Source organism: Triticum aestivum, chromosome 3A (assembly GCF_018294505.1).
Source record: "Triticum aestivum cultivar Chinese Spring chromosome 3A, IWGSC CS RefSeq v2.1, whole genome shotgun sequence".
NCBI lineage: Eukaryota > Viridiplantae > Streptophyta > Magnoliopsida > Poales > Poaceae > Triticum > Triticum aestivum.
In genome coordinates this window covers 567,898,988-567,971,076 of record NC_057800.1, presented here as the reverse complement: position 1 = coordinate 567,971,076, position 72,089 = coordinate 567,898,988, and the positions used below count along the sequence as shown (strand labels likewise).

At 45.1% G+C, this 72,089-nt stretch overlaps 3 protein-coding genes across 4 annotated transcripts; 1 reads left to right on the top strand and 2 right to left on the bottom strand.

Annotated features, from left to right (window-relative positions):
• Positions 1–24,786: 24,786 nt before the first annotated feature.
• Positions 24,787–31,048, top strand: LOC123062258 (diacylglycerol kinase 5). Its single transcript, XM_044485705.1, has 13 exons — positions 24,787–25,033; positions 26,346–26,556; positions 26,672–26,794; positions 26,911–27,039; positions 27,341–27,426; positions 27,517–27,640; positions 28,101–28,149; positions 28,501–28,583; positions 28,690–28,757; positions 28,948–29,022; positions 30,120–30,207; positions 30,325–30,444; positions 30,581–31,048. The coding sequence occupies exons 2-13, from the start codon at positions 26,359–26,361 to the stop codon at positions 30,905–30,907; spliced, it is 1,470 nt and encodes a 489-aa protein (XP_044341640.1). The 5' UTR covers positions 24,787–25,033; positions 26,346–26,358; the 3' UTR covers positions 30,908–31,048.
• A 114-nt stretch (positions 31,049–31,162) lies between these two features.
• LOC123062257 (pentatricopeptide repeat-containing protein At1g09900) lies at positions 31,163–35,506 on the bottom strand. Of its 2 annotated transcripts, none has more exons than XM_044485703.1 (4): positions 33,385–35,506; positions 33,189–33,257; positions 32,252–32,741; positions 31,163–32,124 (listed from the first exon to the last, which is right to left on the bottom strand). In XM_044485703.1, exon 1 carries the CDS (start codon positions 35,408–35,410, stop codon positions 33,386–33,388), a length of 2,025 nt encoding a protein of 674 aa, XP_044341638.1. In that variant the 5' UTR covers positions 35,411–35,506; the 3' UTR covers positions 31,163–32,124; positions 32,252–32,741; positions 33,189–33,257; position 33,385. The 2 variants fall into 2 exon arrangements, with proteins under 2 accessions (XP_044341638.1, XP_044341637.1); XM_044485702.1 differs by having other exon boundaries at positions 32,252–32,385; positions 32,514–32,741; positions 33,189–35,505.
• Positions 35,507–55,689: 20,183 nt separating this feature from the next.
• Positions 55,690–60,465, bottom strand: LOC123062256 (eukaryotic translation initiation factor 3 subunit L). The gene is made up of 7 exons (XM_044485701.1): positions 59,791–60,465; positions 58,804–59,135; positions 57,836–58,169; positions 57,024–57,172; positions 56,854–56,947; positions 56,258–56,329; positions 55,690–56,100 (listed from the first exon to the last, which is right to left on the bottom strand). Exons 1-7 carry the CDS (start codon positions 60,295–60,297, stop codon positions 55,987–55,989), a joined length of 1,602 nt encoding a protein of 533 aa, XP_044341636.1. The 5' UTR covers positions 60,298–60,465; the 3' UTR covers positions 55,690–55,986.
• Between the last annotated feature and the right edge of the window lie 11,624 nt (positions 60,466–72,089).

Here is a 72,089-nt window from a genome sequence, read left to right as displayed (position 1 = left end):
TCCCTTTTGTAACATTTCGGTCTCACTGAGATGAGCGAATCGGTCCCAGCGAGTTTACCTGACCAACTCTCTAGTTAGCTTATTACCAAAATCGGTCCCACCGAGTTTGTGTAATCGGTCACACCGAGATTACGTTATGCCCTAACTCTAACCATATCAGTCCTACCGAGTTGCATCTCAATCCCACCGAAAATCCTAACGGTCACTAGGTTTGCTGAATCGGTCCGACCGAGTTTAACCATTCGGTCCCACCGAGTTTGGCAAATTGTGTGTAACGGTTAGATTTTGTGTGGAGGCTATATATACCCCTCCACCCACTCTTCATTCGTGGAGAGAGCCATCATAACATACCTACACTTCCAATACACATTTTCTGAGAGAGAACCACCTACACTTGTGTTGAGGTCAAGATATTCCATTCCAACCATATGAATCTTGATCTCTAGCCTTCCCCAAGTTGCTTTCCACTCAAATCTTCTTTCCACCAAATCCAAATCCTGTGAGAGAGAGTTGAGTGTTGGGGAGACTATCATTTGAAGCACAAGAGCAAGGAGTTCATCATCAACACACCATTTGTTACTTCTTGGAGAGTGGTGTCTCCTAGATTGGCTAGGTGTCACTTGGGAGCCTCCGACAAGATTGTGGAGTTGAACCAAGGAGTTTGTAAGGGCAAGGAGATCGCCTACTTCGTGAAGATCTACCGCTAGTGAGGCAAGTCCTTCGTGGGCGACGGCCGTGATGGAATAGACAAGGTTGCTTCTTCGTGGGTGGAGCCCTTCGTGGACTCGCGCAACCATTACCCTCCGTGGGTTGAAGTCTCCATCAACGTGGATGTACGATAGCACCACCTATCGGAACCACGACAAAAACATCCGTGTCTCCAATTGCGTTTGAATCCTCCAAACCCTTCCCTTTACATTCTTGCAAGTTGCATGCTTTACTTTCCGCTGCTCATATACTCTTTTGCATGCTTGCTTGAATTGTGTGGAGATTGCTTGACTTGTGCTAGGATAGCTAAAATCTGCCAAGAACTAAAATTGGGAAAAGGCTAGATTTTTATTTGGTCAAGTAGTCTAATCATCCCCCTCTAGACATACTTTCGATCCTACACAAACCTCTAACCCACCTTGTCCTAGCAAACTGTTGTTTGGCTATGTTACCGCTTTGCTCAGCCCCTCTTATAGCGTTGCTAGTTGCAGGTGAAGATTGGAGTTTGTGCCTTGTTAGAACATGTTTATTGTTGGGATATCATTATTATATCTTGTTTACTTTAATGCACCTATATACTTGGTAAAGGGTGGAAGGCTCGGCCTTATGCTTTGTGTTTTGTTCCACTCTTGCCGCCCTAGTTTCCGTCATATCGGTGTTATGTTCCTTGATTTTGCGTTCCTTACGTGGTTGGGTCATAATGGGAACCCCTTGACAGTTCGCCTTGAATAAAACTCCTCCAGCAAGGCCCAACCTTGGTTTTACCATTTGCCACCTAGCCTTTTTCCCTTGGGTTCCGTGGACTCAAGAGTCATCTTTATTTTAAACCCCCGGGCCAGTGCTCCTCTGAGTGTTGGTCCAACCTGTCAGCAGCCGGTGGCCACCAGGGGCAACTCTGGGTTGGCCTACCGGAATCTTGGACAATCCAGTGTGCCTTGACAATGAGATATGTGCAGCTCCTATCGGGATTTTTCGGCACATTCGAGCGGCTTTGCTGGTCTTGTTTTACCATTGTCGAGATGTCTTGTAACCGGGATTCCAAGTCTGACCGGGTCGTCCTGGGAGAAGGAATATCTTTCATTGACCGTGAGAGCTTGTGATGGGCTAAGTTGGGACACCCCTGGAGGGTTTTGAACTTTCGAAAGTCGTGCCCGCGGTTATGGGCAGATGGGAATTTGTTAATATCTGGTTGTAGAAAACCTGACACTTAACTTAACTAAAATGAATCAACAGCGTGTGTAGCCGTGATGGTCTCTTTTAGGCGGAGTCCGGGAAGAGAACACGGTCTCGTGTTATGCTTGAACGTAAGTAGTTTTAGGATCACTTCTTGATCTTTGTAGCTTCTTGACCGTGCTTTGCCTTCTCTTCTCGCTCTCTTTTGCGTAAGTTAGACACCATATATGCTAGTGCTTGCTGCAGCTCCACCTCACAACCTTTTCCTACCTATTAAGCTTAAATAGTCTTGGTCGCGAGGGTGTGAGATTGCTGAGTCCCCGTGACTCACAATTTACTTCCAAAACCAGATGCATGTGCCGATGGTGCCATTCCAGGGGATGCGACCGAACTCAAGTGAGAGTCGACGAGGACTCAAGACGTTACTACATTTCCTTTCCAAACGATCAGTAGTGGAGCCCAGTTGGGGCGATCGGGGATCTTATGCATTTGGGGTTGTCTTTATTTTGGTTCCGTAGTCGGACCTTGATTGTATCTGGATGATGTAATGCTATATTTATGTATTGTGTGAAGTGGCGATTGTAAGCCAACTCTGTACCTCTTTCTTATCCAGTACATGGGATTTATAAAGATTACCCCTTTTGCGACATGCTTACAATGCGGTTATGCCTCTAAGTCGCGCTCTGACACGTGGGAGATATAGCCGCATCATGGGTGTTACAATTACACCGTGGTGTTCCAGGTGGCGTGAGTTGCGAAATTATTCCGCATTGTAGAAAATTTGTAGGTAGGGTGAGGACAGTAGAAAATTACACCATGGTGTTCTGTGAGTGCGGAGGTTTGTAGGACAGTAGAAAATTTTCCTCAAGTGGATGACCTAAGGTCTATCAATCCGTGGGAGGCATAGGATGAAGATGGTCTCTCTCAAACAACCCTGCAACCAAATAACAAAGAGTCTCTTGTGCCCCCAACACACCCAATACAATGGTAAATTGTATAGGTGCACTAGTTCGGTGAAGAGATGGTGATACAAGTGCAATATGGATAGTAGATAATGGTTTTTGTAATCTGAAAATATAAAAACAGCAAGTTAACTAATGATAAAAGTGAGCACAAACGGTATTGAAATGCTAGGAAACAAGGCCTAGGGTTCATACTTTCACTAGTGCAAGTTCTCTCAACAATAATAACATAATTGGATCATATAAATTTCCCTCAACATGCAACAAAGAGTCACTCCAAAGTCACGAATAGCGGAGAACAAACGAAGAGATTATGGTAGGGTACGAAACCACCTCAAAGTTATCCTTTTTGATCGATCTATTCAAGAGTCATTAGTAAAATAACATGAAGTTATTCTTTCCGTTCAATCTATCCAAGAGTTCGTACTAGAATAACACCTTAAGACACAAATCAACCAAAATCCTAATGTCACCTAGATACTCCAATGTCACCTCAAGTATCCATGTGTATGATTATACGATATGCATCACACAATCTCAGATTTATCTATTCAAACCAACACAAAGTACTTCAAAGAGTGCCCCAAAGATTCTACCGGAGAGTCAAGACGAAAACATGTGCCAACCCCTATGCATAGGTTCATGGGCGGAACCCGCAAGTTGATCACTAAAACATACATCAAGTGGATCAATAGAATACCCCATTGTAACCACGGGTATCCCACGCAAGACATACATCAAGTGTTCTCAAATCCTTAAAGACTCAATCCAATAAGATAACTTCAAAGGGAAAACTCAATCTATTACAAGAGAGTAGAGGGGGGAGAAACATCATAAGATCCAACTACAATAGCAAAGCTCGCGATACATCAAGATCGCACCACCTCAAGAACACGAGAGAGAGAGAGATCAAACACATAGCTACTAGTACATACCCTCTGCCCCGAGGGAGAACTACTCCCTCCTCGTCATGGAGAGCGCCGGGATGATGAAGATGGCCACCAAAGAGGGATTCCCCCTCCGGCAGGGTGCCGGAACGGGTCTAGATTGGTTTTCGGTGGCTATAGAGGCTTCTGGCGGCGGAACTCCCGATCTATTCTGCTCCCCGATGGTTTTAGGGTATATTGGTATATATAGGAGGAATAAATACGTCAGGGGGGCCACGAGGGTGGAGGGCGCACCCCCCTGCCTCGTGCCTTCCTTGTTGCTTCCCTTACGTACACCCCAAGTCTTCTTGATTGCTTCTATTCCAAAAATAAGTTCCGTGAAGTTTCAGGTCAATTGGACTCTGTTTGATTTTCCTTTTCTGCGATACTCTAAAACAAGGGAAAAACAGAAACTAGCACTGGGCTCTGGGTTAATAGGTTAGTCCCAAAAATAATATAAAAGTGCATAATAAAGCCCATAAACATCCAAAACAGATAATATAATAGCATGGAACAATCAAAACTTATAGATACGTTGGAGACGTATCAGCATCTCCAAGCTTAATTCCTGCTCGTCCTCGAGTAGGTAAATGATAAAAACAGAATTTTTGATGTGGAATGCTACCTAACATATTTCTCTAAGTAATTCTCTTAATTTTGGCATGAATGTTCAGATCCATAAGATTGAAGACAAAATTTTAATATTGACATAGAAATAATAATACTTCAAGCATACTAACTAAGCAATTATGTCTTCTCAAAATAACATGGCCAAAGAAAGCTATCCCTACAAAATCATATAGTCTGGCTATGCCCCATCTTCAGCACACAACGTATTTAAATCATGCACAACCACGATGACAAGCCAAGCAATTGTTTCATACTTTTGATGTTCTCAAACTTTTTCAATCTTCACGCAATACATGAGCGTGAGCCATGGATATAGCACTATATGTGGAATAGAATGGTGGTTGTGGAGAAGACAAAAAGGGAGAAGATAGTCTCACATCAACTAGGTGTATCAACGTGCTATGGAGATGCCCATCAATAGATATCAATCTGAGTGAGTAGGGATTGCCATGCAACGGATGCACTAGAGCTATAAGTGTATGAAAGCTCAAAAAGAAACTAAGTGGGTGTGCATCCAACTCGCTTGCTCACGAAGACCTAGGGCATTTTGAGGAAGCCCATCATTGGAATATACAAGCTTCTATAATGAAAAATTCCCACTAGTATATGAAAGTGATATCATAGGAGACTCTCTATCATGAAGATATTGGTGCTACTTTGAAGCACAAGTGTGGTAAAAGGATAGTAGCATTATCCCTTCTCTATTTTTCTCTCATTTTTTTGGGCCTTCTCTTTTTTTATGGCCTTTCTCTTCTTCTTTTTTCTTTTTTTGCGTCCAGAGTCTCATCCCGACTTGTGGGGGAATCATAGTCTCCATCATCCTTTCCTCACTGGGACAGTGCTCTAATAATGATGATCATCACACTTTTATTTACTTATAACTCAAGAATTACAACTCGATACTTAGAACAAAATATGACTCTATATGAATGCCTCCGGTGGTGTACCGGGATGTGCGATGACTCATGAGTGACATGTATGAAAGAATTATGAATGGTGGCTTTGCCACAAATACGATGTCAACTACATGATCATGCAAAGCAATATGACAATGATGGAGTGTGTCATAGTAAATGGAACGGTGGTAAGTTGCATGGCAATATAACTCAGAATGGCTATGGAAATGCCATGATAGGTAGGTATGGTGGCTGTTTTGAGGAAGGTATATGGTGGGTGTATGATACCGGCAAAAGGTGTGTGGTATTAGAGAGGCTAACAATAGTGGAAGGGTGAGAGTGCGTATAATCCATGGACTCAACATTAGTCATAAAGAACTCACATACTTATTGCAAAAATCTATTACTTATCGAAACAAAGTACTACGCACATGCTTCTAGGGGGATAGATTGGTAGGAAAAGACCATCGCTCGTCCCCGACCGCCACTCATAAGGAAGACAATCAATAAATAAATCATGCTCCGACTTCTTCACATAACGGTTCACCATACGTGCATGCTACGGGAATCACAAACTTCAACACAAGTATTTCTCAAGTTCACAACTACTCACTAGCATGACTCTAATATCACCATCTTCATATCTTAAAACAATGATCAAGTATCAATCTTCTCATAGTATTCAATGCACTTTATATGATAGTTTTTACTATATCCCTCTTGGATGCCCATCATATTAGGACTAAATTCATAACCAAAGCAAATTACCATGCTGTTTAGGACTCTCAAAATGATCTAAGTGAAGCATGAGAGTTCATTAATTTCTATAAAATAAAACCACCACCGTGCTCTAAAAAGATATAAGTGAAGCACTAGATCAAAAGATAAAGTACTCTAAAAGATATAAGTGAAGATCAATGAATTGTCGAATAATTATGCAACTATGTGAAGACTCTCTAACATTTAAGAATTTCAGATCTTGGTATTTTATTCAAAGAGCAAGCAAAACTAGATAAAATAAAATGACGCTCCAAGCAAAACACATATCATGTGGCAAATAAAAATATAGCTCCAAGTAAAGTTACCGATGAACGAAGACGAAAGAGGGGATGCCTTCCGGGGCATCCCCAAGCTTAGGCTCTTGATTGTCCTTGAATATTACCTTGGGGTGACTTGGGCATCCCCAAGCTTAGGCTCTTGCCACTCCTTATTCCATAGTCCATCGAATCTTTACCCAAAACTTGAAAACTTCACAACACAAAACTTAACAGAAAACTCGTAAGCTCTGTTAGTATAAGAAAATAAATCACCACTTAGGTACTGTTGTGAACTCATTATAAAGTCATATTGGTGTAATATCTACTGTATTACAACTTCTCTATGGTTCATACCCTCTGATACTACTCATAGATTCATCAAAATAAGCTAACAACACAATGAAAACAGAGTCTGTCAAAAACAGAACAGTCTATAGTAATCTGTATCAAACGTATACTTCTGTAACTCATAAAATTCTCAAATAAATTGCTGGACGCGAGGAATTTATCTATTAATCATCTACAAAAATAATTAACTAAATAGCACTCTCCAATAAAAATGGCAGCAATTCTCGTGAGCGCTAAAGTTTCTGTTTTTTACAACAAGATCAACAAGACTTTCCCCAAGTCTTCCCAACGGTTTTACTTGTCACAAACACTAATTAAAACATAAAAACTCAATCATAACAGAGGCTAGATGAATTATTTATTACTAAATAGGAACAAAAAGCAAGGATCAAAAATAAAATTGGGTTGCCTCCCAACAAGCGCTATCGTTTAACGCCCTTAGCTAGGCATGATGATTTCAATGATGCTCACATAAAAGATAAGAATTGAAACATAAATAGAGCATCATGAAGAATATGACTAGCACATTTAAGTCTAACACACTTCCAATGCATAGGGATTTGGTGATCAAACAACTTATGGGAACAATAATCAACTAGCATAGGAGGGCAAAACAAGCATAACTTCAAAACTTTAAGAACATACAGAGGAAACTTGATATTATTGCAATTCCTACAAGCATAAGTTCCTCCCTCATAATAATTTTCAGTAGCATCATGAATGAATTCAACAATATAACCAGCACCTAAAGCATTCTTTTCATGATCTACAAGCATATAAAATTTACTACTCTCCACATAAGCAAGATTCTTCTCATTCGGAATAGTGGGAGTATCATAAGAAACTCGAATACTATAAATTGTTTCCACATTAAAAGAGTAATGTTCAGAAAAAGGGTAATCATAATCATGACAAGTTTTATAAATATAATCATCACTACTTTTTATAGCATATGTATCATCACAATAATTATCATAAATAGCAACTTTGTTCTCATCATAATCGATTGAAACCTCTTCCAAGATAGTGGAATCATCACTAAATAAAGTCATGACCACTCCAAATCCACTTTCATAATTATCATCATAAGTAGGAGGCATGATATCATCATTATAAATTTGCATATCAAAACTTGGGAGACTAAAAGTATGATCTTCATTAAACGTAGCATCCCCAAGCTTGGGGCAAACATTAATTGCAGCAAATATATTCTCAAAAACATCATCTTCATCAAACATAGCATCCCCAAGCTTGGGCCTTTTCATATCATAAGAATAATCACTCTCATAACTAAAAGTATGGATAGCACCAATAGTATAGCAATTATCATCATCACAATGAGTAATAGGAGCAACATCATTTGGGAGAGATACCTTTTTACCTTTGTTTCTCTATCTTTTCTTTTTCTTCTTCACATTATGTGTGGGTTCAATCCTCTTTTTGGAGCTCCTTATTGATGGGATTGGTTGATTAGAAGGCTTCTCCTCGTTACCTAATTCATCATAAGAAATAATAGGAGGATATTGGGAAGTCTCTTCCCTTTCATTAGTATTCTCTTCATCCTCTATTTGTTTTCTTTTCTTTATATAATTGGCAATATAAGGATTTTCAATGCAATTCACAACACAATACATATAAATTTCTTCTAGATCAATATCGAGGAATTTCTCGAGGTTATATTCTGGAATAATCTTAGTTTGACGTTTCATTTCTTCATAACCCAAAAGCAAACTAAGTTCATTATAATGTGCAAGGGAAATCAAGTCATCACAATTTTTGGACATGATTCGATCATGAAACAATTTGCATTTGATATTTAAATGACCATGTTCGTTGCAAAGTTCACAAGTATGGCTAAGAAATTTTAAATTTTCAGCACTAACATTTAGCCTTTCTTGCAACCATTTAGTTTCTAAATGCTTATGCCTCTTGCAATATCTATCTTCCCTACTTGGTGTGTACTTGCAAACCCAATGCACTCCACAAAAATTGACATGTTTATAGGAGACATTTTCATCATAACTAGTGCAATCATCATTAGTACTATGGATATTCAAGGAGTTCATACTAACAACATTGCAATCATGCTCATCATTCAAAGATTTAGTGCCAAACATTTTAATGCATTCTTCCTCTAACACTTGAGCACAATTATCGGAATCCTTATTTTCATGATAGATATTAAAAAGATGAAGCATATGAGGTACCCTTAATTCCATTTTTTGTGGTTTTCTTTTATAAACTAAACTAGTGACAAAACAAGAAACAAAAAGATCCGATTGCAAGATCTAAAGATATACCTTCAAGCGCTAACCTCCCCGGCAACGGCGCCAGAAAAGAGCTTGATGTCTACTATACAATCTTCTTCTTGTAGACATTGTTAGGCCTCCAAGTGCAGAGGTTTGTAGGACAGTAACAAATTTCCCTCAAGTGGATGACCTAAGGTTTATCAATCTGTGGGAGGCGTAGGATGAAGATAGTCTCTCTCAAACAACCCTGCAGCCAAATAACAAAGAGTCTCTTGTGTCCCTAACACACCCAATACAATGGTAAATTGTATAGGTGCACTAGTTCGGCGAAGAGATGGTGATACAAGTGCAATATGGATAGTAGATAATGGTTTTTGTAATCTGAAAATATAAAAACAGCAGGGTAACTAATGGTAAAAGTGAGCACAAACGGTATAGCAATGCTAGGAAACAAGGCCTAGGGTTCATACTTTCACTAGTGCAAGTTCTCTCAACAATAATAACATAATTGGATCATATAACTTTTCCTCAACATGCAACAAAGAGTCACTCCAAAGTCACTAATAGCGGAGAACAAATAAAGATACTATGGTAGGGTATGAAACCACCTCAAAGTTATCCTTTCTGATCGATCTATTCAGAGTCTGTAGTAAAATAACACGAAGCTATTCTTTCCGTTCAATCTATCCTAGAGTTCGTACTAGAATAACACCTTAAGACACAAATCAACCAAAACCCTAATGTCACCTAGATACTCCAATGTCACCTCAAGTGTCCGTGGGTATGATTATACGATATGCATCACACAATCTCATATTCATCTATTCAAACCAACACAAAGTTCTTCAAAGAGTGCCCCAAAGATTCTACCGGAGAGTCAAGACGAAAACGTGTGCCAACCCCTATGCATAGGTTCATGGGCGGAACCCGCAAGTTGATCACCAAAACATACATCAAGTGGATCAATAGAATACCCCATTGTCACCACGGGTATCTCACGCAAGACATACATCAAGTGTTCTCAAATCCTTAAAGACTCAATCCAATAAGATAACTTCAAAGGGAAAACTCAATCCATTACAAGAGAGTAGAGGGGGGAGAAACATCATAAGATCCAACTATAATAGCAAAGCTCGCGATACATCAAGATCGTACCACCTCAAGAACACGAGAGAGAGAGAGAGAGAGAGAGAGAGATCAAACACATAGCTACTGGTGCTGTTGGGGATATTATTATCAGTTGAGACCCGCCCAGGAGGGCCTGGGTCAGCCTCAATGGCGGGTTACGCAAGAAGCCCAGTAAACATTCAAGATTGTAGTTTATTAAGTCTTATAGAAGGCCCAAAGGCCTGGAGGCGGTTTAGGGCATGATATTATGAACTGCCAGATGTAAAGAAAGACTTGTAAGGAAAGGCATGTAAAGGAAGTCACCGAGCCGGACATGACTATGAGCCGGCCGGGACTCTATAGGCCACCAGGCGTCAACCCATGTATATAAGGGGACGACCCAGTGGCGGCTTAGGGCAACAAACAACCAATGGATAACCAAGCCGGCGAGTTGAGCCTCTTGGAGATCGAAACCCTAGCAATACCAAATCCAACTAGACGTAGGCTTTTACCTTCATCGTAAGGGGCCGAACTAGTATAAAAACTCTCTCATGTCCTTTGTCCCGATTAACCCCTTTAAGCTTCCTAGTGCGATGGCCCTACGACTAAGTCCTTGCTCTAGGACATCTGCCGTGACAATTCCACGACAGTTGGCGCCCACCATGGGGCCAGCGCATGGTGGATTTGAGTTCTTGAAGGGCAACTTCGAAGGGCTCAAGGGATACGTTGTGGGCCGGATGACCAAGAGTCGTCGCGGCAAACTCTACGTCAACGACGAAGGCTGGAGCCCCGAGTCCGGCTCAATTTAGTACGGGTACCGAGTCCCATTCGGCGGAATCCACGTCTTCATCGGCCGGATCGGCGAGTTAGGCCCTGAGCCGGACGTCCAGACCAACCTCATCGAAATGGCTCAGCGCGCAAGGATCACCCGTGTTCAATCTGTCATGAAGCATGCTTTCGTAGGCTGCGTCCACGGTGGTGAATACTCGGAAGGATCGGTGGAGGGCGGTGAGACAGCTGTCTGTTCTGACACTGCATCATCAACGGGCGAGACGGACTCTTTGTACCAGCTGCAGGACGACATGCTTGGGGGCTGTTCCGATGGCAGCAGTATTCCGGACCCCCTTGAGCCACCGAATTGGGCCAGAGTCTTCATGGCAGGGACACAACCCGAGCAGAACTCCACAGCTACCGGGTCGGCTGCAGCCGGGTCAGGAGACCCCATGCGCCCCCGGCTCAGATCTTGATGGACCTCATGGATAAACTGACGACCCTGTTGACTGCCGTGGTGGAGCCAGCAGATAAAGCCTAGCATGACGCAGAGGTAGCACGTGTACGTGAAGAGATGGTGCAAGCTAAGGAAAATCTGGCCGCAGAGGAAGTCATGATGGCTGCAGAGTGGGCAGCTTTGGACGTTCATGCTCAACAGCTTCAAGCGGAGACTTTCCGGCTCTCGGTGGATCTGAACACGTCGAACGAGGTCATGAGGAGGAGGCATCAGAAAACCCAATCACGTCTGCCTCTGACGCTCGATCCTAGGAATCTTTTCCACACACCTGGAGTCAGGGGAAGTAACCTGCCAGAGGTACCACGGATTACAACACCCGGCGCACCGGTTCAGCCGCGTGCCATGGATCCGCCCCGTACAATTACTGCTCCACCTCATTATGTCCCAACGCCGCCGAGTCACTTCTCCAACCCTTTGGAGAATCTCATCAGCATCGGCTCGTCTGGCGGCTCTTCCGATGGAAGGTGACTCACCGGCGGCAATTGAAACACGGAGGGTAAGAGAACTTCTTCAAACAGCTCTGGCGCCGCAGGATGCATACTCCTACAGTCGAGACGGGATCCATTCAACCCCTCGCCCAAGCCGGAGCCCAAGTTACAGTAGGCATATGGAATCCACAGAGATGTCAAGCAATGCTCAACACCACAACCGGCCATACAGGCATGAGCCGGTGCGGGCTGGAGCCCTGAACTTGGCGGATCAGGAGAGGATTCATCAAGAGGCGGAACGAGCAGCTCAAATGGCAGCAGATCAGTCGGCTCATCAAACTTTTCTGGCTTATCCAGCAACCTCGGTCGAGGCAGGAGTGGCCACAAGAACCGGAGGTGTGCCTTGCTTGGTGCCAGCCATACGTAATGAATGTTTGCCAAAGGACTTCAAGGGGCCTTGTAAGGTGCCTAATTACACAGCTGACCTACAGCCTGGGGCTTGGATTGAGAGTTACGAGATGGCTATGGAGTTATTGGAGGTCAGTGATGCTGCAATGGCCAAGTATTTCACCATCATTTTACATGGAACATCTCGTACTTGGTTGAAGGGATTGCCACCCAATTCCATCGGCTCATGGGCGGAGTTGAAGGCCTGGTTCATCCAGAATTTTAAGGACACATGTAAACAGCCTATGTCGATTGTGGACCTAACCAATTGCAAGCAAGAGGATGGTGAATCCACAACACATTGGGTCCACCAGGTCAAGGAGATAATACATTCATCTGATAAGATGGGTGCCGGCTCAGCAGTCTTGATGTTGGAGAAAAATTGCCGTTTTGAACCTCTGAAGCAGAAGCTGGGGCGGCTCAAGCGTGACTGTAACGACATGGGAATGTTGATGGCGGCTCTCGTCAAGTATGCTGATTCTGATACTACCAAGGACCCGGTGTCTGATGAAGAAAAGGCAATGAAGGGAAAGAAGAACGGCAACAGCAAGGGTCACCAGCATAACCCGGCAAATCAGGGAGGTAATAAACGTAAGGCTGAAAAGTTTGTTGCTAACACCAATGCATAGGGCGGTAATCAACGGCGCAAGGGCAGACAGCCCGCTCGGTCGGGCGGGTCAGGTCCCACTCTTGAGCAATTATTGAATGAGCCTTGTCCAAAACACGGCACCCGGGAGAAGCCAACCACCCACCTATGGAAAGATTGTACGATCATGAAGACGTTTAAAAATTCAAACGCGTTTGATGGAGGTCACGGCCTGAGTGGCGGCTCAGGGGGAGGCGGTTTTCATGGCCTGGGCGCCGGTTCAGGTTCAACGGCCGGTTTACTACGTCAGTGAGGTGTTGATTGAATCCAAGCAACGATATCCACATTGGCAGAAACTCGTATATGGGGTATTCATGGCAAGTCGGAAGCTTAAACATTATTTCCAGGGTCACCCGATCACTGTGGTCAGCTCTGCTCCTTTGGCAGACATCATTCAAAACAGAGAAGCCACTGGGCGAGTCGCCAAGTGGGCAATTGAGCTTGGGTCTCATGGGTTGAAGTATGTGTCGCGTACTGCAATCAAATCTCAAGCACTGGTGGACTTCATTGATGACTGGACAGAGATGCAGATGCCAGAAGAGAAACCAGACAACACATATTGGACTATTTATTTTGATGGGTCCAGACGGTTGGAAGGATCGGGGGCTGGAGTTGTGTTAACTTCTCCACGAGGTGACAAATTTTGTTATGTGTTACGGTTGATGTTTCCTTGCACCAACAACACAGCAGAGTATGAAGCCTTGCTCCATGGTCTTCGAGTGGCGAAAGATATGAGTTTGAGCTGGGTCAGATGTCTTGGCGACTCAGATCTAGTGGCTCAACAGGTATCTGGCAAGTGGGATTCCAAGGACCCTCTCATGGCGGCTTATCGTCGGGAGGTTGATGTTGTTGCAGGGCATTTTAAAGGTTATCAGGTCGAGCACATTGACCGTCGAAAGAACGAAGCGGCTGATGCCTTAAGCCGGCTGGGGTCTCAGCGTAAGCTGGTGCCACCTAACACCTTTTTGGATATTTTTCATAACCTCTCTATCAAGTTGCCCATAGAAGAAGATTTAGTTGTTCCTGACCCGGAGGCGCAGTTGGTGGCGGCTATTCATGTCATCCCAGATTGGATAGTACCGTTTTTGGCTTACATGACCCGGGGAGAGTTACCAGCAGATGAGACTCTGGCTCGACAGATAACCCGGCGGTCTAAATCAATGACGATTTCAGATGGAGAATTATACCATCACAGTGTCTCTGGAGCGTATCAGCGGTGTGTTTCCCCTGAAGAAGGTCAAGAGATACTTCGTGAGATCCATGAAGGCGATTGTGGCCATCACGCCGGGTCAAAATCTCTGGTGGCCAAGGCTTTTCGCACGGTTTTTACTGGTTGACAGCTCACGCTGATGCAGAAGATCTGGTCAGTAGATGTGATGGATGTCAAAAGTTTGCACGACGAGCGCATGTGCCGGCTCAAGAGCTCCGGATGATTCCAATCACTTGGCTGTTTGCGGTCTGGGGGCTTGACATGGTGGGACCTTTCAAAAGGTCTAAGGATAAAAAGACACATCTCTTGGTGGCAGTTGATAAATTCACCAAGTGGGTTGAGGCGGAGCCTATGAGTAAGTGTGACGCGGCCACGACGGTTCATTTCATGAAAAAGGTGATCTTCCATTTTGGTTTTCCACACAATATTATCACTGACAACGGCACTAATCTGTCCCAAGGGGCTATGGAGGAGTTTTGTCAACGAGAGCGCATCCGGCTTGATGTTTCTTCTGTAGCTCATCCTCAATCCAATGGTCAAGCTGAGAGAGCCAATCAGGAAATTTTGAAAGGGCTCAAATCCCAGCTTATGGTTCCTTTACAGCGAATGCCAGGTTGTTGGGTAGAGGAATTACCCTCGGTGTTGTGGAGTATCAACACCACACCCAACAAGTCTACAGGTTACACACCTTTCTTCATGGTTTATGAAGCAGAAGCAGTGTTGCCTAGTGAATCCGTCATGACTCGCCCCGTGTGGCGGCTTATGTTGAAGCCAATAATGAACAAGCCAGACATGATGCACTTGACTTGTTGGATGAAGAAAGAGACTTAGCAGCAGCCCGGTCAGCAATTTATCAACAGGACCTGCGCCGTTATCATAGCCGCCGGGTTAAGTCCAGGACTTTTCAGGAAGGCGACTTGGTGCTCCGGCTCATTCAGGATCTGTCAGATGCACACAAGTTATCCCTGCCTTGGTAAGGACCCTTTGTGGTCAGTAAGAACTTAAACAACGGGTCATATTACCTCATTGACGTTCGAGAGCACGAAGACTCACGTAAGTCGGAGGAGGAGACCCGCCAGCCGTGGAACATTGCTCAACTTCGGCCATACTACACCTGAGCCACCATCTCTCATCATGTACATACTTTAACATTGTGTATACCATGATAAGCAATAAAGTAAGACCATCGGTCTCTTTTCTTTTCAAAGACTATACATCTTTGTTATTTCTTATTTTCAAATGACTATTAAGGAGCTGATCAAGTTTTACCTTTTTGGTCCAGCTTATGATCGTATCCGAATCTAGCTGCAAATCTCATGGTCACTTGGGGGCTTCCTGTTCAAACATAGGTCGTATTCAAACCAAAGAGAACATAGCTGTCGTAACCCTCTTGATCGGCTCAAGGCCAAACTCACTTGGGGGCTTCTTGATCGTATCCGAATCATAGCTTAACCCCTTTTGGGTCCCACTTGGATCGTATTCGAATCAGGGTCGTTAAAAACCTCTCAAGGTCATTTGGGGGCTTCCTGTTCAAACATAGGTCGTATTCGAACCAAAGAGAACATAGCTGTCGGTACCCTCTTGATCGGCTCAACGCCAAAGCCACTGGGGGCTATATGGTCGTATTCGAACCTTAGCTTAACCCCTTTGGTCTGGTTTACTTATCGTATTCGAATCAGAAACCCCCAACCTTTTGAATACATGGTTAAATTATGCTTATTATCTGTTGCTTGCCTTTTAGTTTTTTGTTGTTTCAATATTACAAATAATTAGCCTGGTCTTCTTCACCGGCTCAACTATTGGACAACACAGCCGCCCGAGTCATTCAAGCCAGTGGTTCAAGGATCAAAAGGTACGAGCTACTAAGGTATACTGATCATTGAGTATTCAAGAAGCATTGATTTTTCATGAAGATTGAATTATCAATTCATCACCCGGGTTATTCAAGCCGACGGTCTAAGGATAAAAAAGTACAAGGTATGGTTATTACTTATACACAATTACCTGCTGCATTAACTAAAAGAGTTAGTCTCAGCCCTTGTCCTTTTTTTATACTTGTCTCTGGTTCTTATTATGGTAAACATATTGGCTATAAACTGGGTGTTTTAACATGTTTGGTTCTAAGCCGCCAAGCCAGTCTTTTCTTTGTGTTTACAGGAACAGAGTTCAAACATTGCAGAAACAAACATTAAATACGATGCATACATTGGCATCGGGAAACAGACTCACATAAAAGTGTTTTATGCGCGATGGCATAAGCAAGGCATACAATATTTTCACAACTAAGTTATTACAAGGCTTTATAAGCCCATGAAGATGATCATTGTTCCTCCCTCACCGGTTCACCACCTTCTATTAGCTGGAAGTTGGGTTTTGACCAATCAAAACCATTCACGACAACAAATTCGGCTTCGTCGTCGATCAGGCCGACCGGGTCAACTTCCGGGGCAAATGTGTCTTCTCTCACTGGTGGGATCAAATCTGTTACCTTGTATGAGGGAGTGGCCATCTTCTTATTCTCACTATCAAAACCCGGCTGGTATTTATCAATATTGGTATCATCTCCAAGGGTAGTTGCCTGAGGCCGGACTCCGCGCATGCAAGCCATGAAGTCATCCTGATCAAAAGGAGACCTGTCTTCCTTCACGGTGGGATAGCCTCTGGCCACGTCCGCCGGGTCTAGGTCTGGCACCCAAGCCTTGGAGCGGCTCAGGGTAGTCAAAGCTCTGGCTCACGGTAGGAGCGTTTTACTTCTTGAAACCTGGCAGGAAGGATGGACAGTTTCTTCAGGACGTCGCTGAGCCGGTTGGGTCCTTGATTAGCAGGAGAGATGGCGGCCAGAGCCCGCTGTGCGCCAATATACAGTTGTTCAACCAAAGTATATACTGCCTTCAGTTTAATCAACGGGTCTTGGCTCAGATTTTTGCTTCAAGGACCTGCATAAATTTTACACGCAAAGTCAGTTGGTGGATTAGACTCCGAATCGGCAAAACAGCACACAAAAGTTAAAATCAGACAGCTTACCAAAGATAGCAGCTACCATTTGAGACACCCGGCCCTTTAACCCGTTCAACTCTGTTGAAATCTCTTTCAGAGCTGTTTCGGCCGTCTCAGCACGTTGGGTCAGAAGCGTTTTTCCCTCTTCCCAAGTTTTCTTCTTGGCAGCAAAGTTGCTCTTTAAATCTTCCGTTGCAGAGAGACTTATTTGCAGTTTGGAGTTAGCGGATTTTATTTCTGTCTCCTGACTCGCTAGCCGGGTCTTCGCGTCAGTCAATTGAGAGTTCAATTCAGATAAGGCATTCTGCAAAACATTCAGATGAGTCAATATTTGGTTTCAAATTCAAAAATCAAGATTCAAGTCTCAAGTACTTTACAAAAAAACCACTTGACACTTGGGGGCTAATGTATGCCAAATCAAATTTCTACGACTCTACAGACATATTTAAGTCCCAAGTACCTTACAAAGTAACGACACTTGGCACTTGGGGGCTAATGTATGTAGTTCAACAAGTTTCTCAAAGGTTAAGCCGGAATATTAAGTCTTTTGAATACGGAACCAAACAATTTAAAGTACCGGTTCATTTATCATCAAAACGAACCGGCCCTTGGGGACTACGGGTGAAGCCGGAAAAGTTTCAAAGGTAAAGGTCTCGGCCTATATTTTAAAGTCTACAGGTCATTCTGATTCTCTCATAATCTAAAGACTTGGGGGCTGAAGGAATACAGATAAGCCGGAAAAACATACCTCATATTTCAACTGCAGTTGTTTGACCATTTCAATCTCAGAGTCGCGGCTGGAGTGTACATGGTTAAGATAGCCGGATAAAATATCATTGGCATTGAGCCGGTCATAGTTGGCAACGTCAAAACGAACTTTCTGCCTCTCCAACGCCTCTTGTTTTGCTGTACACCGAGACAGCATGGTTGGGTTCCCCGGTTCAATAAAGCGGCTCCCGGTAATCTGAACATCTTGTGCAGACGGAGACGGTGGGTTGGCTGAGCTTGATGGTCCGGTTGTGGAAGGGTTCATAGTGGTTTTGTCAAATGACAGCTCAGGAGGATTTGCTTCGGTGTCAACAGGCGGGTCTTCTGGAGCGTCAGTTAACGGAGAAGAAGGCCTAGCCGGGTCAGATGCCAGCACCAGCGGGTCTTCCGCCGGCTTAGCTGCCTTCGCTTTCTTGGATTTAGCTTGACCGCTAGGAAAAAATGTTGCAAGGTTGTCAATATAAAGATACAATTGAACAAACCCGAAAGAAAGGAGGATTTTTGATTACCCAGGAGCAGTCTTGAAAGCCGAGAATTGCGTCTGCGATGAGTCGCCAGAAGAGCGAGACACCTCCTGAAAGGATAAAATAGAGTTAAAAGAAATACAAGGAGAAGGATCCATTAAACAGAGTTAAAGACAGAAATAAGTAAACCTCATTCGGACGTTTCCGAGGAGTTTGTTGAAGAATGACAGCCGGTTCGTCTTCAATCCCAGCTTGACGGCGGCTTTCATGTTGCTATTTTTTCAAACGAAAGTTGGGATCCAAGTGAGCTAAAGGGTTAGAAAACCTTACTTTATGGATCACTCGTCGAACTTTGTGTCTTGATAAGGGCTCTGAGTTGGAGGAAATGATAGTTACCTCTGCTTCCCCGGCCTGACTGGCCCCAGTGTCATCCTGGTAATGATCAGTGTCAATAAGATTGTTAAAAAATTGGCCAAGGGAATCAAGGGCTACCTTCGAGTCAGATGTATCATCAAGCTTCATCAGGTCTTCAGTAGTACTTTTTTCTTCTTTTTTGACCTCTGGGTCGTTTTCTTGGCGTTTACGGCGGCGACTTTCGCTTTCTTCGCCGCCTCGTGGTCATACTTAACCTTCTAGAAGTCAGAATTGGCCTGCAGACATGTAAAAACAAGGTAAAGAGTCAGAACAATACGGCTGGAGAAATACAAAAGAGATAAATAATGACATCCTTACTTCTGGAACCGGGTTAAGCTGACAGAAGGGGTTTAACCCGACGACATTGCAATCTTCATATTTCCCGTTCACCAGAAGAGTTGACACTGAGACAATATCTTCCTCTGCCAATTGAACGGGGCTGTGACGAAGGGAGTCATCCGGGCCTCCACCATACTCATACATCAGCTTTGACCGGAGGCTCAAAGGGATGACCCGCCATGAGATCCAGCAGCGGGTCAGATCAAATCCAGTTAACCCGTTCCCCAACAAAGCGTTGATCCTTTTGATGTATGGAAGCAGCCTCTTGCGTTCAGCGACAGTCAGCTTATCAGGAAGCGCAAACTTGGAGTCAAGGCGATCGGGGCGATAACACGGCAGGGGCTTCTCGTTTGCTGGTGAAGTGTCCTAGCAGTAGAACCAAGTCTGGTTCCAGTCCTTTGGGTGGCTTGGTAAGACAACAAGGGGAAAGACGGCACCCTGCCGGCACTGGATTGATATACCTCCAAGTTCTAAACTAAGGCCATTGGTGCACTCATTCTGCCGGTTTAGGTAAAAGTATTCTCTGAACAATTCCACGGTCGGCTCTTGTTGAAGATATACCTCACTGAGCACTTGGAAGTTATAGATGTTAGATATGGAGTTGGGCCCGATATCTTGAGGGTGGAGTTTGAAAAAATGGAGGACCTCTCTGAAGAACTTTGAGCCGGGTGGTGAGAAGCCACGGTTCATGTGGTCAGTAAAAATGATCACCTCACCATCTCTTGGATTGGGCCGTTCTTCTTCCGGGTCAGGGGCGCGATAAGACATGACAGCTTTTGATGGCAGAAATCCTATGATGAAGAACTCTTTTAAACGTTCCTCACTCCTCAGTTATGATTGAGGGGACCCAGTTATAGATGGTTGGTGTCTTTGATGACATGATGTGCAAGGAACTGAAAAAAGCAACATGCCAGTTCAGTTTTACGGTGAGGTTAACAGTTAAAGGATGAAGATGTAAAACAAGTAATGACGGCTTAACTAAGGGCTAATGGCATATAAGGAAAAGAAAGTCGGTGCGGTAAGCCGCCATGACTATAGATTCTTTCAGAAAGCGGATTCAGCTAAGTGTTGGGACAAACAAGTTTCCCAAAATGCTTGATATTATTTCAGATCAAATGGATGTTCAAAATAAAAAAATTATAGACCTAAAAATACAGCCCAGATGAGTTCATTAGATCTAAATATGGCTCTTGTACCAGAAAAAGGAGTCTGCTAGTATCAAAAGGAGGTACTAAACAACTACTGCATAAACATACATCTCTTTTGGATCAAAAAGAGGAGGCAGTGGAAGAACTACGAAGAAGCTATGATGAACTACGAAGAACACGCAGGAGCTTGGAAACCCTAATGAAGATCTGAGACACGAAGGAAAGGAAACTTACGGTTTCAGGTCTACTGCGGAGGGCGCCGTAGGTTTTCTGGATCGGTTCAGGTCGATGGAGCGGCCGGAGTCGATGACGGAGATGAGGCGCGGCGGCGGCGAAGCTCGAGCAGCGGCAGGGACGCGAGAGGAAGAAGACACACAGAGAGAGAGAGAGAAGAATGAGGAAGGCCGGGGCGAGTCTATTTATAAGGGAAGATGCGAACAGACTGGCGCGAGAATCAAGGGAGAACCGAATAATGGTTATCCAGCTATATAGGTGCCTCGATTCTTGGGAAACATTAAAGATAAAAGATCCGTTGGAAGATGACATCATGAAAGTTTTTTGTGTTTTCAAGAGATGACGTCACGGCGGGTTACAAGCAAATTTCAGTAAAAGATGGATTTTTTGCTAAGTATGGAAGATTGAAAAAGAACAAAGTTTAAAGTCAACCTGGGGCCTAATGTTGGGGATATTACTATCAGTTGAGACCCGCCTAGGAGGGGCCGGGTCAGCCTCAATGGCGGGTTACACAAGAAGCCCAGTAAACATTCAAGATTGTAGTTTATTAAGTCTTATAGAAGGCCCAAAGGCCTGGAGGCGGTTTAAGGCCTAATATTATGAACCGTCATATGTAAAGAAAGACTTGTAAGGAAAGGCATGTAAAGGAAGTCACCGAGCCGGACATGACTATGAGCTGGCCGGGACTCTGTAGGCCACCAGGCGTCAACCCATGTATATAAGGGGACGACCCGGTGGCGGCTTAGGGCAAGAAACAACCAATCGATAACCAAGCCGGCGAGTTGAGCCTCTTGGAGATCGAAACCCTAGCAATACCAAACCCAACTAGACGCAGGCTTTTACCTTCATCGTAAGGGGCCGAACTAGTATAAAAACTCTCTCGTGTCCTTTGTCCCGATTAACCCCTTTAAGCTTCCTAGTGCGATGGCCCTACGACTAAGTCCTTGCTCTAGGACATCTGCCGTGACAATTCCACGACAGGTACATACCCTCTGCCCCGAGGGAGAACTACTCCCTCCTCGTCATGGAGAGCGCCGGGATGATGAAGATGGCCACCGGAGAGGGATTCCCCCTCCGGCAGGGTGCCAGAACGGGTCTAGATTGGTTTTCGGTGGCTACGGAGGCTTCTGGCGGCGGAACTCCCGATCTATTCTGCTCCCCGATGGTTTTAGGGTATATTGGTATATATAGGAGGAAGAAATACGTTAGTGGGGCCACGAGGGGCCCACGAGGGTGGAGGGCGCGCCCAGGAGGGTGGGCGCCCCCCTCCCTCGTGCCTTCCTTGTTGCTTCCCTTACGTACACCCCAAGTCTTCTGGATTGCTTCCGTTCCAAAAATAAGTTCCGTGAAGTTTCAGGCCAATTAGACTCTGTTTGATTTTCTTTTTCTGCGATACTCTAAAACAAGGAAAAAACAGAAACTGGCGCTGGGCTCTGGGTTAATAGGTTTGTCCCAAAAATATTATAAAAGTGCATAATAAAGCCCATAAACATCCAAAACAGATAATATAATAGCATGGAAAAATCAAAAATTATAGATACGTTGGAGACGTATCAGCCCCCTTTGCTTCTCTCCTTCTCCCTCTTCCTTCTTCTCCTACTCCAACTAGGGAAAAGGGGGAAACCTACTCCTACTAGGAGTAGGAATCCTCCTTGGGGCGCGCCATATAGAGGGCCGACCCTCCCCTCCTCCACTCCTTTATATACGGGGGAGGGGGGCACCCCATAGACACACAAGTTGATAGTTGTCTTAGCCGTGCGCGGTGCCCCTCTCCACAAATTTCCACCTCAGTCATATCGTTGTAGTGCTTAGACGAAGCCTTGCGTCGGTAACTTCATCATCACCGTCATCATGCCGTCGTGCTGACGAAACTCTCCCTCGGCCTCAGCTGGATCAAGAGTACGAGGGACGTCACCGAGCTGAACGTGTGCAGATCGCGGAGGTGTCATGCGTTCGGTACTTGATCGGTTGGATCGCGAAGATGTTCGACTACCTCAACCGCGTTTCTTAACGCTTCCGCTTTCGGTCTACAAGGGTACGTGGACACACTCTCCCCTCTCGTTGCTACGCATCTCCTAGATAGATCTTGCGTGATCATAGGATTTTTTTTTGAAATACTGCGTTCCCCAACACGCGGTCGGTGATTTCCGCCACCCATGTCCCCCACGACCGCTGCCGGACGCCGAGGAAGGTCCTCGTCGGTGGCCGCGGCGGAGGGGTGCAGCGGTGGGCGGATCTACCGAGCGGTGGTGGCTCGAGGAAGCGGTTGCAGACATGGCGGGATCCGCGTTGTGGATCGACGGAGGGGACCGGCGGCCACCGTGTCCGGCCATCGGGAGGAGAGGGGGCAGCGGATCGGGGCGGGGGACGCGTCGGCGGCGGGGCGACGGAGAGAAGAGGAGGCAGAGAAGAGGAAGAGAGGGGCAGACTTTTACTCGGCCGCCGTGAGCTGGAATAAATATAAGGAGATGAATAGGGATGGAGTAAATTTTTTACTCCACTGACCGTTATAAGGGATCGGTTAGGTGCGGTTTAGAGGAGAAAAAATTCGATAAAGGATCGGTTAGAAATGCCCTGATCCATAGAGCCTGAGCCGTAGTTGCCGACAAACATTCCAGATCTTCTACTGTAAAGAGAAAGTATTGTAGACATGCATCATAGAGATGCGTTGTTCTTCGGTTTCTGTAGACACACACTGCAGACAGGTGTTGCGGTGTGACTAGTCGACGTATGAATGTGGGATTATGTTGAATGTCAAAACAAGTTTGAACTGTGCTGTTAGGACATATGCGGGCGATTTGAGAGCCATATTGAACATGCCTTAAGTGACTGAAAAATGCTGATCACTTGCATTCAGGACACAATGCTATTTGTATAACGCAAACAGGCTCATTCTTTTTGTTTTTTAATTCTTAACTAACTGTTCGTAGTGTTAATTGACTGAAAAATGGTGCAGTAGTATTTGCATTTCCTAATGACTTAGAAAAACTGATGTTTGTTTCGGCTGTGCTGTGCTGCGCTGGATGGCCGCTGTCCGTTGGATGGTGTTTGAGTAGTTGCAGCGTGATCTCTGTCCGGTGGTGTGGTGTGGTGTGATGCGCCGATGCAACTGCCCGACGTCGAAAGCGCCCCCAAAGCTTGCCCCCGCGATTAGACGTCGGTCGGTCGGTCGCTCGTCGGCGCTCAGGTCCTTTCTTCCTGGACCCAAGCGTCGTCACGTCGTCGTTGCATGTTCCCTGAGGTATGGATGGATAGCAGCCTGCGCGGTGACAGTTTCCTAATGCTCACCTTTTGCAGGTTTGATATTCGTCACTTCGTGATACGGGGACTGGACACGGACGGAAGCTTCTCGAATCTGGACCGGGTTTTTTTCTTCAGCATGCAAGTTTGGTACGGTGCGCACGGGCTAGCTTTTTGGAGGGAAACCGAGAGCGCACCCTTGGAATGTTTTTTTTTTTTTTTTTGAAAGTGCGCCCTTGCGATGTTGAGACGTCGAAGAATACCCACCATACGCCCGGATGGGCAAGAATGTTGAACGTCGACCACAGGCGCGCACGCAGCAGCCAGCAAGCTGGCTGAATACCGGACCCTCGCCTCACCATTGTCACGTGGTGGAATGGAGCTACCAGCGGCGTATGAGCAGCGAATATTGGATCCGGATCACGTGGAGCTGCCGGGCCGGCAAACACCTGCTAGGCTGCCATGCCAAGATTCTGATGCCCTGGGCGAGGCAGGCGACATTGCCCCGCTGCTCTGACCTGGCCGGCCCGATCAACGACGCACCCACCACGCCGCCGCCGCCGCCCGCTCGCTCATAGAGGAAAAGCACGAGGACCCAGGGAGCTCGACCGCTGCCCGCGCTGGGACGGGAGCGGGATTCCCTTTCCTCCCGCACACGGAATAACGGGATCCCTTGCAGCTCCGGCCACGGCTTCCCCGGGAAGACGCCATGGGCACCACCATGAGATCGGACCTGCTGGCTCAAACAAACAAACTAATCCGAGCACCAGATAAGATGAGATTGAGATGAGATGGGCAAGCAGAGAAAGAGAAAGAGAGATTCCATCCACGAAGAGAATCACCCACCCCCGCCCCCGACGAAAGTACCGAACCAACTCCCATTGGGCCAGGCAGGCACGCATGGAACTGCGACACGCGTAGAGGCGACCGAGCGTGTTGTGTTGTGTCGCCGTGGGAGTGAGCCAGAGGCCGGGAGCTTCGCCGGGAGCTACCGACTAGCTTCCCTTTGGCCCCATCGTAGCGTCCCCTTTGGCTGGCCCCGCCCGCGGTGGGGGGTCCCGTAAATACAAGCCACGCGTCGGGGCCCCTCGCGTGCCGCTTTATAACAGGCGCCCAGCCCCCCGCGGAATCCCAATTTCAACCAAATCAATTCCCCCCCTTCCTTCCACCCTCCCTCCTCGGGAGCTCACCGCACCGCCGCTCCTCCTCGCTGCTGGGAGGGCAGGGGAGGCGAGGGCAGGGCAGGGGAGGGGAGGGGCCGGCCGACGCTCCTGGTGGCCTCCGACGTTCATTCCACACCGCCACGCCCAGCCCCTTGGTTCTTTTGGTGCCGTCCACTGCGGCTCCTTCAAGCGATTCGCCTTCTTCGCGCAGGTGAGGAGAGAGAGGCTCCTCCGGTTATAATTACAAAAAAGGCTCCTCCGGTTGTTAATTCATCTTGCGTCGTTGTGTCGATGTATAATTGCTTGCTCGGTTTGCTTTCCTGATATGATACCAAGCGGGAATTTCGGGGTTCCTAGGATTCGGCCGAGTAAACGCGCCTGTCTTTTTTTAGAAGGGTCTTTTAATGCCTTGTTATTACCAAAATCGGAATGCGGTGCTGCTCCTTCATCTGCATGCATTCCGGAGTATATCCTGCCTGTGGTTTGGGTCGATTTTTCTTCTTCAAGTTCTTGATATACTACTAGTAATCACCAGCGTTTCTTGTTTCTTCTATAACTGTTTCCCCCCTTTCGAATCAAGGGGCTCACCGTCCCCCCATCACATTTGCATGAAACTGATAATACATACAGACAACCCCAGTTTTGAGCCAGTTCAAGGTAAATTCAGCATCCCTTCAATCTATAGGTTCCTCTGTTTTGCTGAAAGGAAGGGCAGGGATTGAATTGAATCATGGCGTATGTTGAGCACACTTACGTTGGGAAGCAGTGTTCTAAGTTGAGAGGATGGGTGCATCGAATTTGTGATTCCATCTCGGGGTCTCTACAGTTTTTCAACAGATGGAGATCTGTGATTTGGTTTTACTGTACAAATTTACTAGTAATATTTAGCACCACTCTGTTTTGTACTAAGATCAAATACCTGCGTGAAACTTGCGTCAGCTTTACAGTTTTCCATTTAGGCATTATACGAATGATGATTTGGGACCATTGATGGCTCGTTTGCTTCGATTATTCCAGATCGTCAATTGTACGGTGACATTAATTGATACGTAATTAACACTGCCATGATTCGTTCCAAGGATGACAGTGACCCCTCATCTATCTCCTTCACTGGAACGGCCATGTCCTTGTCACACAGAAACTGAAGGTCCTACCTGATATACGCGACGTCCAAGCAGCTGAAACTACACAAGTTTTGCCGAATCTCAGTCATCATTCAGTAGTTATATGATATTATCACCTTCAAACCATTTATTTGAATTTTGAATACAATGGGTGTGTGCATGACCTTACCAAGACAGAACTGCGCCCCTGATTTTAAAAGTTGATTTTTAGTCATGCCAAGCAAATTAATGCAGTGCAGTGGCTGTTTCAGCAAAATATACGCCCAATTTAAATCTGAAAGTTAGTTACCAAATTTGACCTGCAGAACCACAAGTGGTGCAGGGGACTAGTTATTACATTTCCATGCAAATGTGCGTGGTCCTATATACTGTTGTAATGATGATGCATTAACATTGCAGGTAGCAAGCTCAAATGGAGAACAGTTTCGAGAAAAATAACATGCTGAAAGAATTCTACATTCCGACCTATATTTTCATGCCAGAATCCTCGGTGGAGCCAGTTTCTCACATACCCACCTGTCCAGTGATTGTTTTTATCAACACCCGAAGTGGTGGCCAACTTGGACATAATTTACTTGTCACATACCGCAAGCTTCTCAATCATGCTCAGGTACATATTTTCAAGCTTACAAGATGTACTTGTTCATTATTACAGTACCCATGCATTTTTACCGCCAGAGATAAATATATTGATTTAGGGCAAGTTCTAAATTTCTGAATTGCAGGTGTTTGATCTACTTGATGAAACTCCAGACAAAGTCTTGCACAAAATCTACAGCAACGTGGAAAGGCTCAAGCGTGATGGGGATACTCTTGCTTCTGAAATCCATAGGAGATTGAGGCTAATAGTGAGTGCAGATGGGCATTGCTCTCCAAATATCCTGCTAATGTTTTGACCATAATTTTCGTGTTCGTTGTTTGAACAGACTGAACTTACATATTATTATCATGGAAATTTAATTAGGTTGCTGGAGGCGATGGAACAGCCGGCTGGTTGCTTGGAGTTGTATCTGATCTCAAGCTAGTTCATCCACCTCCCGTCGCTACAGTTCCCCTGGGAACTGGAAATAACCTGCCATATTCTTTTGGATGGGTATGTACTTCGGAAGTAGTTAATTGAAACAATCTTGTTCCTGATATGATAGATCTTCTTATACTACCGCAGCGTGTTATACTTGCATGAGCCTTTTCTGTTAGACCTTCTTTTACTCGACAGTATGACCTAAAACGTTTGATCCAAATATTTATCCTTTTTGCTGTGCGTAAACGAAATGTACCATCTTTGGCAAAAACTTGCCTTTTGTGATTTCATCTGTATGTGTTAGTTGCTATACGGTACAATACTTTATATGATGTGCTGTCAACTCAATAGTAGCGCGAAAAATGATTTGCAGGGCAAGAGAAATCCTGGCACAGATCGTGAGTCTGTCATATCGTTCCTAAAGTTGGTAAAAGAAGCAAGAGAGATAAACATTGATAGGTCAGTTTCTTTTCTACAGTTTTCACGATACTTCTGTATGTGATCTTCATCTGGATGTTATCTAACATTGTTATTACTACACTGTTTCAGCTGGCATACTGTCATGAGAATGAAATGCCCAAAATGTTCTCCTTGTGATCCAATTGCTCCTTCTGATTTGCCGCATTCTCTGCATGCATTTCACCGTGTGCCAAAGACAGATCCAGAAGATATGGTAACTACTATTTATGTCGATTAGTTTTATGTATAACTCACCTATTCATACTTTTGTGTTAACTTAGTTGTTGTGTTCTTCTTTTCAAATGAGTTTGTTTTCTGGTAGTCTGTTATGTATTTTTGGAAAAAAAACACCGTCATATCCTTCATTATACATATTTGTCGTGTGGGCGTGATAGTTTAGACAAATATCTAGTTGTTATCTGACAAAGATGACCAGAGCGTTCCTGCTGAAAGTATAACTTCTTGCTTGCGGTCTGATAATCGCTAGGTTTTCAAAATAATCTATACATTTTAAATCCATAAATGTGACTTCGTTATAATGTTTCTTTCGCGGATGTTAAGAAACCTCAGTTTACTTGCTCTATATGTCAACTATTGAAGAAGAGAAAGTGAACCTTATAAATCATGTGAGTCCCATAGTATGTGTATAACCTTATTTTTTTTATTTGTTCCAGGAATATTCTTACACATATCGTGGAGGGTTTTGGAATTATTTCAGTATGGGTGAGTTTTCTTTTTCTAAGTGTACTTTATATGTTGGGGATTGATTTTTTAATTGATTCTTGTTCTTTTACGAAATCGAGCAGAAAGAGAAGAACAAAAGCTTGTTTAGCTAAATAGCCGAAGGCTTATGTAGTGTACTTGCTGTTTGCTGTAGACCCTTGAGAGATCATGCTTTTGGCTGCTTTTTGCGTAATAAGTAGCATCAAGTTGAACTGCTTTTGGCTTTTTTATTTGCTTAATTCCTGTAAGAATCTTGTTCTGTACCGGTTTCTTTAAAGGAAATCGATGAGGAGGATCGTTCATTTTTTAGAAGATGGTCAAAAGCTGAAAGAATCTTTCATACTGTCACAGGAATGGATGCACAAGTGTCTTATGCATTTCATTCTCAGAGGAAATTGCACCCAGAGAAATTCAAGAATCAGTTGTCTAATCAGGTCAACTAAGCATCTGTGCAATTTCTTTCATTTTATTTATTTATGCATTCATTGCTTGCTTTTAGTTTCTCTCTTGAAACCAACCTCTTTTGGATCTGTTGTGCAGAAACAGTATTTGAAGCTGGCATGCACACAAGGATGGTTCTGTGCCTCTTTAAGCCATCCAATGTCACGGTAATTACTTGTTTGGCACTAACTAGGATATGGGACTGTTTTTAAAATGTTCGTCACAAACTCAATACTTTTACATTTGAACAAATAGTCAAGGTTTCTTATTAATATTCCATTTGGCTAATAGTCAACTTTTCTTAATAACATTGCATTTGGCTCACATCATTCTTGGATGCCTTCCACTGGATAACAGGAATATTGCTCACCTTGCAAAGGTAAAGATAATGAAGAAATCTGGAAAATGGGAAACCTTGGAAATTCCACAGAGGTAATTCTAATGTGTTTCCCTTTTTCGGTATTGAAATTGTGTGCCCACAATGTTTAGGAGAGTATGTTCTCATCTTTGATCATGGATGGAACTTTGAAGTTCCAGTTATAGCACAACTGTTTCTGTAAAAAGGTGCAGCATAAACGAGGCCACTTGTCTATGCTTCTTGCAAAAGTTGCGGATACTCTTGATCTAAACCATCAAATCTCTCGTCAACAGCTCACAATGTACTTGGATGTTCCAATTTACTTAACTACACACCTAGGGTATAGTTAATTCTTAATCAACCTCATTAATTGCTTCTTGATTACAAGTTTTCTAGGTCGTGATTTAGCTATGCTCAATCCATATATTTGTTCTTTGATTGAAGTATTTCACGAGAAAAGAACGGAAACATTACATTTATTATCAATATATATTGCTAGAAACATGCATTGCATATGCATAAAAATGCTATCAAGCTTAATAGGCTGGAGGATTTCACTAATAAGGTTGACACATCATACTTGTTTCTTACTTACATCTCTTGTAGAATCTTCCCTAATTCATTACCACATTTCTAGGTACTCGCCTTGTTTTGAACAGTCAAACCTAGAAAACTTTGACTAATCGTATCTTTCCAAGTATTTACTTTGATTATGTTAAAATACATTTTTAAACAAGGGTTTTTATCATTTATGCCACTAGTTGTGTCTCACTACTCAGTTTTGCCATTAGAAATTACAACTACTCAAAAATGCCATCGATTCGTGAGATGCTTACTCAAAAATGCCATCGCTCCTTTAGATGTTTGCTCAAAAATGCCATTAGACATTGTTATTTTCACGTCAAATTCGTTGACCATGTTATAAAAACCCAAACAAGGTTTTTTTTTATCATTTATGTTGTTTTACCATTCACTTCCATGACATTCCATAAATGCATTAATACAAAACAGGTGTCAACGATTAACTTGAAAGATCGTGCAAAAGTCAAAAGCAGCGCCAAATATTTGGAAATGGACGAGTTGATTGCTCTTAACGATATGATGTCATAATTCTTCTTCAAAATATGGGACTACTTAGTAATGTTCTGAGCAAGTTTTTATGCAAATGCAGTATCCGGTCCATTGTCTGTCTCAATTTACCCAGCTTCTCTGGTGGACTGAATCCCTGGGGAACACCAAGTAAGAGGAAGCAAAGAAAAGTAAGTATAAGACTTGATTTTAACATCATTCCTAGTATAGCAACAATTTGTGCTGCTATTGCACTTTAAACATCTTTCTCTTAGTAATACCTAAAATCTTAAATTATACTGTTGCAGAGAGACTTGGTACTGCCTCCACTTGTGGATGATGGCCTTCTGGAGATTGTGGGTTTCAAAGATGCTTGGCATGGCCTTGTTTTGTTATCTCCGAAAGGCCATGGCACTCGTCTTGCTCAGGTAAATAAAAAAATGATTGTACTATATATACCTTGGCCCTAAAATGTAAAGCTATGGACTTGTCATGAGTCGAATGTTTATGTGTTCAGTTTAAATTAAACTACTTGATGGATACTGAAATCCTATTCCTTTCCAGGCCCATCGTGTCCGATTCAAATTTCACAGAGGTGCAACTGACCATGCCTACATGAGAATCGATGGTGAGCCCTGGAAGCAGCCTCTTCCACAGGAGGATGACGGCAAGGTCGTCGTGGAGATATCCCACGCTGGGCAGGTCAAGATGCTCGCGACCAAAGACTGTATAGCCAAAGGCATCAACGACTCCCCTGGTATGGCAACAGCCTGCACAGATTCCAGCTCCAGCGATGACTCGGATGATGACTTCACAGAGGAGCGGAGGAACTTCGGCGCCGCCTTGTCGTTCCGGTACATGAATGATGTGAAAAAAACAGTAGAAGCTTGAATCTCTAACTGGGCCCTGTACAGTTTTTCCTGCGTAGGAGATATAGATCGTTGCACTGATTTTGTGGAGCAGTGGACGTTGCCCCTGTAAGATCCTTTTGCTGGCAAGGTTGATTGTGTATGGCAAAGTTGTTGTGGCGTATGGTGCAGTGGGTTTACTTTACATCATAAGCACTAACCGACCCAATTTCTCCGCTCCTCTGCAGTCTCCAATAAGGTGGTAACACATAAACTAAGAAACAACAGTCATAACTCATAAAGGTATTTAACCTTATATAAACCGTAATTTGTCATGCCAGTAAGCCAACAAGTTTGATCATCGCATTGCCAGCATACGCAAGATTCTAAAACTGCAGGAGATGGCTCCCGATTATAGAAAAATGGTTGTCATGGCTCCCTGAATCCTACAATATTTACCTACATGGCCTTTCGGATGCTATACATGAATCCGAAGAGAGAAAACACAAAGCATGAAATGTAACCTATTGCTATGATTCTAATAAAGGATTGGGTTTGTAAAAAGAACACTCCATATGAATTTTGGTGGTATCATTCATTTGGTGCAAGGAGCCTCCATAGAGAAAAATCTTCTTAACAGAAGTACTACAGAATTCTGTAAAGGTCTTGAATCCAAAGATGCCTGAGGATCACACGGAAGAGTTGCTTGTTTATGTGCAGGCTACTGACTAGAAACACTTTTTGTCATTGCCCAGCTCTGAACCATTGCAGACAAGCTACATAATAATCCTATGAACCACGAGGTAGAAGCTCAGCAAAATGTAATGTGATGTAAGTCTATCCTGATTTCCTATTACCAGCTTGCTTGCATCCTGTTTTTCCTTCATTTAAATGGTTTTGCGGAACTAATTTTAAAACAGAGGCCAGTGAACTTACATATGATGCTTTGAATAGATGAATAGAACCAATCAACATGCAACAAACTGAACCAAATCTTGTAGGATACATACGGTAGTTTCGGTTAGTCCTGCAATGCACTCATGTCACCGTAGACACTAGAGCAGTATGGGCATAACTGGTAAGTGATGAACCATCATATGACTTATGAGCCGTCGAACTGCGGTTCCAACTTTGAAGCCAAAAAAAGAACATGAGGTTCACTCTGAACCTTTGCCCTTTGCTGCAGACAACGAAGGGTATAGGTGTTCGAACAACAGCCAACCTGTGAATGGTATCTCACAACATGCCCTGTGGTTTCACCTGCAGATGTAGAAAACAACATGAGAACCTGAGGATAAAGCACGTGATAGATTCTGAATTTCTAATCTCAAAGGATCAAATGAGATGCTGTAAACATACATCCAGTAAAAAGAGCCAGTGTGCTTACCAATATGCAAATTCTTGATGATGAAATTGGTACGCGTAGATAGCCTGTTTATAGATTAAAAATAGATCCAGCTGACATTATATTTTCCTCACTTGCAGTACTCTTTTGACATGTGAATATTCAGTCAGGGAAACCTAGGCAGAAACATGATTCATCGAGGACCATGTAGTCCATAATTAAAACTAGATAAAAATAGATATTCAGAATGTACAAGAAAAGCATAGTTAACAAGGCCCTGGAAGGAAAGCAATTGTGCACATACCATTGCTCATGGAAGACAAACCAAAATGTTTATAAACACAGAGAAGTATAGTCAAATAATTCAACAATTTAGTCTCAAACTGCTGAAACTGAGAAGTGTTTCTAAGAAACTTTATTGGCCTGTATCTTTTATTCGGCCGTTACAAGTATGAACATGTTTTTATCTTATTTGCTTGTGTTATCCTCCAGACCGTCCTTTTGATTTCCTTGGTCTTCACACTTCAAAGATCTGAACAAGATAACTTCTGTTAGTGAGATTTCTATAACTGAAGACTACTCAAATATAAAATATTTGGAGTAAAAAGCATATGATAGTGTAAAATGGAAAGTTTTGATATCTAAAATAAATCTACATGCTAACAGGGTAATTCAAAGGTGTACAACTAATTAAGCACAAAATATGCTGGGTTCTTATTTTTGAAAGGCAGCTCAAATATATAATGAGGGAAATAAGGTAACACATCTAGTGAACTACTCCTTCCGTCCCATAATATAAGAGCGTTTTTGACACTACACTAGTGTAAAAAACGCTCTTATTATGGGACGGAGGGAGTAGGAAAGAGAAAGTTTCAAAAACATAATATATCTCTGTTCTGCAATCCCGCGGTTGAAAGTCAAAACTAAGACACCTGGAAGAAAGTTACATCCTCATGATTTCTGTGTTTGTACTGCTCACCTATCCCATCTTTATGGATCATTGTAGCTTGAAGCACACACATAAAGCATGCCACCCGATTCCACCTTGCTGTAAATGAGGCCCATGGAGACTCAGCAGAATTTAATAAGCACGAAAGCCTCATGACTCAAAGCATATGCACAATTTTCTTTCTCACTCTTCAGTAATAAGGCATATGCACAGTGTGAACCACAACCTTACTGGTGGTCTTCAATTAAACTCTTGCTTAGAACTCCTTTCGTGTACAACTCACTCAGTACATATTGTGCTTCCTTCAACAGACCCTCATGGGCAAGACCTTCAATGAGTATAATGTAGGTCGACTCGTTAGGCATGCAACCGTTAGACACCATATAAGCAAAAAATTCAATAGCCTGATCTGTTTCACATCTTTTACAGAGGGCAAACAGTATCTTGTTATACATCCCAGCTTTTGGTCTCATCCCCATATCTTGCACGGCATGAAACATCTGAATGGCTTCTTCAGTTCTATCTTCTCTTGAGAGGACATCAACGACTGAAGAGTAGGTTATCGTATCTAGGGATACTCCCTTACTGACCAAACCATGCAATAGCTCCAGCGCTTCTTCTGAGTTGCAATCCTTGGTGATCCCATCGAGTAAAGTATTAAATGTGATCAGGTTAGGGGTGCAACCATGCTCCATCATTTGATACACAAGTTCGATTGCTTCCTCGACAAACCCTTTTTGACAGAAGAAACTCACAAGTACGTTGAAAGTCACCGCATTTAGAGGGCAATCCTTCTGAATCATCTCAGCCAAGAGCTCTGCAGCAGCATCCAGCTGCTCGGTATGGCACAAGCCTGTCAACAACGTAGTGTATGTAATGGTGTTGGGCTCACATGGAAGATTGTTAAACAACTCAAGAGCACTATCAACACGCCCTTGCACACAGAAGCCATGGACAAGAGCGTTGTATGTGACAATACCCACTGAACATCCATACTCCGGCATCAGTTGAATAAGCTTGATAGCTTGCTCAATCAATCCTTTCTGGCACAAGATACAGATGAATGTATTGAATGTGACCTCATTTGGGGGGCAGTTCTTTCGGACCATCTCGGGCAATAGCTCCTTGGCATGCTCCCATCGGCCGTCACGACACAAGCCCCTTAGCACAGTAGTATAGCTAATGGTATCAGGATTGCACCCATACATGCCCATGTTGTTCAAGAAGTCATAGGCATCATCCACACGACCTTGTTTACACATAGCGTTTATGACAATGTTGCACAAGGTAGTGTTGGGTGTGCATCCATGCTGTGACATTTGCTGAAGAACTTCGATCGCCCTCTCCACCATACCCCCGCGACAGAAGAATCTGACTAGCATGTCAAAGGTAACATCATTGGGCACGCAGTTCTTCTCCACCATCTCAGCAAAGAGCACCTTGACGTCGTCCCACCGCCTAGCGGCACACAAGCCCTTGAGCACGGTGGTGTAACTGACGATGTCGGGCTGGAACCCATAAGACGACAGCCGGTTCAAGATCTCCCTGGCATCGTCGACGCGGCCCTCCCTGCACATGCCGTTGATGATGACGTTGTAGGTGACAATGTTGGGCGTGCAGCCCTTGGCGCGCATCTCGTCGAGGACGTTCATGGCCTCCCCGAAGCCGCTGCTCTTGCAGACGGCCTCGAGGAGGACGGTGTAGGTGACGACGCTGGGCTGGCAGCCGCGCCGGAGCATATCGTCGAGCAGGGCGAGCGCGTCGCCGACCCTGCCGCGGTCGCAGAGGCCCCGGATGATGGGCGTGTACGTGTAGGCGTCGGGCGGGACGGGCATTGCGGCGATGAGGCGGCGCGCGGCGTCGAGGCGGCCGTAGCGGCAGTAGCCGGCGACGAGGGTGTTGTAGGCGAAGACGTCGACGGGGGCGCCGGAGGCCTCGGCGGTGCGGAGGACGCGCGCGGCGTCGGAGGTGCGGCCGCGGCGGCAGAGGTTGCGGATGAGCTTGGTGCAGAGGTAGACGTCGGGCGCCTCGCCGCGGGAGGTGGAGGTCTCGACGAGGCGCGCGGCCTCGGCGAGGTCGTCGCGCGCGATGAGGCGGCGGAGGCGGGAGCTGGCGGGCGCCGCGGAGGCGGAGGCGGAGGCGGGGCTGGGGGCCTCGGGCCTGGCGGAGGCGGCGGCGACGTGGGAGTGGTGGTGGTGGAGGTGGCGGGGCTTGGAGAGGGCGTGCGGAAACGAGGGGAGCAGCGTGGCCATGGCCGGGTAGTGGTGGTGATGCTGGCGGTAGCGTCGCGGCGTCGCGGTCGCGGACGTGTGGTGTGGGGGGCATCGCCTCGATCGGAGTTCGGGGTGGGAGGGAGATTGGGCGGGACCGGATGAGATGAGATAGATTAACGCCTGCCGTCTGATACGATTGGAGCGGTGAATCTACGTACCACACCCGTTGACTCATGCTCACGCCTCACCCATTGGCTCGATCCGATTTTGTCTAGTATGGTCGTTCGTGACTCGGTCCTCGAACTCACAAGTCGTGCACCGGTGGTCTAAGACTATCTCCAGCCCTTTTCCTAAAATCCTTTAATTTATTCCAAAAAAACCTTTAATTTCTAAAACAAAATCGTTTGAAGAATTAAGCTCAGCTAAACCCTTCCCTCGAACCTATAATCTCTCAAATATTTAACCGAAATTCAACCCACTGATTTTTCTTGTGTTATCTACCGTTTCGCACACGTGACGTCTGTCTTTGTGGGAGCTCAGCCGGTATTTCAACATGGCCGCAATACGGGCCTTGTTGCAAAGGACGTGGTGTTGGAAACTGTCAGCGTCGACCTCGACCGCCTCGATTGTATATCATGCACATCATTCATAGACCCACACACCATTTTCATTATTTTTAGAAATATCTCATCTCACATGTCTCTAACCTTTTCTCGTCTTTCTTCCTCGTCTCTCTCACATCTTATCGCTGATATGATATGCTAACTGCCACATCAACAAAGCAACGGCACACCGTACGCCATTACAGCCCGCCAACCTACCAATGCTGCGAGTCCAGGGCCACGACGTTGCTGCCACAAGGAGAGGGGGTAAGGTGGTTATCGACTGCTTCAAGGCCATAAGAAAATATTCATGTTGATTGATAATGACAGAAATTGTAGAAACAAAAGCATTTAAAATTAGAAAAAACTAAATGCTCATGGATGCACCGGTTTGGCCTAGTCTGTCACACTCCTCTTAACTGTTTTTTTTGGACTACGGATAAATGACTTTTTTTGAGATAAACGAAAACTTTATTCATTAGAGATAAAAAAATACATTGTTTGTGAGGATCATTATAATTTCATTTAAAGGTTCCTCAAACCAATCAGAAATCAACGAAAATCTAGCTAAACTCGCAAGCTCATGAGCTACTTTATTTGCCTCTATGTCACAGTGTTCGAATCTAGTAGTAACGAAGTCACAAGCATAATGAGAACAATCGTCGAAAATTGCTGCCGCTGCACCCGCCGATTGTCCTCCATTCTTCATGGTATCAATCACCTCCAGATTGTCCGAGTTAATAATAAGGCGATTACATTCCGCCCTTTGCCCCAATGTTATACCAAATTTAAGAGCTTAGACTTCCGCCATCAACACATCTGCGCAATAGTCAATCTTCTTGTTCCCTCCCGCGATAAACCTACCCTTTTCATCTCTCAAAACCGCCCCCATCATGCCCATAAGCAGGTCATGGTCAAAAAAAGCGTCAACATTAAGTTTCACAAAACCCCTAGAAGGACATGACCAACCCCCTTTTTCAGAGAAGCCTTTAAGGATGATGCATTTACGAAGTTTGACGTAAGGGCTAGAATCCCCATTGAAATCCAAAGTGCATTCTGAGTTGTTTCCTTGTGCACTAACTTCCGTCTTTCTCACCATAGATACCATGCTAAGACAACAATCATTTCATGCACATTATGATAACCCATTATTCTCAATTCTTGGTCTGGCAAAAGTAGTAGGTACTCCAACACCGCCTCTCCAGTAAGGTCAACCTCGCAAGCTTTATCAATGATATCATTGTTGGGGAACGTAGTAATTTAAAAAAAAATTCCTACGCACACGCAAGATCATGGTGATGCATAGCAACGAGAGGGGAGAGTGTTGTCCACGTACCCTTGTAGACCGAAAGCAGAAGCGTTAGCACACCGCGGTTGATGTAGTCGTTCGTCTTCACGATCCGACCGATCAAGTACCGAACGCACGACACCTCCGAGTTCAGCACACGTTCAGTCCGATGACGTCCCTCGAACTCCGATCCAGCCGAGTGTTGAGGGAGAGTTTCGTCAGCACGACGGCGTGGTGACGATGATGATGTTCTACTAACGCAGGGCTTCGCCTAAGCACCGCTACAGTATTATCGAGGTGGACTATAATGGGGGGGGGCACCGCACACGGTTAAAAGATCAAATCAATTGTTGTGTCTATGGGGTGCCCCCTGCCCCCGTATATAAAGAATCAAGGGGGGAGGTGCGGCCGGCCAGGAGGAGGTGCGGTCGGCCAGGAGGAGGCGTGCCAGGAGGAGTCCTTCTCCCACCGGGAGTAGGACTCCCTCCCTTCCTTGTTGGATTAGGAAAAGGGGGGAAAGAGGAGGGAGAGAGGAAGGAAAGGGGGGGCGCTGCCCCCCTCTCCTTGTCCTATTAGGAGTAGGGGGGTAGAGGGGAGGGGCGCGCGGCCCTGCCCTAGCCGCCTCTCCTCTTCTCCACTAAGGCCCACTATGGCCCATTAACCCCCCGGGGGTTCCGGTAACCCCTCGGTACTCCGGTAAAATCCCGATTTCACCCGGAACACTTCCGATATCCAAATATAGGCTTTCAATATATCAATCTTCATGTCTCGACCATTTCGAGACTCCTCGTCATGTCCGTGATCACATCCGAAACTCCGAACAACCTTCGGTACATCAAAACTCATAAACTCATAATATAACCGTCATCGAAACTTTAAGTGTGCGGACCCTACAGGTTCGAGAACAATGTAGACATGACCGAGACACGTCTCCGGTCAATAATCAATAGCGGAACCTGGATGCTCATATTGGCTCCCACATATTGTATGAAGATCTTTATCGGTCAGACCACATAACAACATACGTTGTTCCCTTTGTCATCGGTATGTTACTTGCCCGAGATTCGATCGTCGGTATCTCAATACCTAGTTCAATCTTGTTACTTGCAAGTCTCTTTACTCGTTCTGTAATACATCATCCCGTGACTAACTCATTAGTTACAATGCTTGCAAGGCTTATAGTGATGTGCATTACCGAGTGGGCCCAGAGATACCTCTCCGACAATCGGAGTGACAAATCCTAATCTCAAAATACGCCAACCCAACAAGTACCTTTGGAGACACCTGTAGAGCACCTTTATAATCACCCAGTTACGTTGTGACATTTGGTAGCACATAAAGTGTTCCTCCGGTAAACGAGAGTTGCATAATCTCATAGTCATAGGAACATGTATAAGTCATGAAGAAAGCAATAACAACAAACTAAACGATCAAGTGCTAAGCTAACGGAATGGGTCATGTCAATCACATCATTCTCCTAATGATGTGATCCCGTTTAATCAAATGGCAACTCATGTCTATGGTTAGGAAACATAACCATCTTTGATTAACGAGCTAGTCAAGTAGAGGCATACTAGTGACACTCTGTTTGTTTATGTATTCACACATGTATCATGTTTCCGGTTAATACAATTCTAGCATGAATAATAAACATTTATCATTAAATAAGAAAATAAATAATAACTTTATTATTGCCTCTAGGGCATATTTCCTTCAATCATCCATCCCCAGCCTTGTCCAAACCTCCTTTGCTCTACTGCAAAGGAAAAATATATGCTTTGTATCTTCGAAACCCTCAGAGTAAGTAGGACAAATGGGCGTGACCTTCATACGTCTATTTGCGAGCTTAACCCGGCATGGAAGCATTCCATGTAATGTACGCCATATAATTTTTTTGACTTTTGCCGGACATGATAACTTCCATATCTTACTCCAAATAGGATTAACTGTGGTTCGCCCCATCCCATTAGAATGTCTTTGTTTACTTCCATACTGCTGGTCCCACTCCACAAAATAAGCAGACCGAACCGAGAACATACCATTTTTCGTATAACTCCAAGCAATGAAATCTGGCATATCATGTTGCGAGATTGGAATTGAGAGAATCCGTTGAACATCAATGGGCCACATTGTTTGTGTAACCAGGTCTTCATTCCAAGTATTCGAAGCAGGATCAATCAGGTCACCCACCTTAGTTAACAGTTGTCCTCCCTTAGGCGTCATAACTTTCCTAGTAGCACAATTTGGGATCCAGACATCTTCCCAAATATTGATATTTTGTCCATTCCCCACACGTCAAATATAGCCATGTTTCAGAGAATTTATGCCAGCCATAATACTTTGCCAGGTAAAAGAAGAGCCTTTCTTTTGCTTAGAATTTAACAAATCGCCACCAGAATAGTATTTACCCCTTAGAATTGTAGCACACAAAGAATCAGGATTATACAGAAGGCGCCATGCCTGTTTGGCGAGGAGTGCCAGATTGAGACAGTGAATATACGCACATTTTCCATCAGGTCTAGTGCATCCTCCACTAGTTCTCCTCGTCTCCCCACCAGAAATGCGCTATCGCATCAATGATTCTTTTACAATTCTTTTAGGAATTTTAATGACCGATATTGCATAGGTGGGTATGGCTTGGATCACAACCTTGAGCAGGATCTCCTTTTCCTCGGCAGACAATAATTTTTCCTTCGAGCCACTAATTTTTTTGACAATTCGTTCAATCAGAAATTGAAAACAGTCTGTTTTATCTACACCCACATTTACTCGCAAGCCGAAATATTTATCACTGAGGGCCTCCGTCATTATATTTAGTGTTGTAGACAATTGTTCTCTAATGGATAAATGACTTTAACTTCTTGCAACAGCCTAGCACGGATATATGAGGCATACATGCCAGGTTTGAATGACTTCTGACACTGTTTGTACTTTGCGACACATTCGACCATTTATCGACCCCTTTTCATCGAGAAGACGTCAGAAAATGCAAAACTTTTCAAAAATTCAAACAACTTGGCGTGTTGCCTTGAATTGGTCATAAAAACTAGTGGCAAAAATTGGGGCCATTTGACGGATGACAGAAAACAACGTGCTTTCAAACTTACGATTTTGGCCTACGCGAACATCCTTTGTTGAACATGGTTTATTTTTGAACATTTTTAAATGACCCCAACTTTTTGCATGGGCATGCCCATGGTAGGTATCCATGCCTTTTGATCTACTTTCGACATCGTATATAAGTTGCCACACGTCCGACCATTTATCGGTATTTTTTAATCAAGAAAACTCCAGAAAACGCAAAACTTGTCAAAAAACCCAAACAAGTGGCATTGTGCCCTAAATTGGTCATGCAAGGCCATGAAAAACATTCGGGCCATTTACGGGATGTCGAGAAATGAGGTGCTCCCTAACCGACCCTTCTAGCGTACCCGAACACTCTCTGTTGAATATGGTATTTTTTTCTGGAAGTCTCATGACTGATCTCAACTTTTGCAATCTCAGGACTGGAACACTATCCATTTAAGACATACATGCCTGGTTTGAACGACTTCCGACACCGTTTTTGAAATGACCTCAACTTTTGCAAGCAAGTGTGCATGCCCCATGGTAGGCATTCATGATAGGTTTGAACGATTTCCGAGACCGTTTGCAAGTTGCGACACGTCCGACCATTTATTGACCTTTTTTGACCGAGAATACCCTAGAAAATGCAGAATGTCGAAAACCAAAACAACTTGATATGGTGCTTTGAATTGGTCATACAAGCCAATGAAAAAAATAGGGTCATTTGACGGATGTAGAGAAATAACGTGTTCTCAAACGGAGCCTTCTGACCTACCCGGACACAAATGTTGCCTGAAATATGTTCGTAAATTTGGAAAAAATGTTCGAGTTGTCAAACTCTATTCAGAATTCGACAATTGTTCACAAATCCAAAAAAATGTTCTCTTTTGCATTTTAAAAATTTCTCTATTTCCAAAATTTCTTCACTATTCAAAAGATGTACCCTTTTTTTTAAATCCACAAATTTGAAATTTTTTGGGGAGTTTCAAATAATCTTCGTGCTTTCAAAATTTGTTTGAAATTTCAGAAACGTTCCAGTTTTCAATTTTTTCTACACAAATACAAACACAATTAGGGGATATTAAAAAATGGTTTAATTTTTTTGGTTCTTATTTTTCAGTTTTGTTTTGAAATTGCACGTTTGTTAGTGTTTTTCAAAAACAGTTGAAAAAAATTCAAAAAGTGTTTGTGTTCGATTTTTTTGCTCTTTTTTAAAAAATGTTTGTGTTTGACATTTTGAGCAAGTTTGAAAGATACAAACATGTTTTTGATTTTTTTAATATGTAAATATTTGTATTTTATGAAGAAAAATTGAAAAGGCGAACATTTTTAAAATTTGGAACAAAATTTTAAAACCGCGAGCATTTTTTGAAGAAGTGAAAAAGGAAAAATGAAAAATGAAAAAGAAACAAAAAACAGGAAAAAGAAAATGAAATAGTGGGAAAAGACAGTTTGCTATAGTAAACAGGTCGTTGAGGGTAATTCTTGTAGTCTGTGTTTCCTAGTTCGACACTGAATCTTATCAGTTCATGTAGCTAGAGACGAGCGATCAGCAGCGGGAGTTACATTGTTTGATCTCTCACACTGCCATTCAGTTTTGGTGAACTTTTCTTTGTTTCCGCGTGTGACAATGGGCCGGCCTAGTCATGCGGCCTCCTATTTGACGCTTCCCCCAAACCTACGACGTATACGTTCCAGCGGACGACCCATCATACAAAGAAAGTGGCTATAATTTGTCAAAGTTCTATATTGCCCTTTATACATTTAGAGGGGGATGGGAGTTTGTACTGAAGCAGGCCTCAGTTAGTAATGGCATTTTTGTGGGGCTGACTTAAGCCTGCTAGAGTTCCTAGAGGGCAATTCTCAAAAAAAGAAAAAGAGTTCCTAGAGGGCTGTGTGAGTGTGAAGAAGGACACTGGCGCTTGAAAAAATAAAATCAGTTGCCAAAAGTAACAGCGAACGAATAATTGATCAAGCTGTATAAACATGCCAATCTAGTTTCATAGGAATCATAAACCCTTCCTGCGTTCACTTGGTCATGGATGACCAAATCACGGAACCATTGGCCGGCTTACAAATGGCCTCAACGACATGTCCATACCATCCACACTCTGGACGCAGTTTCCAAGGCCCCCAGCATGTTTCTTTTTTGTCGCATGCTTCTTACATTATCAACCTTGCCATCACGCTATAAAAAGGCAAGGAGTAGGCCTCTGGCCTCCCATCAGTCATCACCACCGCAAGCAAAATCTAATACAGTTTATCCTTCCTTCGCGTCCGGAGCACCTGCATCTGCAATGGCGAAGAACCACGGAGCCGCCGCTCTCCTGATCGCGTCCCTTCTCGTGGTCGCGGTCACCCTCGCCGACGCCAGGGTCACCTTGCAGGTGCAGCGCCACAGCGTTAACGGAGGTACGTCCATGTCAACCGGCTTGTCCACCCATGCACTCGCACGACCGCATGCTATGTTGCACACATGGCTCTGACCCTTTGGACGCGTGCGTGTCTGTGCGTTTTGCAGGCTATGCGGCGAAGGCGGTGCCAGCGCTGACCTGCAACAAGGTGAACGCGGTGCAGTCGGGCGACACCTGCTCCTCCATCGCGGACGGCGCCGGTCTGGCCCAGGAGGATTTCCTGGGCTTCAACCCCAACATCAACTGCGTCAAGATCTTCCTTGGCCAGTGGGTCTGCCTTGACGCATCTGCTGCTTAACACACACTGTTGTATTTTGACCCCCAACATCAACCGGTGTCGTTGAGCAGTGGGTCTCTTTAACGCATCATTGGTTGCTGCTACTATGAATAAAGGAGGCTAGTCGATCTTTCGTGCACCTCCATCACTACTTATTTTTTGTCGGGACCCCGATTTCAAGTCACATCGATCTAGCCGGTAACACCTCATATCACTTTGCGGCTTTACGCACGGTATTTCCACGGGTGTCGCCTTACCCTGGCCCGGGACCGTTTGCGTCTTTTGGCTCACGTATATGATTGTGTCACTAGCATCCATATGACAGAGAACCCAAGCCGACATGGCTAGTCGTGAACCCAAAGCGGCACTAACCCATGGGGACAGGCATACATGATTCACATCGAGCATGTCGGTCAACAGCGTATGAATCCGGGCTGTAGCAGGCTAGGCAGGACTCCGGATGTCACCGCGTGACATTTCCCCGAAGGGACAGACACAGGAACGAAGTGAAGCACATGCCGGCCAGTCAAGTGTCCTGAGCAGTAGTGCTGGGCTAGCAGGACTCCGATGAACCGTGTTGTAGCGGACTACTATGCCTCAAGGAAGCACTAGACTACATTTCCCCATAAGAAAGACTGTCAAGAATAAACAACTAGATTGTCGGATCTCACACATAACAATACACGTCACACGTACGCATAACATGCAAGTATGTGCTGTACAACATGACATCACAACATAACGCAAACTCATATAAATAAAGGCTCAGAAGAGCCACATAGCATAAAATACAAACAGGGGGCACATGACCCATCATTCAGAGCATATAAGCAAGGGAAGCATTACATGTCTGGGTACAGACAACTACAAAGGAAGAGGCTAAGAGGCCTGACTATCTACAAGTCCCTCCCAAGCGCACAAGATCGTGGCTGAGGTGCAAGCTACTCGTCGAAGTCCAAGCGGTACTACTGGTGAGACAGATGTCTCACCTGCAAAACATAAATAAAACAAACGTGAGTACAAAGGTACTCAGCAAGACTTACATCAGATCCTATCATACATGCATTTGTATCAAGAAGGTAATGTGGGGTTTAGTTGTAGCAAGCCAGCTTTGACTCAGTGGCTATCCTGTTCTACGACAACGAGAAACTTCTTTGAGGTGAGGCAGCGCACACGAGTCCACTAATCACCACATCAATACACCACTATGGATTCATCCTCGTCTTCTTACGAGAAGGCCATCCATAGCACTCACACTTGTCTTGAGCATTTTAGAGTATATCCATTTTAAGTTGTCTATGTATCACGTAAGCATCCAAGAAGTCCATAACCGAGAACACGGCTATTCGAATAGATCATGATAACCCTGCAGGGGTGTACTTCTTCACACACGCTCTCACCACTTATCACCATGTACACATCATGTACCTCGGCAACCTTCAAGCGGAAGCCTGGCGAGGGTGTCGGCCACGACCTGACTAACCACACAAGACTCTAGTCCATGTTTATTGCCTATTTGGGTTCCATCCGCAAGGAGATCCGGCCAGGGTGTCGCTCATGACCCCAAACGATATGTGCAGGGTTCCCAAGCCCACCTCGCCGGATGGATCTACGCTTGGTACACCGTGCCACTTGTGCCTAGTCTGTCCCAAGCCCACCTGGCTGGGTGCCACTTGGTAGACTACTAACACTACCTACAAACACCAGAAACTATTTGCGACTCCTGGGCAGAGATCAAGTTGGCTAATAAGTCGAGAGGGGCACTTAAGCATTCCAATGTGTGGTAGTAACTAGTCATTGGACAACATACACAGAACTCAGTGCTTAAGGACGGTTCCAGTGAGACAACCCACCATGTACTCCTACATGGCCTCTCACCGCTACCTTTATCAAATCGTGTTCACACGCTTAACTCTCAGCACCAAAACATATCGTACCACTCTAATTCATTCCCGATGAATCAGACCTGACACAACTCTAAGCAATAGCAGGCATGGCATGGCAAGAACACAACATGGCTTAATCAACTCCTACACATGCTAGTGGGTTTTAACTATTTACTGTGGCAATGACAGGTCATGCAGAGGAATGGGTTCAACTACCGCAGCATAAAGTAACAGTTGAATCGTTGTTGTCCTAATGCAATAAATGAGAGCAGGAGCGAGAGAGTAGGATTGTATCAGAATGAACAAGGGGGTTTGCTTGCCTGGTAGATCAACAGGGGGGCACTACTCCTCTGACAGGTACTCTGGATCGGTCTCCGGAGCAGGACCTATCGAGAAGGAACGGTGTCGATAATCAAAGACAAGCATATGCAACAATATGATGCATGATCATGGCATGAATATGTGATGCTGATTGAGCTAATGCAACTGTCTTTTTATTTGGATGAAATCCATTTGAACCAAAGATTCAAATGCATCTCTAAAATAAGCTCTTTATATAAGCCATTTTAGTGTTTCACTTATACAGTAGGTATAAGTTGGTTTGACATGCATGAAACTGGTACAGATGGATAGATTGAATTTTTCTGATAATTTTTCATATATAAATTATTTCAATCTGAGCTACGGTTGAATTTCTATGAATTTTTGAAGTTTATATCATTTTCTGGAATTTCCTAATTTATTTTAATACAGAAAATGATATATTGCGTCAGCATGACAGCATCATTGCGTCAGCAGGTCAAAGGCGCTGACCAAGTCAAACCTGACGTGTGGGGTCCACACGTCGGTGACTCAGTTAGTTAACAGGGGGTTTATTTAGTCTAATTAGGATTAGTGGGCGCCGGACCCACTGGTCAGTGACTAACTAGGTAACTAACCTAGGTTAATTAGTGTTAATCTAATACTAACTAAAGATGTCAGGGGGGTGGCCCACGCGTCAGTGACACAAGGGGGAGGGTAAACCCCGGTCAGCGGGTCAAACCCGCCGGTGACTCGACGCCGGCGAGGCCCGAGACGGCGGTGCGGCTCGGAAAACGCCCACAGGGCACGTGCGAGGCTGTTCTTGGGCTCATTGGAGAGCTCTTGCAGGCGCGCGTCTAATGGTGGTGGAGGCCGGGCCTATGGTGGCCGGAGCCCACGACGGCGAGCAAGTCCACGGCGGCCGGAGTTCGGTCGAGCTCGGGTTCGAAGCTGCAGTGGGCGTGGCGATGCGGGCGTAGCACCTACGGCCTCTGCGTGGTGCGGTGAGCACGTGGGTGTGCTCGGTTGGGGGCTACGGTGACTGTGGCCACGACGGTGAGGGGCTCAAGCGGCGGCGCGATTCGGTCGTCGGCGAAGCGGCGGCTATGTCGAGGAGAAGAGCACGGGGGGAGAGGGGAAAGAGGCAGGGGCTCACGGCGGTTCGTATGAAGGAGACGGTGAGCTCGGGGGCGGCCTGATGGCGACGTACGGGCGACGGCGATCTCGGTCAACCCGAGGTTGAAGACGATGGCGTGGAGGCGATGCAGGGCGTCCGGGCTTGATTCCTTCGGCTTGAGGAGGCGGAGCTCAACGGCGGTGCTGGTGGACACGACAGAGGGGTGAGGAGATGGCTGTGGCCGCGGCAGCGGCGAGCGGCAACGATGATGGCGTCCGGTGGTGCTGCGCAGAGAGATCAGAGGAGGGGGATGGACACGGAGAGAGTAAGGGGGAGTCAGAGCGATCGGGACGGCACCAAGGAGGTCGGCCACGGTGTCGAGCTGGCCTGGGGACACAGGCAGACGCCCTGGTGGCGTGGCGCTCTCGGGCGCGCGCGCGTGCTCGTCCTTCTGGCTCGAGGAGGAGGACGACTGGCAGCACCAGTCAGCTGGGCCGGCCTGATGGGCCACTGGGCTGCCAGGCTGCAGGTAAGGTCCAGGTAAGTATTTCCCTTTTGTTTTTCTTTTCCATTTTTCTGACATTTGTTTTGATTTAGTAAAAATACTAAATCATTTTATTTACTTATGCCAATTTTTGCATGGGCTAGTGGTATTATTTCTGAGCTCCTCAACTACTGGCATAATTTTTGGACAATATTTTATGTATATAATAATATATATTCAAAGCAAATAATTACTGCATTAATTCCAAATGTCCAAGATAAATACTTATGAGCTCCTGAAAATGTTGGTTTGAATTTTACCTCTGACCAATATTTTCAAAGAGCAACATGAACATTTTTCTTGGACCTTTTTGGAGCAACTTTTACTTGGGTCATTTTCAGAAATGATTCTAAGGGTTTCACAGATCCCCATTTTAAATTTCAATGAAATTTAAACATAATGCAACATGAAAGCTAACCTAGGTCATACCAGAACTAGGAATGTGACACTCTCCCCATCATCACCACCGCAAGCAGAGCCTAATAACTAAAGTTCAAACCTTCCTTCGCGTCGACAGCATGCAGCTGCAATGGCCAACCACGGAGTCGCCGCTCTCCTGATCACGTCCCTGCTCGTGGCGGTCACTCTCGCCGATGGCAGGATTACCGTGCAGGTGCAACGCCACAGCGTTAGCCGAGGTACGTCATGTCAACCGATCAGCATCCTCCAGTTGATCTGCATGTGTAGCAGCGGCCAAATGAGCATGCGTTTCGCAGGGTATGCGGTGAAGGCGGTGCTGGCGCTGGCGTGCAACAAGGTGAACGCGGTGCAGACGGGCGACACCTGCTCCTCCATCGCGGACGGCGCCGGTCTGGCCCAGGAGGATTTCCTGGGCTTCAATCCCAACATCAACTGCGAAAAGATCTTTCTTGTCCAGTGGGTCTGCCTCGACGCGTCTGCTGCTTAACACACATAGTTGTATGTAGTACGAATAAGGAGGTGCTCGCTCTCCACGCACCAGCCAAAGTTTGCCGACCTTTTTTTCCTGCCAGACCTTGTTGGTTAATGTCGGCTTCAGTTCGCCATTTGATACGGAAATACTATATACTCCCTCCGTTCCTAAATAAATATAAGACCTTTCAAAGATTTCAATATAGATAAAAAATGAATGAATCTATATTTTAAAATATGTTTATATACATCCGTATGTAGCTCATATTGAAATCTCTAAAAAGGCTTATATATAGAAATGGAGGGAGTGGCATCTCCATCGCGGACCTTTAAACCGCCTGCAACCGTTCAAATAAGTTTTGCCATCCAAGACGGGGCTGCATCGATCCATCGATCGGTCCGGACGCACTTTTTTCCATAAACCTAAGACAAACAGGGGGAAGGGGGGCTTTGTAGGCACCCGGACCGCCGCCGTGCCCGCTTCTAACAACCGTGGCGCACCCAAAAATCTCACACGCCTTTCCCGGGTTTTTTCGTCGAACACTCGCACCACTTGAGGCACCGCATTCATGTCGGCCCAAAGCATGGAGCGGCAGGCATTGATGCCGCGTGATGTGACCAGACATGAGGGCGACACTAGCGGACGCGGCCTCTTAGGCGTCACGCTTCTATGCGGACGCTGCATCCCGAGAATTAAATCCGTCCGCTGCGCCGTATTGAAGCGGGCTGACCGGCCCTTCGCATCGGCTTGCCACGGCTATTTAAGCCGTCCGCCGGTGATGCACATCCGCACTTCGTCCTCTCCGAGCCCACCCTCCTATCAGAGCCTCTCCAACTCCAGTGCCGATGCCGAAGTCATGGTTCTCCGTGCCGGCAGTCGGAGGCGGTGGCAATTCTTCACGAGGCGGATCTTGGCACTGCCGCCCCTCACTCTCCGGGCCCCTCGGCATCCACAACAGCCGACTCCTCCGATAAGGAGGAGATTGTTGCAACGAGGACGACTAGATGCCGCAGTAGCGACACCGCCTCCTCGCGGAGGCTACTGTGATGGACGAAGAATTCGTCCGTCAGATGGAGATCAAAGGAGAGATCGTTCCGTCAGATGGGCCCGGCGCCATCATCGCCGGCGCGTGTCAATGAGGAGCCACCGTCTGCACCGTGCTACCGCGTGAAGCAGGAGTCGGCGCCCCACTCCGGCGGGTCAAGGAGGAACCCCCCCTCCCCGCCCCACAACCGCGCCATCCATATCAAACGACGCGTCAAGGAGGAGCCCGCACCACCGCCGCCACACATTCGGCACGTCCGCATTGATGGGCCCGTGTCGCCGCCGCGTCAAGGAGGAGTTGCCCCCCGCGATGACAAAGATGCGGAGACGCAGCCTCCACTACCTCAGAGGCGGCGGTTGTGGCGGTCCCTCGGGCTCGAGGGTTGCCGGGTCTGAGGAGGAGCAACCACCGGACAAGGTTGTTGTGGCCATCCGACGCCCTTCCACCGCTGGAGGGACGACGATGACGGTGCGGCAAGGCAGGGCAGCCACACGTACGAGGTGGTTGTCCCGTACGGGGTTTAGCATTATTGTTTTTAGTTTTTAGTATAAATGGTCAAAATATCAACCTTTTTATGTAAAATTATGTCTGAACTTCAATGAAAATAGGTCGTGTTTTAAGTCCTATGGTTTGGTAAAGACAGACAAACTGGGTTAGGGTCAGGCAGGTGCCTCCGAGGAGGCAATACGAGCACCAGCGCAGGTTCCTTTAATTAGGGAGAGACCGTTCAGCTCTAGCGGTATAAGACTAAAGTAAACCTGAGCACGGTAGCACGTACGGCTCGCATCGGGCCGAGGTCACGTCAAGTCTCTACAGGCCTCAGGGTCCGTGGCCATGTAAGCACGATGGTTTTCCTTCGAAAACTAAAAAAAGTAAGCTCGATGGTGGCCCTGCTGGCCGCTGAACTAGCTGACAGCGTGGCCAGCAAATGTCGACGGCGATCGAGCGAGTTTGTCAGCCTTCCCTCTGCGAGGCTACGAAGGCACAAGTATTTGGTTCTGGAAGACGAGATTGAGCCTGAAACTTTGGCCGCTCTTCTTGCCGTCTTGCGTAACTGCGATGTCCTCGAGTGATGCTTTGGGCGGCGTACTCTTACTTGCATTTATACAGATGAGAACACGTGGGTACGAGACCAAATGGAAAATAGGGACAGTCCCCGTACCGCTATCGAACTTGCTCGTGCAACAGGAGATGTAAACTGAGATGGCCGACGGCTGGACAAGATAAAAAGAAGCAGGCTATACCCTCAAAAAAAATCAAAAATATTCTAGTAAGTAGTAACTGGAGCCAACTGAGACGATAGGAATAGGATGCATCGTTCAGATGCAGAGGCTGGGGCGAACCCCCCTTTTTGAAAAAAAAAAGAAAAAAAACTGATACGATGGACAATCAAGAGATCCAAGGCGGATCTACCTGCCCTATTCCTCTTCTGGTATTCGACACGGATGCACATTTGCGCCCGGCCGGTACACACTAGAACAAGGTGTTAGACTATGTATAGCTTCTGTATCTATATACGTATATTGTACGTATTGTAACACAACCATTATATATAATGAGATAAGCCACCCCTAGAGGATTGTGCTGGTTCCCCAAAACTTATTGTCTTACATGGTATCACGTTAGGTTACGATCGCTTCCGCTTCTAAACCCTAATACCCGCACCGCCGCCGCAGCCGCCGCCGCCTTCACCGCCGCCGCCGCGCCACCGATCGCGCCGCCGCCATGTCAAGCGCCGCCACCACCGGTTCCACTGCTGCGGGCTTCCTCCCGGCCTCTCTTGCGGCTCTGCTCAACCTCCCGCTCGATGCCGTCTCTGTTCCGGCTCCGATCGGGACAAGGAGCATCGGCTCCGTCTTCTCCACGCCGCCGGCGCCCTCGCTTGGGCGTGACCTCGTGGTCCACACCACGGCGCCGCCGTCCGCTGCGGACTCCGCAGGCGTCATCCCGCCGCTCCTGCCGCAAGCGGATCACACTGCCCCGCTGGCGGGGTTGGCGGCGTCCGCCCCGGCCGCGGGCCTTGCGGCGTCCGCACCGGACGCGAGCTTTGCGGCGCCCGCCCTGGCTGCGATCCCGCCTCCTCCCGCATCGGCTTCGGTGCCTCCGGCTACCTCCATGGTGTTTGCACCCCAGGCAGCCTCCTCGATGGGATCGTCTTCGCCGCCGCCGTTTCACTTCGGTCATCTCATCACCATCAAGCTCTCCGCCGACAACTACATCTTCTGGCGTGCACAGGTTCTCCCGCTCTTGGTGAGTCACTACCTGCTAGGCTACGTCGACGGATCGCTTCCCTGCCCACCCGCGCTGGTAGACAGCGTGCACGGTCCGGTCTACAATCCGGACCATCGCGTCTGGACGGGGCAGGACCAGGTGAACCTCTCCTCCATCCAGGGGTCGCTCTCGCCGGCAGTTGCCGGCCTTGTTGTCTTCACGAAGATGTCTCATGAGGCCTGGACCATCCTTGAGCGCACCTTTGCAGCGCAGTCCCAGGCTCGTGTCTCTGCACTCCGTCGTCAGCTTGGAGAGTGTCAGAAGCTTGACTCCACTGCCACTGAGTTCTACAACAAGGTCAAGGGCCTCGCCGACACATTGGCCTCCATTGGACAGCCCCTCATCGACTCCGAGTTCAACTCGTTTATTGTCAATGGTCTTGATGAGGAGTATGATGCCTTAGTCGAGATCATCAACGAGCGGGGCAACTCGACACCCATGCTAGCACACGAGGTTTTCTCTCGGCTCCTTCTCACTGAGCAACGGGTCGAGACTCGCCGCACCAGGGGCACTGGCTCCCTCTCGGCCAACGCCGCCACCAAGGGTGGCCGCTCTTCTTCATCACCCCGGTCTCCCTTGGGGCTGCCACCGTCGCCCGCCTCGGCCCCCCCACCTACTGCGACCTTACCGGGGGCTGGCGGTCCACGTGTGTGTCAGATTTGTGGCCGCGATGGGCACTGGGCCTCCAAGTGTCATAAGCGCTTCCAGCGAAGCTTCCTTGGTCTTGGCAATGACGGCAAAGATACACGCAACAATGCCCGTCAGGTCGCCATGGCTGATCGTCCCGCGCCGCAGAAGCAACAGGGACACACTCAGTCCTACTCCATCGATCCACACTGGTACATGGACTCTGGGGCGACAGAGCATCTGACCAGCGAGATGGGGAAGCTTCACACTTGTGAACCCTATCATGGCTCCGACAAGATCCACACCGCCAATGGAGCAGGTATGCACATCTCTCATATTGGTCAAGCATCTCTTCTCACTCGACATGCCAATAGGAGTCTTCAGCTTCGCAATGTTCTTCGAGTTCCATCTGTGACCCGTAATCTTCTTTCAGTTCCTAAACTCACACGTGATAATAATGTGCTTTGTGAATTTCACCCTTTTGATCTTTTTATTAAGGATCGGGGCACGAGGGACATTCTTCTTAGTGGGCGATTGTGCCAGGGCCTCTACCGTCTGGAGCATCCTGGTGTCGCTCGTGTTTTCAGTGGAGTTCGGGTCTCTCCGTCACAGTGGCATGCTCGTCTTGGTCACCCGGCCACACCTATTGTCCGTCATATTTTGCGTCGTCATGAGCTTCCTAGTTTGTCTAGTAATAAAGATGTAGCAGTGTGTGATGCTTGTCAGCAGGGGAAGAGTCATCAACTTCCTTTTTCGGAGTCCAGTCGTGAGGTGAAACATCCTTTAGAACTTGTGTTTTCAGATGTATGGGGTCCTGCTCAGACTTCTGTCAGTGGTCATAATTACTATATCAGTTTCGTTGATGCTTATAGTCGCTTTACCTGGCTTTACCTTATTAAACGCAAATCTGATGTGTTTGATATTTTTGTTCAGTTTCAAAAACATGTTGAACGTCTTCTCAAGCACAAAATTGTTCATGTCCAGTCGGACTGGGGGGGGGGGGCGAGTATCGCAACCTCAACTCCTTCTTTCAGTCGCTTGGGATAGCTCATCGTTTAGCATGTCCACATACACATCAGCAGAATGGTTCAGTCGAACGTAAGCATCGTCATATTGTTGAAGCTGGTCTTACTCTTTTGGCCCATGCATCTGTTCCGTTTCGGTTTTGGAGTGATGCTTTCACCACTGCATGCTTTCTCATCAATCGTACTCCTACTCGTGTTTTAAACATGAAGACTCCCATTGAGGTTCTCCTTAATGAACAACCTGATTATACCTTTCTCAAGGTATTTGGGTGTGCTTGCTGGCCGCATCTTCGTCCATATAACAAGCGCAAGCTTGAGTTTCGTTCTAAGAAGTGTGTTTTTCTTGGCTATAGCTCTCTTCATAAAGGTTACAAATGTCTTCATGTTCCCACTAATCGTGTCTATATATCTCGGGACGTCGTGTTTGATGAGCATGTTTTTCCCTTTGCCAACCTTCCTATGTCCACTGTCGAACCACCATCCCTGCATTCATCCTCTGTTGCTTCTGACCAATTTGATGATGTTGCATACTCTCCTTTGCTGTTATCTAACCATGGTGCAGGAACCGGACGTGGAGCTCGTTTGGAGCTGTTGGAGGATTCACCATCATCATCATCGTCTTCTGGTGGGCACGTCGATCGCCCTATTTTGCATGGCATCGATTCGCGTGCCCATGCATGGTCACCCGACGAGCCCGTCGCGCCGAGCATCTCCACTGCTCGGTCCGTTTCGCCAGCGGCCGCCGAGTTGTCCGCGGCTCGGCCCGTCACGCCGTCTTCGCCTGCGGCTCGGCCCGTCACGCCGTCTTCGCCCGCGGCTCGGGTCCTCACGTCGCCTTCATCAGCGGATCGGCCCGCGACACCGGCCGCGCCATGGCCCACTATGCCGAGCTCGCCATCGGCCCGGTCTGTGATGCCGGAGTCGCCAGCTGCTTCGTCTGCTCTGCCGGTTTCGCCGGTGGGCCGGCCTTCTTCGCCGACCGAGTCCGAGGCTACCGTGACTGGCTCCTCGTCACCGGCTGACTCGTCAACGTCGCCGTCCTCCAGCCCGTTGCAGGCTGCTCCGTCGACCTCGGTGGTTCCTGTGTCCCGACCACATACACGCAGTCGCAGTGGCATTTTCAAACCTAAGGAACGTAAGGATGGTACGGTTGCTTGGTTGGCTGCTTGTTTGGCTGCTGCTGTTGCGGATCCATCTTCTGAGCCTCGCTCATATCAGGTTGCCCTGCGCATTCCACATTGGCGAGAGGCTATGGAGCAGGAGTTTCATGCTCTTCTTCGTAACAAGACATGGACTCTCGTTCCTCCACCACCACGGGTAAATGTTATTGACTCAAAATGGGTATTCAAAGTGAAGAAGCATTCGGATGGATCTATTGAGCGTTACAAAGCGCGACTTGTTGCTCGTGGTTTTCGGCAGCGTCATGGTCTTGACTATGAGGACACCTTCAGTCCTGTCGTCAAGCCTACCACTATTCGGCTTCTTCTCTCCATTGCTGTTTCTCGTGGTTGGTCACTTCGTCAACTTGATGTGCAGAATGCTTTTCTACATGGATTTTTGGAGGAAGAGGTTTATATGAAACAGCCGCCTGGTTTCTCTGATCCTGATCGTCCTGACTATATCTGTCGTCTTTCCAAAGCACTATATGGTTTGAACCAAGCTCCTCGTGCCTGGCATGCTCGCCTTGCCTCTGCCCTTCGTGCTCATGGGTTTGTGCCGTCCACTGCTGACACTTCATTATTTCTTCTACAGAAGCCAGAAGTCACTATGTATCTTTTGGTATATGTCGATGATATTATCCTTGTCAGCTCTTCTCAGTATGCTGCTGATGCTCTTGTCTGCTCTCTTGGTGCTGATTTTGCGGTCAAAGATCTTGGGAAGCTTCACTACTTTCTTGGAGTTGAGGTCACTTCTCGTGCTACTGGACTTGTCCTTACGCAGAAGAAGTACTCCTTGGAGTTGTTACAAAGAGCTGGCATGCTGAAGTGCAAACCGACCACCACACCCATGTCGTCTACCGACAAGATAACAGCTGTTGATGGTGAACTTTTGTCTCCTGCGGATGCTACAGAGTACAGGAGCATTGTTGGTGGACTTCAGTACTTGACGATCACGAGACCAGATATCTCTTATGCTGTTAACAGGGTTTGTCAGTATCTTCAGGCTCCCAGAGATATTCATTGGGCTGCTGTTAAACGCATTCTTCGTTATGTTCAGTTCACTCTGACATTTGGTATGCATATTCGGCCGACTTCCTCTCGGGTCCTTTCGGCCTTCTCTGATGCAGATTGGGCTGGTAGCCCAGATGACAGGCGATCCACGGGGGGTTATGCAGTATTCTTTGGCTCTAATTTGATCGCATGGAGTGCTCGGAAACAGGCTACTGTGTCACGTAGCAGTACTGAAGCTGAGTACAAGGATGTGGCTAATGCTACTGCAGAGATTATTTGGGTGCAGTCTTTGCTTCAGGAGTTGGGTTTGTCTCAACCACAGCCTCCTATTCTTTGGTGTGATAACATCGGTGCTACATACCTTTCTGCAAATCCAGTATTTCATGCCCGAATGAAACACATTGAAGTTGACTATCACTTTGTACGGGAACGTGTATCACAGAAGCAACTCCAGATCAAGTTTATCTCATCTAAGGATCAACTTGCAGACATCTTCACTAAGCCTTTACCGCTGCCACAGTTTGAGGCTTGTAGGCGCAATCTTACCCTTCTCAGTTCTTTAGAAAGTGGCTAAGATTGAGGGAGGGTGTTAGACTATGTATAGCTTCTGTATCTATGTACGTATATTGTACGTATTGTAACACAACCATTATATATAATGAGATAAGCCACCCCTAGAGGGTTGTGCTGGTTCCCCAAAACTTATTGTCTTACACAGGGTGTCCAAAAGAAAGATATCAATGGAATAGAGAAAAACACACCACATCCATAGGCCACAACGCCATATAAACCATGCACTGAAACCATTCTTTAGATTTACATCACCGCCATTTAGATGTTTTTCGATCAACATCACAACCATTCCAACGTGACAGTTGTGACACGGAGACACTGGCATCATCATAACCATTTGGATGTGTAGATTCTACAGCCCAGAAACAGTGTTCATGAGCAGAACTTGCCATTCCGATACATGGCTGAAAGAGTTAGCGTCGTTAATGAAGTCGTAGCCTTCTAGTTGGCGAGGATTTCGTTCACAGGAGACAAAAAGGATCGCTCAATACGGCAACAAAATCTTTTGCATTAACCATCAGCAGTGCCAGTGCGCCCCGTCGTAAGAAGGAAGCATGCAAGCTTCTTCACCCGGGGAAATTGCAGGCTCAGCTAGCTGTACCTCACTCAACTCGCCCATCACTTCCTCAAGCTGTTGGAGATGATGATAAAGATAGTTAGATTATATGGATATCACAGAGACAGCTATTCTAGGGCTAAGCACCAAACAAAAGGAACACAGGAAGTGTCCAAGGAAACACAATGTAGACTATCGACAGAGGAAAGAAAGGCTACAGATCTTAGGATACCTTCGAAATATGCGTCAAAAAGTAATCATGGTGGTGCTTGCTTGACTTGGATTCAGTAGCATGAATTGTTTCCTGCATTAACCAAATGGATTTAACAAATCACATGGAGTAGTCAGTCACGTGCAGACTTGCAGTAATAATATACTGATGATGAATCATGCTTGCATTGCAACGATCGTTTCAACAGCAGACAAAACAAAGGTTCCCAAAAAAAAACGGACACAGCCAGAGTGCTGTCCTCGTGTAGATAAAACCGATTGGAGACATGAAAAACAACCCATTTAGGCATGCACACAATTTTGCACTAATTGTTCGGTTTAAGATCATACAATTCTTATGCTTAAATGCAAAAGACGCTCAATTTCAAGCCTATATACTGAATCTAAAAGCATAAAACGTAAGAAATTCAACAGATCAAGATCAAGCATGGAGATGATACTTCCGAAGCTAGCAAAATAAGCATTCCTTTTCGCCAAGCAGGTTGATAAAAATATTAAACAAAAGGCTCTGTCTGTGAATGCACAAACAAAAAGGAATACAGGTAGTCCACAAGAAGGCAAAAAAAGGTCATAGTTGGTACACAACAATTGTGCTACCTCATCAATATAGAAGTCAAAGTCTGCACTGGATGTGATCTTTCCGTAGTTGTCAACGGCATGAGTTTTGCGGGTGTACGCCAGAAGGATTGCCCTGTCCATATACAAGTTAGAATCCCTAAGAACTCTTAACATAATCAGTAAAACATAAAAAAAATAACTATACAGACCTTAGAGCGTTCTCATCCAATCTCATGTGCTGCGCAAGTCTGCCAATGGTTATCACTGAAAACACTTTTAGAAAGCTTCTGATATCCCCAAGAAATAGCTGTTGCTTCACTTCATCAAGAAACAGCTTCAACTGAAGACGATATACATCCTGGACAGTAAGCAATTTAGAGCTTGTTTTGTTAACAGAAGTGAAATTGCAAACTAAAACAAAGAAAGCAACTTCTCTATAATTCCATAAACCACTGAGCCAAAGAAATACAATTGAAGCAACTTCTCTATAATTTCATAAGCCATGAGTACATGCGCCATGCCAGAAACCAGAAAATAGTGTTGAAACTGAAAAACTGCCTGGTCAGAATTTAGTACTAAGGTCGAATCAGTACATATACATTAACATAAAACATTCCGTTGTACAAAAAAGTTCATAACAGATGTTCACAGGCTACAATAGTGTAACTTCATCTATATATGTGCCCAATTTATGTTTCTATTTATCTCCTTAAGTATATAACCGTGAACTGATTAATACAACTGAGAATTTTTACTGGGTTTATATTCGTTTTTCTAATCCATGGTACTTATATAGAAACTTCTGTTACTAAATCACTTTGGCCTTTCAATGACAAAGGTTGTGCAAACATATACTGATGCAGTAAAAATGGAACTAGCAGCTTCCTGGAGATGATAAACAAGCAAAGATACACTGTATGTTCCCAGCCTAGAAACGCCATGGTACCTAACCCAATCTGGGATACAACAAAATATATATACAAAAGAAGAATACCGTTGCTATATTAGCTTTAGATAATACCTGGTTGTAGTTTGTAAATGGCTCTTTTAAAACTGGAGGCCATGCAGCAATGAACTTGGGGCAGGCAACGGAAAAGAGTTCATCATAATGTGCCTCACCATCACCTCTAAGCATCTCTTCCATTTCAGTACCATACTTACCCTTCAGCTCAGTGCTAACATCTTCAGCTATTAGATTGTTCTGTGGGCACAATGAGAGGCAGATTGCCAATAGTGCATACATCTGCTCATTCTTCTTCAGCACAAAGTCATACTGCGGAGACTTCTCATGGTATTGCTTATACTTCAGGATATACAGCAGAATTTTGTTGAATTGATGTATCACGTCAGCATACCTAGATCAGCCCAGAAACATGGTGAATCAGTTAAAAGCAGTTCCAGCTTGGACAATATCAAGATGCTGAAGTGCAACTAATAGCATGTGCCACTTGCACGCCACATAGCAACATATTCTCATCTTTGTACAACTGAAAAGCATGCTCCAAATTATTGATCGCATGATATCACTCATTAGAAGAACAATGATAGCCAAGCACTTTGGAGTAAGCACAGAAAACACGAATACTTTATCAGGTAATAATATTACTCATCAGAAACCCACGAAAATCAAGCACTTTGAGTTGAGCATGGGAAACAAGAATAATTTACTGGCAATCAATTACCATAGACTAGCGTAAACACGGTACGCACAAAAGGAAAAACTGCAGCAAAGGCTTTACCCATAAGACAACATGATGTTAAACTACAATTATACATTTTTGCTAACTCACTCCAAGCTTAAAGTACACAACAATAGGACCGCCTATGGAATTGTCACATATGGGGAAACAACACAATCAGTCATTATTTGTACAAAGTGGAGGGGCTACAATTATCATATCCCATAATAAAAAATAAGTGCACTTCGGTCTTAGTAGAATGCAATATAAATATATATGGTGAAAATGCTCAAGCTAGTGTATTACACACCTGCGCATCATGAAGTTGGCAAAACCATAGTAGTAGATAGTGGAAATGTAGCTCCCAGTCACAGTGGTGTAGACACCCTGCTGGCCAATATCTATAGGCAACAAGCACCTCAGCCCAGTATGGTAATCCCCTATCAGGCAATGCACCCTCAGCAGCCCAATCATGCTGTAGTACCCCAGCATCTTCAACACGTTGCTCCCACCCTGCTTGTGCTCATACCCATTCATCATCGTGAACTGCTCAAGCCGCTCCTCCCTCTCCAGGACCTCTCTGATCATCGAATTCTCCACCAGTGCCTTCAAGTAATTGAAAACCCCATACACACTCCATGCCTGTAAAGAAGACTATTAGTTAGGAAACACTACCACCAAAAAAACCCATCAAAATTCAAGCTAGACGTAACCTTAGAAACACCCAACCAAGTATGACTGATAGACATATTGTAAGGAATCCCCTCACAAGTCACAACTCAATATCAAAAGCAAGAACCACCTGTGCAGAACACTTATGAATAACTCATGAAAACTAGCTTAACCAACTGAGAGTACAATTGAACAAACAATGTGCAGGCGCCACATAAGTAATCAAAGTAGTATGTACTATCCACTGAACTAGTGACTACCATTAACAAGCAAAAACCAACTCTGCCACCACAATCCACATACATAACTCACGAATAATACTGGGACACAATGCAATGCAGTAAACTGCCACAGCACAAGCCACATCTGACACCTCAAGTGTAACTCCTGAATAAAATTGAGACTGGCATTAATATCCGGTTCTAGGCACGAACCAGCTCCACAGCATCCTAAATATCACAATCTAACTGAAACATCGAGAATAACGAACCTAGTACCATTCAGTAAACTATACTGCCAGGAGAAACTGAAATTCGCCAAAGGATACCATTTATTTACCATGCACGAACCACAATCCACAATTCGTTCTAAGCCCACAAGTAAATGGACATAAGTAAGCGCGGACCTGGTCGAACCGCTGGAGTAGGCTGATCTCCTCCTCGGTCTTGTCCTCGAGTTTGGTGCGGTACTGGCAGAATGTCTGGAACTGGGACACGAACCCATCGACCATGTCCCAGAGCCACTGGTTGGGCAGCTGCATGGTGAGGGCGTTCTGGAGGACGACGGTGAAGAGGGAGCAGTAGGTGTCCCAGGAGTCGGCGCGGCGCGTGAGGGTGAGGCCTGGGAGGCGCGCGTGGGCGTCGCGGGACGTGAGCTCGCTGTAGAGGAGGAGGAAGACGTGGTCGTCGTCGCAGTAGGTCGCGACGGCCTTGGCGGGCGGCCAGGGCGCGTCGCGGTACACGCGGGCGGAGAGGCGGTGGAAGTCGCCCTCGTACAGCTTGTCGGTCCCGACCACGTCGCCGCCGCGGATGGAGCGGTAGAGGTCGGAGACGAAGCTCTTGACGGAGTCGGGGATGTAGTCGGTGTAGGAAGCCACGGCCGTCCCGGAGGCGGCGGCGGCGGCGGCGGGCATGGTCGCCGGTGAGGGGTCTAGGGCTTAGGTAGGGGTGGGGATCCTCGCTGAGTTTGCTGCGGGGGTTTTGGGGTGGCTCTGGCCTCGTGTTGGCTGCCGATTGGTGCGGAACAGGAGAAATGGAGAGTGCTGTGTCCAGCTGTGAGGTGTGGACAAAGTGGGAAAACAAATTTACCACTAGCACACAGAGAGGGCTTTTCGGCTAGCTCCTCGCTCTTATTTTACTGTAGACGGATTCTCCAAATGCTACTCCCTCCAATCCTGATTAACTGTCGCTGATTTCGTACAAAATTGTACTGAATCAACATACTTCCTCCGTTTTTTATCTACTCCGTATATTAGCTCTGTTCAGAATTAAACTTTGTAAACTTTGATAAGATTTATAGACAAAAATATTAACACCTGGCTGGTTAACACAGGGTTGCCCGTATGTCTGGCTTTAAGCGATCACAGGGCGACGTCTTGAGTCCGGGGAGCCCAGATGGGCCCCTTTTTTGTTTTTTTTTCCAGTTTTCTGTTCTTGTTATTTGCTATATTTTTGTATTTTTCTGTATACTCTAAAATATTCTGCATATCTATACACAAAACACTCTTCAAGAACAAATTTGAAAAATGTTGAACAAGTATATAAAAATGTTGAATAAGTATTAAAAAATGTTGCACAAGTATTTGAAAAATGTTGAACAAGTATTTGAAATTTTTGAATAAGTATTAAAAATGTTAAAAAAGTATTTGAAAAATGTCAAATAACTACTAAAAATTGTTGTATGAGAATTTGAAAAATGTTGAACAAGTATTTGAAAATGTTGAATAAGTATTAACAAAAATGTTGAACAAGTATTTAAAAATTGTTGAATAAGTATTAAAAATGTTGAACGAGTATTTGAGAAATGTTGAATAGTATTGAAATGTCAAAAAAATATTTTAAAAATGTTGAATAAGCATGCGGACAATGTTGAACGTGTATAAAAAAAATGTTGATCATTTATTTCGACATATACAAAAATGTTGAATAAAAACGAAAACAAACATAAGAAAAAAGAAAAGGAAAAAAAGGAGGAGAAAAAGAAAGCCAAAGAAAAAATAGAGAAGAGAAAAGAAAACCAAAAAATTGGAGTAGAAAAATGAAAAATAAAAAAGCAGTAAAAACAGGAAAAAAAGAATGAACCTGTGTGTAAACTAGTTCATTTTTTCTAGTATGTTGCACCCCACTTATTGAACCCAAAGCCGAAGCTGGCGTAGTGGCTAGCGCGTGTCGAAGAAACATGAAGATCCCAGGATCGACTCCTCGCGTGAGCAACAATTTTTACTCTATTTTTCAAGATAATCATCTCGCTTAAAGCGAGAAATAGCGCTCGCGTTAACACAAATGGGCGCGCGTGGTGGAATCCTGGCGCGACAGAAAGGAGAGTTAGCGAGCGATGCTGATGCCTCCTGCATTTCTAACCGATCCCTTATAACCGGTTATAGGAGTTGAAAGTTTTAATTTTACTCCTCTAATCAGCACCTAGCCGATCCCTTATATGTCGTAAGGAAGTAAAAATTTACTTCATCGTGTGGCGGCTAAGTAAAAGCCACGCCTCTCCCTCGGGTCACCCCCGCCCCTGCACTTTCGTTAGTGAGACTCCCGGTGACCCCCCTTCCCCGCCGGCCCCGCTCTCCGTCGCCGGAATTAGGTGAACCGCCGTCGCATTGTTGTTGATTCATCGGATTGCTTCTTTTCTTCTTCTTTTTTTGTCGGCTACCACACCACACATTGATTGCACACCGCTGCAGGTCATTCCCTCTTGTCGCCGCCGGCCTATTTGGTCAGAACGACTCCGGTCGACCGGTGCACCACCACCGCATCGCAAGTGTTCGACGAATTGGCTAGATGACTTTTTTGATCGTTTCTTTGTGAACCGAGCCGTTTGGATTGAACCTAGCCGTTTGAATTGTAGCTAAAAATGTCTTGTGTTAAGGTTTAGCAGCATGGAACCCCCAACGATCCATCTTTAAATGGCCCCGGTAGATTGGTGCAACAATGCACGATTCATCAGTTCTTTCCATGCAATGCCCTATCTCTTTGTTATTATTATAGTGATGTAGTAGGAGATCTGCCAACTGCTAAGCTAATGCCAATAACAGAAAAAACTTTCTACTCTTTTTTCTTGGCAAGCTTACAGAGGAAAACAAACATGATAGGTTGTTGGTCAGATAAAAGTGATAGCATGCTGGAAAATTAAGACTGTGGGGGCTAAATGTTGTAACAAAGTCATGCAATCTTAATTTAAGCAAACCTTTGTTTAAGCAACTGCAATGGGGGCTAGGGGTGGGGGTAGTCTTCCAGTTGCTGAAGAATTCACCCGTGTCATTCTTTTGAGATAAGATACTTGAATGCAGCAAAATAATCAAATTGTCTAGAAGATTTTCCAGTTGTGTACTAGTGTACTACCAACCACCAAATTATCAATCAATAGTTGTTAACCATAAGCTTACACTGTAATTAGCCCCTCTCCTTGAAAAAACTAGTGCCTTGACCTGCTGCAAGTTGGCGCAGTTGATCCAAAGACCCAGGTATGTTTTATGCACATTTGTGTAGAGATTTTCCTGCTTAATCCTGACACTTGCCTGGATGCACAATTTAGGTGACTTCATATTTCACATGGAATTGGTAAGGCTAGGTTTAGGTTATTGTTCCCTTTAAGAAAAGGGTTTGGGTGGCTTATTGAGTACGGGTTGATATCACTGAATTTACCATCATATATAGCATAACAAAAGATAGCAGACCAATTGTTTGCATGGTATTCAATATTTTATTTAGTGACTATGCTTGGTCAGTGATTTTGTATATGAGAAGCTCCATGATAATGATGAGCTCATCATGCGAACGACAATGTTAATATTACCGTGTTAGGAATATACACTACTTTTGAAATATTTAATTACGTTAAAGATATATCATTAATTGTATTTTGTAGAACAACAACAAAGCCTTTAGTCCCAAACAAGTTGGGGTAGGCTAGAGGTGAAACCCATAAGATCTTGCGCCCAACTCATGGTTCTGGCACATGGATAGCAAACTTCCACGCACCTCTGTCCATAGCTAGTTCTTTGATGATACTCCAATCCTTCAAATATCTCTTGAAGGACTCCTCCCATGTCAAAATTGGTCTACCCTGACCTCTCTTGACATTATCTGCATGCTTTAGCCGCCCACTATGCACTGGAGCTTCTAGAGGCTTGCGCTGAATATGCCCAAACCATAACAGATGATGTTGGACAAGCTTCTCTTCAATTGGTGCTACCCCAAATCTATCTCGTACATCATCATTCCGGACTCGATCCTTCCTCGTGTGGCCACACATCCATCTCAACAAGCGCATCCCCGCCACACCTAACTGTTGAACATGCCGCCTTTTAGTCGCTAACACTCAGCGCCAGGCAACATTGCGGGTCGAACCGCCATCCTGTAGAGCTTGTCTTTTAGCCTTTGTGGCACTTTCTTGTCATAGAGAATGCCATAAGCTTGGCGCTACTTCGTCCATCCGGCTTTGATGCGATGGTTCATATCTTCATCAATAATCCCATCCTTCTGCAGCATTGACCCCAAATATCGAAAGGTGTCCTTCTGAGGCACCACATGCCCATCAAGACTAACCTCCTCCTCCTCCCCGCGCCTAGTAGTACTGAAACCACGCCTCATATACTCGGTTTTAGTTCTACTAAGCCTAAAACCTTTCGATTCCAAGGTTTGTCTCCATAACTAACTTCCTATTGACCCTTGTCTGACTATCGCCAACTAGGACAACATCATCCGCAAAGGGCATACACCATGAGATATCTCCTTGTTTATTCCTTGTGACCTCATCCATCACCAAGGCAAAAAGATAATAGCTCAAAACTGACCCCTAATGCAGCCCTATCTTAATCGGGAAGTCATTAGTGTCAACATCACTTGTCCGAACACTTATCACAATATTACCGAACATGTCCCTGATAAGGGTAATGTACTTTGTTGGGACACTACTAGGGAAAACCCTAGTAGTAGCGCTTGTTTTATAGCTAGTAGTAGCGCTTGTACAAGCGCTGCCACTAAGGCGCTACAGCTAACTGGTAGTAGTAGCGCTGGTTAGCCAATGCTACTGCTACACCTAGTTAGCAGTAGCATTTCCCCAAAAAAGCGCTACTGCTAATAGTAAGTAGCAGTAGCGTTTCTTTCGAAAAGCGCTGCTGCTAACTTTTCCTATATTTTTGAAAATACAGCTTATTTTTGTTGTGGTTTTATATACAGTACTTTCATCATATGACTTTATGACCATGATTAGTTATTATATATAACAGTGGGTGAAATGAACGTGGAGTAGATTCAAGTGGAGGCAACATGTGGTACATGTCGAAAGTACTACTAATCCAAACTTGATCTAGTTTGGATTAGTAGTTGGATTAGTAGTACTTTCGATGTGCACCACATGTTGCCTGCACTTGAATCTAGTCCATATTAATTTCACCTACTGATATATATAATAACTCATCATGCTCATATAACAACTTATCATCATGCATCGTCGATCATAATAATAAATAACTCATCATTGGTATCATAATAACAAGTCCTATTCATCATCATCGATCATACAACTTCTACTCGATATCATAATAACAAGTCATACTCATCATTGCTACCTCTTGAGCACTGCGGTTGGTTTTCCCTTGAAGAGGAAAGGGTGATGCGGTAAAGTAGCGTAAGTATTTCCCTCAGTTTTTGTGAACCAAGGTATCAATCCAGTAGGAGACTACACGCAAGTCCCTCGTACCTACACAAACAAATAAGAACCTCGCAACCAACGCGATAAAGGGGTTGTCAATCCCTTCACGGTCACTTACGAGAGTGAGATCTGATAGAGATAATAATAATAAGATAAATATTTTTGGTATTTTTATGATATAGATTGAAAGTAAAGACTGTGAAATAAAATAGATTGGAAACTTATATGATAAAAGATAGACCCAGGGGCCATAGGTTTCATGAGTGGCTTCTCTCAAGATAGCAAAAGTATTACGGTGGGTGAACAAATTACTATCGAGCAATTGATAGAAAAGTGCATAATTATGAGAATATCTAGGCATGATCATGTATATAGGCATCACGTCCGCGACAAGTAGACCAAAACGATTCTGCATCTACTACTATTACTCCACACATCGAGCGCTATCCAGCATGCATCTAGAGTATTAAGTTCATAAGAACAGAGTAACACATTAAGCAAGATGACATGATGTAGAGGGATAAACTCAAGTAATATGATATAAACCCCATCCTTTTATCCTCGATGGCAACAATACAATACGTGCCTTGCTGCCCATGCTACCACTGGGAAAGGACACCGCAAGATTGAACCCAAAGCTAAGCAATTCTCCCATTGCAAGAAAGATCAATCTAGTAGGCCAAACCAAACTGATAATTCGAAGAGACTTGCAAAGATAATTAAATTATACATATAAGATTTCAGAGAAGAATCAAATATTGTTCATAGATAAACTTGATCATAAACCCACAATTCATTGGATCTCGACAAACACAACGCAAAAAGAGTTACATCGAATAGATATCCAAGAAGATCGAGGAGAACTTTGTATTGAGATACAAAGAGAGAGAAGAAGCCATCTAGTTAATAACTATGGACCCGAAGGTCCGAGGTAAACTACTCACACATCATCGGAGAGGCTATGGTGTTGATGTAGAAGCCCCGTGATTGATTCCCCCTCTGGCGGAGCTCCGAAAAAGGCCCCAAGATGTGATCTCTTGGGTACAGAAGGTTGCGGCGGTGTAAATAGGGTTTCGTGGTGCCCTTGGATGTTTTCGGGGTATATGGATATATATAGGAGGAAGAAGTAGGTCGGTGGAGCTGCGAGGGGCCCACGAGTGTGGGGGGCACGCCTAGTGAAGGAAATATTCCCTAGAGGCAATAATAAAGTTATTATTTATTTCCTTATATCATGATAAATGTTTATTATTCATGCTAGAATTGTATTAACCGGAAACTTAGTACATGTGTGAATACATAGACAAACAGAGTGTCACTAGTAAGCCTCTACTTGACTAGCTCGTCGAATCAAAGATGGTTAAGTTTCCTAGGCATAGACATGAGTTGTCATTTGATTAACGGGATCAAATTATTAGAGAATGATGTGATTGACTTGACCCATTCCGTTAGCTTAGCACGATGATCGTTTAGTTTGTTGCTACTACTTTCTTCATGACTTATACATGTTCCTCTGACTATGAGATTATGCAACTCCCGAGTACCAGAGGAACACTTTGTGTGCTACCAAACGTCACAACATAACTGGGTGATTATAAAGGTGCTCTATAGGTGTCTCCGATGGTGCTTGTTGAGTTGGCATAGATCGAGATTAGGATTTGTCACTCCGATTGTCGGAGAGGTATCTCTGGGCCCTCTCGGTAATGCACATCACTATAAACCTTGCAAGCAATGCAACTAATGAGTTAGTTGTGGGATGGTGCATTACGGAAACGAGTAAAGAGACTTGCCAGTAACGAGATTGAGCTAGGTATTGAGATACCGACGATCGAATATCGGGCAAGTAACATACCGATGGCAAAGGGAACAACGTATGTTGTTATGCGGTTTGACCGATGAAGGTCTTCGTAGAATATGTAGGAGCCAATATGAGCATCCAGGTTCCGCTATTGGTTATTGATTGGAGACGAGTCTCGCTCATGTCTACATAGTTCTCTAACTCGTAGGGTCCGCACGCTTAACGTTCGGTAACGATCGGTAATATGAGTTTATGTGTTTTGATGTATCGAAGGTAGTTCGGAGTCCCAGATGAGATCGGGGACATGACGAGGAGTCTCGAAATGGTCGAGACATAAAGATCTATATATTGGATGACTATATTCAGACATCGGAAAGGTTCCGAATGATTCGGGTATTTTTCGGAGTACCGGAGAGTTACGGGAATTCGCCGGGGAGTATATGGGCCTTATTGGGCTTTAGGGGAAAGAGAGAGGGGAGGTTGCGCGCCCCCAAGGCTTAGTCCGAATTGGACTAGGGGGAGGGGCGCTGCCCCCTCCTTCCTTCTCTTCTCTTTTCCCTTTCCTTCTCTCCTACTCCTACTACATGGAAGGGGGGAATCCTACTCCCGGTGGGAGTAGGACTCCCCTTGGGGCGCGCCTAGGACAGCTGGCCTCTCACCCTCCTCCACTCCTTTATATACGTGGCCAGGGGGCACCCCATAGACATACAAGTTGATCAGTTAATCTTTTAGTCGTATGCGGTGCCCCCTCCACCATAATCCACCTCGGTCATATCGTAGTGGTGCTTCGGTGAAGCCCTGCGTCGGTAGCATCATCATCACCGTCATCACGCCGTCGTGCTGATGGAACTCTCCCTTGAAGCTCTGTTGGATCGGAGTTCGTGGGAAGTCACCGTGTTGAACGTGTGCTGAACTCGGAGGTGTCGTACGTTCGGTACTTGGATCAGTCGGATCGTGAAGACGTACGGCTACATCAACCGCATTCTCATAACGCTTCCGCTTACGGTCTACGAGGGTACGTGGATAACACTCTCCCTTCTCGTTGCTATGCATCACCATGATCTTGCGTGTGCGTAGGAAAAATTTGAAATTACTACGTTCCCCAACAGTGGCATCCGAGCCAGGTTTATGCGTAGATGTTATATGCACGAGTAGAACACAAAGGAGTTGTGGGCGTGGGTATATACATATTTCTTGCGTCACTAGTTTATTCTTTATTCAACGGCATTGTTGGATGAAGCGGCCCAGACCGACATTACGCATACGCTTACACGAGACTGGTTCTACCGACGTGCTACGCACACAGGTGGCTAGTGGGTGTCTGTTTCTCCAGCTTTAGTTGAATCGGATTCAATGAACAGGGTTCTTTCTGAAGATCAAAAAGCAATCACTATACCGCGTTGTGGTTTTTGATGCGTAGGTAAGAACAACTCTTGCTCAGCCTGTAGTAGCCACGTAAAACTTGCAACAACAAAGTAGAGGACGTCTAACTTGTTTTTGTAGGGCATGTTGTGATGTGATATGGTCAAGACGTGATGAGATATAAATTGTTGTATGAGATGATCATGTTTTGTTAAAGTTATCGGCAACTGGCAGAAGCCTTATAGTTGTCTCTTTATTGCATAAGATGCAAGTGCCATGTAATTTCTTTACTTTATCGCTATGCGATAGCAATAGTTGCAAAAACAATAGTTGGCGAGACGACCATGTGACGACACATTGATAGAGATCAAGATGATGGAGATCATGGTGTCATGCCGGTGACGATAGAGATCATGACGGTACTTTGGAGATGGAGATCAAAGGCGCAAGATGATCATGGCCATATCATGTCACATATTTTGATTGCATATGATGTTTATCCTTTATGCATCTTATTTTGCTTAGTTCGGAGGTAGCATTATAAGATAATCTCTCACTAAATTTCAAGGTACAAGTGTTCTCCCTGAGTATGCACCGTTGCCAAAGTTCGTCATGCCGAGACACCACGTGATGATCGGGTGTGATAAGCTCTATGTTCACATACAACGGGTGCAAGCCAGTTTTGCACACGCAGAAATACTCGGGTTAAACTTGACGAGCCTGGCATATGCAGATATGGCCTTGGAACACTGAGACCGAAAGGTCGAGCATGAATCATATAGTAGATATGATCAACATAGTGATGTTCACCATTGAAAACTACTCCATCTCACGTGATGATCAGACATGGTTTAGTTGATTTGGATCACGTGATCACTTAGATGATTAGAGGGATGTCTATCTAAGTGGGAGTTCTTAAGTAATATGATTAACTGAACTTTAATTTATCATGAACTTAGTCCTGATAGTATTTGCATAACTATGTTGTAGATCAATAGCTCGCGATGTAGCTCCCCGTTTATTTTGATATGTTCTTAGAGAAAAACTAAGTTGAAAGATGTTAGTAGCAATGATGCGGATTGGATCCGTGATCTAAGGATTATCCTCATTGCTGCACAGAAGAATTATGTCCTTGATGCACCGCTAGGTGACAGGCCGATTGCAGGAGCAGATGTAGATGTTATGAACGTTTGGCAAGCTCGATATGATGACTACTTGTTAGTTTAGTGCACCATGCTTTACGGCTTAGAATCGGGGCTTTAAAGACGTTTTGAACGCCACGGAGCATATGAGATGTTCCAAGAGTTGAAATTAATATTTCAGACTCATGCCCATGTCGAAAGGTATCCGACCTTTGACAAGCACTTTGCCTACAAGATGGAGGAGAATAGCTCAGCTAGTGAGCATGTGCTCAGAATGTATGAATATTACAATCACTTGAATCAAGTGGGAGTTAATCTTCAAGATAATATAGTGATTGACAGAGTTCTCTAGTCACTATCACCAAGTTGCTGGAACTTCGTGATGAACTATAATATGCAAGGGACAACGGAAACGATTCCCAAGCTCTTCGTGATGCTGAAATCAACGAAGGTAGAAATCAAGAAAAGCATCAAGTGTTGATGGTTGACAAGACACTAGTTTCAAGAAAAGGGCAAAGGGAAGAAGGGGAACTTCAAGAAGAACGACAAGCAAGTTGCTGCTCAAGTGAAGAAGCCCAAGTCTAGACCTAAGCCTGAGACTAAGTGCTTCTATTGCAAAGGGACTGGTCACTGGAAGCATAACTACCCCAAGTATCTGGCGGATAAGAAGGATGGCAAAGTGAACAAAGGTATATTTGATATACATGTTATTGATGTGTACTTTACTAGTGTTTATAGCAACCCCCTAGTATTTGATACTAGTTCAGTTGCTGAGATTAGTAACTCGACACGGGAGTTGCAGAATGAACAGAGACTAGTTAGGGGTGAAGTGACAATGTGTGTTGGAAGTGGTTCCAAGATTGATATGATCATCATCGCACACTCCCTATACTTTCGGGATTAGTGTTGAACCTAAATAAATGTTATTTTGTGTTTGCGTTAAGCATGAATATGATTTGATCATGTTTATTGCAATATGATTATTCATTTAAAGTTAGAGAATAATTGTTGTTCTATTTAAATGAATAAAACCTTCAATGGTCATACACCCAAGGTGAGTGGTTTATGAATCTCGACCGTAGTGATACACGTATTCATAATATTGAAGCCAAAAGATGCAAAGTTAATAATGATAGTGCAACTTATTTGTGGCACTGCTGTTTAGGTCATATTGGTGTAAAGCGCATGAAGAAAATCCATGCTGATGGGCTTTTGGAATCACTTGATTATGAATCAGTTGATGCTTGAGAATCATGCCTCATGGGCAAGATGACTAAGACTCCGTTCTCCGGAACAATGGAGCGAGCAACAGACTTGTTGGAAATAATACATACTGATGTATGCAGTCCGATGAGTGTTGAGGCTCGTGGCAGGTATCGTTATTTTATGACCTTCACAAATGATTTGAGTAAGATATGGGTATATCTTCTTGATGAAACATAAATCTGAAACACTTGAAAAGTTCAAATAATTTCAGAGTGAACTGGAAAATCATCGTAACAAGAAAATAAAGTTTCTACAATCTGATCGTGGAGGAGAATATTTGAGTTACGAGTTTGGTCTTCATTTAAAACAATGCAGAATAGTTTCGCAACCCACGCCACCTGGAACACCACAGCGTAATGGTGTGTCCGAACATCGTAACCGTACTTTATTAGATATGGTACAATCTATGATGTCTCTTACCGATTTACCACTATCGTTTTGGGGTTATGCATTAGAGATAGCTGCATTCACGTTAAATAGGTGATGACCCACAAGTATAGGGGGTCTATCATAGTCCTTTCGATAAGTAAGAGTGTCGAACCCAACGAGGAGCAGAAGGAAATGATAAGCATTTTCAGTAAGGTATTCTCTGCAAGCACTGAAATTATCGGTAACAGATAGTTTTGTGATAAGATAATTTGTAACACGCAACAAGTAATAAAAGTAAATAAGGTGCAGCAACATGGCCCAATCCATTTTGTAGCAAAGTACAAGCCTGGACAAACTCTTATATGAAGTAAAGCGCTCCCGAGGACACATGGGAATTATCGTCAAGCTAGTTTTCATCACGATCATATGATTCGCGTTCGGTACTTTGATAATTTGATATGTGGGTGGACCGGTGCTTGGGTGTTTTCCTTACTTGGACAAGCATCCCACTTATGATTAACCCCCATTGCAAGCATCCGCAACTACAACAGAAGTATTAAGGTAAACCTAACCATAGCATGAAACATATGGATCCAAATCAGCCCCTTACGAAGCAACACATAAACTAGGGTTTAAGCTTCTGTCACTCTAGCAACCCATCATCAACTTATTACTTCCCAGTGCCTCCCTCTAGGCTGATGACCCACAAGTGTAGGGGATCTATCGTATCCTTTTCGATAAGTAAGAGTGTCGAACCCAACGAGGAGCAGAAGGAAATGATAAGCAGTTTTCAGTAAGGTATTCTCTGCAAGCACTGAAATTGTCGGTAACAAATAGTTTTGTGATAAGGTAATTGGTGACGAGTAGCAATAAAAGTGAATAAGGTGCAGCAAGATGGCCCAATCCTTTTTGTAGCAAAGGACAAGCCTGGACAAACTCTTATATGAAGTAAAGCGCTCCCGAGGACACATGGGAATTATCGTCAAGCTAGTTTTCATCACGATCATATGATTCGCGTTCGGTACTTTGATAATTTGATATGTGGGTGGACCAGTGCTTGGGTGTTGTCCTTACTTGGACAAGCATCCCACTTATGATTAACCCCCATTG

Bases quoted from the DNA above. Each gene is read 5' to 3' on its own strand.
- LOC123062258 (XM_044485705.1), top strand. From the start codon at position 26,359: ATGGAGAACAGTTTCGAGAAAAATAACATGCTGAAAGAATTCTACATT. The intron at 26,795-26,910 runs GTGAGTGCAGAT...AAATTTAATTAG, and splicing joins ATAGGAGATTGAGGCTAATA to GTTGCTGGAGGCGATGGAAC. The intron at 28,758-28,947 runs GTAATTACTTGT...ACTGGATAACAG, and splicing joins TTAAGCCATCCAATGTCACG to GAATATTGCTCACCTTGCAA.
- LOC123062257 (XM_044485703.1), bottom strand. From the start codon at position 35,410: ATGGCCACGCTGCTCCCCTCGTTTCCGCACGCCCTCTCCAAGCCCCGC.
- LOC123062256 (XM_044485701.1), bottom strand. From the start codon at position 60,297: ATGCCCGCCGCCGCCGCCGCCGCCTCCGGGACGGCCGTGGCTTCCTAC. The intron at 58,170-58,803 runs GTGTGTAATACA...GGGCTGATCTAG, and splicing joins GCCAACTTCATGATGCGCAG to GTATGCTGACGTGATACATC. The intron at 57,173-57,835 runs GTATTATCTAAA...CTTACTGTCCAG, and splicing joins CATTTACAAACTACAACCAG to GATGTATATCGTCTTCAGTT.